Source organism: Poromitra crassiceps, assembly GCF_964638095.1.
Source record: "Poromitra crassiceps genome assembly, contig: HAP1_SCAFFOLD_59, whole genome shotgun sequence".
NCBI lineage: Eukaryota > Metazoa > Chordata > Actinopteri > Beryciformes > Melamphaidae > Poromitra > Poromitra crassiceps.
In genome coordinates, this window is record NW_028152258.1 from 1,039,649 (window position 1) to 1,111,737 (window position 72,089).

The following is a 72,089-nucleotide window of genomic DNA, read 5'->3' on the forward strand; positions in this document are numbered from 1 at the left end:
TACCTCTTCTCTTTCAGAGTACGAGCTGACCAAGGGGTTGAAAATGTAGACATCGCTAGATGCATGTTTACTGTGCGAGGTACAGGTCGTGGCAGCTTCATTGCTGGAAAAAGTGTCCATAACCAGAGGTACAGTATTTGAATACCAGAGCTCAACTGTTTTAACAAAATATTTGAATGTGTCTAAGCATTCCTTGCAGCACACCTCAGAGTATAAATTATGCCTGCAGCCTCTCCACTTTGAGCTGGTGAGTGACAGGGACAAGTCCTACTTCACAGGCCTTCATATAAATGTATAACCACCCCTTTGGGTAAAAAGTATTAATGTTAATATGAAATCCTAACCTGACGTTGCCAGATGGATGGGTTAAATCCCTTCAGTTTCCAAAATCTTCTATGCCATGAAGTCATTTTAGTTATAAATTGCTCCAAAAATAGGGATGGGAAATGCTGAGTTGAGTATCAAAACAGCTTTCAGGTCTTTTGCTGCTATTAAATAGTGGATATTTTCAAGTTCAAAGTTATTGTAGTGAAAGCCTCTTATCTCATATGATGTATGTAATTTGAACAGGGCACTCCTGAAAAAGAGAACATTGTTCTGTAAAGCTCCCTTGTATAAATAAATGTTAAATAATTCATATCTGTCCCCCCCCCCCCCCCCCCCCCCCCTTCTTAGAGCGGAACGCCTGTGGAGAGATGTTTGGAGTGTAACGGCTCAGTACTACAATGTGCTTCACCGTTTGGAGGAAGATGGCTTCATAGACCTGTCCAATGCTGTCCACCTCTTCTGTGTGCAGTATGTGTTCATACCGCGACTACGATCCGATTTGAAGTATTTCACTGAGAGCTGGAATTGTCACCCCTTGAGGACAGAGGGAAATCTGACACCAAATCAGCTATGGATGATTGGCGTGCTGCAAGCGCCTGTGTCGGAGCCAGACCTGACAGAGGTATGTATCAAATCATGAGACTAACCAGCTAAAACGGTCAGATGGGGAAGCAAAACTTAAATGAAAACACAGCATCTTAATATAAACGGGGCATCAAGACTGTTTGTGATCTCTGATCTGATATATGGGCGTGTAGATTATGATCATTCTACTTGCCAGTAATCAATGTCTGGGTGGCTTTTATTTGTCATTCCAGATCGAGCAGGCGATTGAGCAACCCTCTCAGCAACGGCAGAGTGACAACAGTGAGCACGGAGTTATTGTGCCAGACATCCAATGTCCCCTGTCAGCTGAACGACTTGCTGTACTACAGCACCAAGTGAACCCCACCGCTGAGTCCTCATCCTTTGGCCGGGACATCTACTTCCGTGCTCTTGAAATAGCTGTCGGAAATGTAATTTCACTGTAATATTAGGAAAAACCAAACATCTTGAGATGTAGGGATGCAACGGTATGAGTTTTTGACAGTATGATAACGTTGGACAAAAATACCATGGTTTCACGGACAAAAACGTTGGACAAAAATACCATGGTTTCACGGACCTTTGTGTTGTAAAATCTGGCAGAAAATAATAATAAATATATTTGACAGTGAACAAAATGTATGTACCGGTATGCATACAGTTTTTGATCACAGACATGCTATTCCAGGTGGAACACCTGATCAGAACAAAGGAGCTATTTCTTATTTATAGAAAGAGCACTGATTGGCTCCTGCAGCACTTATTAATCATCTACAAATGTATATTAATGTTTTCTAATTAAGTTCATCAACTAATTGCTTATAAATGACTTACTACTCAACGTTATTATAAAGTGTTACTGCTGCACTCTGCAAGGGCACTGGGCACTTTCATCTTGGGGAAACTGCTGATGGCAAATCTTATGGTTTTGATAGTTACTTTTTCAAACCGCGGTATACCTTCGAACCGGAAACCGCTGCATCCCTACTGGAAACACTTCCCAACCAGCAATCATGTTACCAATTGTGGGAAATCTTGGATGCTGCAGTTGGCCCCCTTTCTCTCTCTTTCTCTGTTCCTGGACTGCTGCCTGAAGACTCCTTATCTCAAGAATCTTCAAGATGAACAAATGCCATTAAACTAGAAATGATGATGCTGCAATTTTAAGCTCTATAGTTTTTTGTTTTTGTTTGTGTATGTATGCTGTCTGGTGATCTTGAACACTAAAAACATGAATCCTTGGTTATACCCCCTTTCCAAATAAAATGAAGCATGTAGACGGTGGGGAAATGGCCTTTATTAAAAGTAATGTAAAAAAACTGACACCCCCTTATTTTTTTATTTTCTAATGAGAAAACGGTCACATGGACCGTATGGTTATTTTGGATTTCTCTCTGAGGCGATGTGTGTGTGTCTGCCAAGGTGATGCAGGGGTGGGAAGAAAGCAGTGCACAGAAATGTTTTTACTTTGTCTTGTGAATAGTGTAATAAAAAGATTGGCCTACTTAAAAGAAAGAGTGACAGTGCCTTGGAAAACACCTATGTCGTAACGTTAAACAACTAAACTGTCTTCACACAGCATTACTTACATGTTTTTCTTTAATAAAAATCATTAGGGGGAAGCAGGTATCGAAAACGGCATGTCTATGATTTATTAACGTAATTCTGGCAAACCAAACAAGTATGCAACTGTATAAACTGCAAAACATTTGCTTCAAGACCTTATTCTTAAATAAAATGTAAAATTGAACTACTGTTGCTGGCAAGTAAAAACTGGATTTTTTCAATGGAGGGAAAAGGGAATTAATGTATTATTTACAACCATGGAAAGCAAGCTACTGATTGATGTCTTTTGCTGCTTCAGTACCACGGACAGCGCACTGAGCTCACCGTAGCCTACATAAACATGTATCGGTTGTATGTCCTCAATCCATTACTTCACATATATGAATGGGGTTGAACAAGGCACAGAAATCAGCGAGGAGATGGTGAATGTGAAGAGAATACCTGTTGGCAGTTCAGATTAAATTCATCTGGGAAAACACCCTCTCACACTCTGCACTTGAGATAGGCCTATTGACCACAGTCAAGAGGTCCTTCATCTTTTAAAATGGTTAGCAAAATACTGGAATATGACAGAGGTGTAGCAAACTGGATGGATATTGAACGAAAGTTGTGCTGACCATTTCATTCTATTGACGTATTGGGCTCTATCGTTGCAGCGGCGCAGTTTCTAGGCCGAGCGCCAGCCGCAGCGCAAAGCAGTGGGCGTGGAAAGGCGCACTTGATATCTTGGTATCGGCGCTAAACTCAGCCTCAACCATTATAACCACGCCTTTTAAGCGTAAAATTATGCATTGTCCGCTCATTGGAGAATTGCAGGGAAGAGACACACGCTTGCCTTTTAAGCTCCAATTCCTGGACAAATCCGGTAAAACCAGACAAAGCCAAGGGCTCCGCCGCCCCCCCCTCCCTTCATCCGGTCTGTCTATCTCCATATATAGGCTATTATTCCATATTATTATGCTTCTCAAAGCAATCTAACTGCAGTTAAAATACTGCAAGCATGTAAATACCGTAAAATACCAATTATTAGCCCGGCGTTAATTGACAAAATATGTAGCCAGACCCCGCGTCAATATGGGACCTGCGGCAGTTTGGGACCTGCTTTAATTATTTTTGTACAAAAATATTGCTCAGCAAAGATTGTAAATAGTATGAAATTGTTTATTTAAACCATTTATTTTAATGAGTTGGCTACAGTCAGCACCCCACACGATTGCTTGTCTATGGGGAGAGCCGCGCCTCCCTCTCAGCGCAGCAGAGCACATTGCATGCCAGTTCTGGCCTGTACATGAAATCAAATAAAATTTGAGCTGAACTGTGACCTACCGGTATTTACCACTAAACTTTCTCCGCTGAAGGTGAGAGAACATGATCATCATGTGAGCAGATTATTTGTTGCATGCGCTGCCTCCTCCGCTGTTCATCACTCACGGAGCACCCTCTTCAGTAGCGCACATGTGAAAGAGCGGTGAAATACCAATTAGAAGCGGACTTCTATGCCCGCTGGCAGGGAAATATACCATAGGCACATTTCTCAAAATAATTATTACACCAGAGATGTCGGTTTTAGTGTATAAAAATCTTCAGGAAATGCCTACACAATTTTCAGAATCATCAGATGTTGAGGGAAAACAAATTTTGATCAGCAAGTTTCGTGCATGTGTTTTTTTTCCTCGTTGTTCCCGTTTCCTCGTTGTTCGTATTCTTCATCCGATTTTTCTTCTTCGTTGTGTTTGGGAGATGCATTCAACAGGATGTCGCAAAGGTAAAAAGAAAACATTGAAAAAACTAACCGGGCGTCAAATTGGGACCTGCTTTTATGTACAAAATATGTATCCAGACCCCGCTTATATATGGGACCCGCGGCAATTTGGAAGTCGGCTTCTAATTGGTATTTTACGGTACATGCCTATAATGTCAATTATCTGAATGAAATAATAATACATATTAATTAGGAATATTAGTAATATTAGTAGCCTAGCTAATTTCGGGGGGGGGGGGGGGGGGTAATAAAACGTAGAGCTATATTACACATAAATGGGGATTATTATGATAGCCTAAACTAAATTTATGAAACTGCATTACAGCTTCACCCAAAGCCTGAGAAGGGTTGCAATCTTATATTCTATTGTATTCTAAAGTATTTTTTTCTATAGGCTATATTTTGTATTCTCCATTCACTTTCCTGTCCCCGGTGCACAGAATCCTGCTTTAGGCCTGCTTTTCAAAAGCGCAAAGCGCTAAAAGTAGGCCAGGTCGGAAGATGGCTGGAAGATACGAGTACGCCGGTATTTAGCGCCGACACGCCCACTTTGGCGCATTCAGGGACTCCGCCACGCCCATTCGGCCTAAAGCGCATTTGGCAGCCTAAAGCCTATTGCTATTTTCCCGAAACAGGCGCAAGGCACGTTTTTTTGCGTTTAAGGCCCGTTTTAGCGCCGAAGGCCTGTGGGAGAATAGGGACCATTGTCTCAAACCGCTCACAATACCATTCTAAACATATGCTGTAATTTGAGTGGTAATATATGGTTGTAGCTCTAAAGTCAGGAACATAATTAACGTCTATGCTGTGCTATGCTATGGGGATAACTCACAGTCAGACAGACTGAGGTGTGATTTGGTGGATGCTATAGTACCAGTCAGACAGACTGAGGTGGTGGTGTGTATTGATGGAGACCACACCAGGAACTTAATTGAAGAAAGATCTATTTAATTAAATAATGAACAAATAGAAACTAAGCAAAATGCATATTACATTACATTATGTCATTTAGCAGACGCTTTTATCCAAAGCGACTTACAATATCACAATTTGTCCACAGTAGAGGAGTCTGCAAGCAAAGCAATCTATGACAGCCGACCATTTGAAAGAATAGAGTAGTCCCTGTAGAAAGTAATTTGTGAAGAATAAGTAACAGTTTAGACTTTTTTTTTTTTTTTTTAATACAGAGAGGGAAAGAATTTATAGAATATAGTTGTTAGTGCAACAACTCAACTGGGAAATCACACACCCTCATCCCTATAATGTTACCCTCCTCTTGCCATACTGACATGGGGTAGAGTAGGGTCAACGCCGGCCGACCAGGTGGGTCCGGTCTCAAGGGCAGCCGCCCAAGAGACTAGGACAGGGTCAAAGGGCCTCTTGAAGATGACCAATAAACAGAGCCCTCTGACCAGAACGTTGGCAGATAGGCAACACGTACGTTGACTGAATGCAACAGGAACCTCTCACAGGTCTTGGCACGAGCCAGAGGGAAGGGAAGCGACCGGCACAGCGACCTCCCCAAAAAAGGAGCTCTGTGGCCAGAGCCACAGTTGCCCACACATAGGTGCAGATCTATCTGTTGAAGTGGGAAGGAGTGCTGTTGCCCAAGACTGTGGTGAGCCACAGTATGAGCCTCCACCGACCTGTAGCCAGCCAACGTGACCTCTGGCCTCCCCTGGCCCACCAGGGGAGTATGAAGGCGCGGGGCTAGGTGTGAGCCATCAACCGCTGCCAAAGGCTTAGTGTATCTCAAGCCAGACTATCTCTTCCAGATATGGAGACTTGAGACTTGGTGACTTGGACATAGACATACACATTTGCCATTTAAAATTTGGCCAGAGGTAGGCTACTACTGAGTAGCCTACCATTTTACGATTAAAGCAGTTTTCACAAAATATTGCTATTTATTGTTACAGTGTGCTGTTTGAATGTTGACCTCTTCTGGGCTTGCACCTGCCAAAGGTTTGTGATTGTGCGCGACTAAAAAAAATCTGATCGTAAGTAGGCTACAGTATCCCTGTCTCACTGTCTGTCTGTCTTTCAGACTGACTGCCTGTCTACCTGACTGTCTACCTGACCTACCGTCTGTCTGTCTGTCTGTCTCACTGTCTGCCTGTCTACCTGACTGTCTGTCAGTGTCTGAACTGACTGTGTGTTTCACTGTCTGTCTACCTGACTAACTGATGTCTGTCTGTCACTGACTGACTGACTCTCTGTCAGACTGACTGTCTACCTGACTGACTGACCGACCGTCTGTCTGTCTCACTGTCTGCCTGACTGTCTCACTGTCTGTCTGTCTTTCAGACTGACTGCCTGTCTACCTGACTGTCTACCTGACCTACCGTCTGTGTCTGTCTGTCTCACTGTCTGCCTGTCTACCTGACTGTCTGTCAGTGTGTGAACTGACTGTGTGTTTCACTGTCTGTCTACCTGACTAACTGATGTCTGTCTGTCACTGACTGACTGACTCTCTGTCAGACTGACTGTCTACCTGACTGACTGACCGACCGTCTGTCTGTCTCACTGTCTGCCTGTCTGTCTCACTGTCTGTCTGTCTTTCAGACTGACTGCCTGTCTACCTGACCTACCGTCTGTCTGTCTGTCTGTCTCACTGTCTGCCTGACTCTCACTGTTTACCTGTCTACCTGACTGACTGTCTCACTGTCTGCCTGACTGTCTGTCTGTCCCACTGTCTGTCAGTGTCTGAACTGACTGTGTGTTTCACTGTCTGCCTGTCTACCTGACTGACTGATGTCTGTCTGCCACTGACTGACTGACTGACTGACTGACTGTCACACTGGATGTTATGTAATTTAGTGTATAGCTTTGTTGCTTTGAATTTGACATTAGGCCAGGCATGACAATCAAGGCCTCTTTTAGGGCTGTGACGTCTGACCCCTTTTGTTTTCGCCCTTCCTTAGTTGCCAGCTTTCTGCACCGCCCAGCTGTCATGGTCTTCGTCACCAGTGTCCGAGCCGGCCTCCTGAAAGGTTCCGCCTGTGTCGTTGGTGTCCGGGCCATCGTCCAGGGTTGCTCCACCCTTCGGCCCTGCCTCCTGGACGCCCTCTACACCTGTTGTGCCTGTTCATCCCTGCCCAGGCCACATCACCTGCTCACTTCCTCCATGGGGCGACTACTTAATTTGAACTATACATCAACTGACACTTAACTAGACCAGCTGGTGATTTGTGTATCTGTTTCAAATAAATGTACCATATGATGATATCCCAAACAGCTTTAATGGTCAAAAGTTGACGCTACATGATGTAAAATACTTGAATAAAGATTCTGGAGTCAGAGGTTAGTCTCAGATGAATATAGCTTGCAAGCGGAGGAATACAGAGTATAGCTTAAGGCTGGTACGATATCACTCATTCTCTAGATCAGTGATACTCAACCCGAGGCTCTAGAACCACATGCGGCTACTTAAAATGAATAAATACAAATCTAATAAAATAATGGGAGGAAAGGGACTTGGATTGTGGCTCTTTCAAAGCTTTGTTTTTGTCAGTGTCTCCTGAATAGGGCAAGGGAGTACCACTGCTCTAGATTATACACAGAGGCCCCAACAAATCTGTCATCTCTCTCTCTACAATGCAGACAGTTATGGAGTTCTGGACAAAATCACATAACAATGTTCTCAGATTTGTGTGTGAGCGAGTCCCCCCCAATCACCAATCAGATGGGTCAGTGGCCCTAATTTGGGGACTAAATGATGGTATGGTTTTATTTGGTGATTAAAAAGGGCACATCTTGCCAACACACTAACATAGAAGAGAAATTTAAAATAAAAGAATCACAGAGGATGAAAACACAATAAAGCCCAAAGGCTTATTCCATTGTGGTCCTCGTGGTCCCTTAGGGGTCCTTGAAATGAAAAGGGTCAGAACCACTGGTCTATCACATAGCCACGTTTACTGTAAGAGTGTGAATTAAGCTGCAGTACTCGGCATATGTGCTTGTTGGTTGAGTAGGCTATTTACAGCACAGTACACTATTCACAGTAAGCTTCTTACTACAATACTATACTATACAATACTATACTACAAAACATTTGTAAATGACTGTGTTTATTTGAACACAAAAGCAAAACAACATTTTATTGTTAATGTAGGTGAAAATAAATCAGAATTATGTATGGCAACCTTTCAGTAAGAACATAACACATTATTATTCAATGAATCATCAATTAGTATGGCTAATAATCACCAAAACAAGTAGCCACTTGTCTATGGTCCGTGATCGGCATAGCCCTGCCTGTAGGAGTAGAACGACTTTTTGGTATAAAAAAAAGGCGAAATTACAATTTTATATGTAGACTACCAAGAAGTTGATACGCTGATAGTCCTCTCAGCTTTTATTTTGAGATATTTGCTGGTTGGTACAGTACTAGTCTAAACTTTAGACTAATAATAGATGCAATTGGATGTTAGCTGGTACAAAGATGTATTAAATATATCAGCTTAGACCCTGGTTGCAAGTATAACCATTTATAAAAGGCAGGATGAAGGTGGTAGCCTGGTTAAACCCAGCCTTCAATGTGACGTCACAGGCTATGCCTGTAGCGTCAGTTTCTTCGGTGACTGATAGTACATATAGAGGTCATGTGGAGGCTGGATTTACCCAGGTTATGAAAGTGGGGCATAGATTGAGGTGGGGTAATCAAATCCTGATTGTGGGCACTAATGAGGTGAGTAACTGGCAAAGGTGAGAGGTGATGTTGTGAAAGATTCTGGGAGATTGAGTCCAGGATGTTGATGTACAGTTCAAATTAAGTAGTCCATAGAGGAAGTGAGCAGGTGATGTGGCCTGGGCAGGGATGAACAGGCACAACAGGTGTAGAGGGCGTCCGGGAGGCAGGGCCGAAGGGTGGAGCAACCCTGGACGATGGCCCGGACACCAACGACACAGGCGGAACCTTTCAGGAGGCCGGCTCGGACACTGGTGACGAAGACCATGACGGCTGGGCGGTGCAGAAAGCTGGCAACTAAGGAAGGGCGAAAACAAAAGGGGTCAGACGTCACAGCCCTAAAAGAGGCCTTGATTGTCATGCCTGGCCTAATGTCAAATTCAAAGCAACAAAGCTATACACTAAATTACATAACATCCAGTGTGACAGTCAGTCAGTCAGTCAGTCAGTCAGTGGCAGACAGACATCAGTCAGTCAGGTAGACAGGCAGACAGTGAAACACACAGTCAGTTCAGACACTGACAGACAGTGGGACAGACAGACAGTCAGGCAGACAGTGAGACAGTCAGTCAGGTAGACAGGCAAACAGTGAGAGTCAGGCAGACAGTGAGACAGACAGACAGACAGACGGTAGGTCAGGTAGACAGTCAGGTAGACAGGCAGTCAGTCTGAAAGACAGACAGTGAGACAGTCAGGCAGACAGTGAGACAGACAGACGGTCGGTCGGTCAGTCAGTCAGTCAGGTAGACAGTCAGTCTGACAGAGAGTCAGTCAGTCAGTGACAGACAGACATCAGTCAGTCAGGTAGACAGACAGTGAAACACACAGTCAGTTCAGACACTGACAGTCAGGTAGACAGGCAGACAGTGAGACAGTCAGGCAGACAGACAGGTAGACAGGCAGTCAGTCTGACAACAGTCAGTCAGGTAGACAGGCAGACAGTGAGACAGTCGAGCAGACAGACAGAAAGTCGGAAAGTAGGATATTGACTGTCTGTCTACCTGCTGACTGCAGTCAGGTAGACAGACAGTGAGACAGATTGACAGTCAGACAGACAAGCTAGCTTGTCGCTACATTTTATACTGTAGAACACCACAACATGAGCGGCAGGTTTGCCTCAAATATAAGTTGAAAGCACATTAATGTAACATACACATCTGTTATAGCTGATATAAGTTTGCAAGCATGGCCACATGGAGAGGACAACATAAAAATGACAAACATAAAACATACCGAAATAACGTTACTCACCTTCATTCCAGAACTGATATTTCAGCCAGGTCCACTTGCTCAGCCCTGCTGCTACAGACAGCTTTGTCTGTGATCCCTGTCTGTCTGTCTGTCTGTCTGTCTGTCTGTCTGTCTGCTGCAATATAGGGCTGTTTTTGTGTTGACAATGACAGAATGTTGGCCATGGGTGCCACACACTATCTCCTAATAAAACATCTAATATCAGATGGGGGACCCTGATCAAATATGATCGAATGAGGGTCCATGTGGTCTAATTTGTTTTAGTTTAGGGGACCTTGAAGGTCCCCTAAAGATAAAGGCAGAGACTTTATTGATTTTTTTTTTAGCTATGTATTTTTATTTTTTGTAGCCTATTATTTATTTATTTTTATTTATTCATTTATTTTGTATTTATGTATGTATTTATTTTTTATTTTTATATTATTTATTTATTTATCTATCTATTTATTCATTTAGAGACTTTTAGTTTGAAAAGTACAGGTTAAACTGACAGAGCACACTAGCCAATCAGAAGCAAGGGTCGCTGAAGGCCTACCCACCAATGAAAACCACCCACCCACTATTGAAAACGAAAAAACGAAAAACGCTGTCGCTCAAGATTCAGATTTAGGAGAGCCTGGTTATAAAAGAAAAAAGGAGGCCAATCCCAAACTTCAGTGAAAAATATATTTTGTATACGTCTGCATATTATTACACTAAAAGTTATAGAACAAATTTAGGAGCATCATCAACAGGCATGAGTGAGGGGGTAGGCTACTATTGGCATGGCAAAACAGCTCAAGGGGGTACATAAGACAAAAAAGGTTGGGAACCACTGACCTAGAACACCAGAAAAAATATATTGGGGGGAGGGGGTCTGAAAGGAATGTTTAATTGAAAATGTGTATGAACCCTGTGGAATGCCTGGCCTTGCTCCATGTTGACCCCAGTCCCCTTGTCACAAGGAGTCACACAAATTGAAAAAAAATTGTGTCTAAAGCTGGTCTATCTCCATCCACCTTTTTCACCTACTACCAATTCACCCATTTTGCATCTAAAAGGCAGGAAGTAACACAGGTGCAAGCAACACAAGGGTTTCCAAATTACAATCCATTTAGGTGATCCAGTGCCAGGGGCCCTTGTTAATGTTTTTGGGTACACCCGTTTTACTTCCTGCCTTTTAGACACAAAATGGGTGAATTGGGTAGGTGAAAAAGACGAATTGACAGGCGGGAAGGGAGCCAATGCATCGTTTCAGCAGACTACAATGTAACCAAAGACCAATGTAATATGTTTATTTCAATAACCAAGGGCTGAATGAATGAATATCCATTCCTGAATGACTCACCCAAAACACCTTCTCTTGAACACGTGCTTGCAAGTGTTTGACTTTCTCAATGAAGCCCAATTTGAGCAGATTTGTAGTGTTTGGTCTAAATTTGAATTGGCAGGCAGATATATCGAACATTGTCAAATGGTGGTCTGTGGCCCCAATTGGTAGTAAATCAGGGGTCCGAGATACGAAAAGGATTGAGAATGTTGAGACGTAATTCACAAAGAGGGTGTTTGAACTGTATAAAGCGAAAATAAAAATGACCAAGAGAACTTTTTAAACAGTTTTATAATCAGAACCTGAGTAACTGAGCAATTCCATTGAATTTTCTTGGACATAAAATACATAAAAAAATATAAAAGATCTTTGTTGTACATTACATGTAACATTTTCATTATACACAACAAACTTCAGTATCTTTAGAACTTTAAATGGTTTTACAAATGCCATGGTATCTCCAGGTGTGGAAAACAACATTTTTAAAGTGCACGACTTCTCCATGTTTTACATGACCGTGAGGAACCCTGAGAGTAAGCTTAAAGGAACACTCCGCCCATTTTCAACCAGCTTTGAATCACTACAACATCAGTAGTATATCAGAAAACTGTGAACGGTTTTGAAGTCTGTCATTTAATTTGACAGTTATTGAGTGTTAAAGTGTGGACCAGTGACATCACTGGTCCACACTAACTCAAATGAATAACTCATTAACTCAAATCAACTCTCAATAACTGTCAAACTATTCATCATTCATCTAGTTTGACAGTTATTGAGAGTTGATTTGAGTTAATGAGTTATTAATTTGAGTTAGTGTGGACCAGTGATGTCACTGGTCCACACTTTAACACTCAATAACTGTCAAATTAAATGACAGACTTCAAAACCGTTTACAGTTTTCTGATATACTACTGATGTTCTAATGATACAAAGCTGGTTGAAAATGGGCGGAGTGTTCCTTTAATAGTATTGCTAGTGCTGGTGGAGCCGAACGATCGAGGAACTGTTTTTAACAAGAGCTCAACTAGACAAAGAATGAAAACACAGACACACAGTCACAGTCCTGGACTGCAGTATTTACAACACAATTTCTTTTTGTTATAGCAGCATCATTCATATCCAATACAGGTGAATTCTGACAGTGCTAATCAAGGTGCTTTAGGAATAGGGAGGTAGCTGTATACATTTTCTGTAACAGAACAATGAAGCACGCAGTGTTGTAGTGAGGTCACTACTGTATATCTCGAGTCAGAGGGAGGTAGCTTGATCAATTTTCCACTATGCTTTGGCAAATCTTGAACCATATTTAATGGCAAATAGCAAGTTGGTTCTGAAGGACTGGGAATCCAGCAGATGAGCAGTTGGAAGTGTAACGGTGTTGTCGCAAGCACTAACAACAGGATAACATACAGTGTGTTGTGGCGCATTCTCGAGACAGTCGTGGTTAAACCGTATGTTAATTTTGAATGTCTCTCTCTCTGAAGCAAGCAACTGCTTGTGTGTCTGCCCAGTCAGCCATCGCATCACCTTGGCAACAGTGGTGTCCAGAGAGGGTGTGTCTTTTTCTGGCCCATCTTCTGGTCGTGTCTCATCTTCAACCCCATTCTCTGGTTCGGAGTCTTCATCCTTCTCATCTCCTACTTGTGTTTCTTCTCCAGCCTCATCTACTGGTTGGTTGTCTTTTAAAGAAAAGTGAATGTTAGAATCAATGTCGGTTTCTGAAGACTTTGAAAGTCTTCCTCCGTCTTGACAAAATCAAACGTGTTTAATATTATCAGGAGTCATTAGTCTTTGCTCATGCCAACAGTGTAATTCAATGATGTGAACATTGAACATTTGAAAGAAAAGGGAGTGTTAAAATCAGTGTAGGATATCCTAAGTTTAATCCATTTGTCTTAGGGGATCAGAACTTTTATGGGAGGTTTTACATACCCTCAAGGTCAGTTAGGAAGTCCTGGAAGTGTTCCAAGACTTGGGTCTCCGTCCTGTGTTTATTGGAACCTTCTGGGCTCCATTCTGGGGACAGGTGTTCCAACATATACTGCGCGTCCACCTAAGAACAAAAGAGAATTACAGGCCAAAAGATCAAGATTGATCCGACATCACCTGATCCGACCAGTTTAAAACCCCTAAAATGACCACTGGGTATTGATCATATCGTCGCTGTTGTGCCAGGACCTCGAATGTCCCTTTTTTCACTTTTTTTCATAAATCAGTGCCATTGGTCACCCTTCACGTCTGTGGTGTGGTTTTTAACAAATGCAACCAATGGAAAAGCATTAAAACGAGCTTGTGAGTAAATCTCGTAACGCCATTCGCCCTCAATCTGTCAGTCGAACCTCGAAATTCGTCCCCTACCTCCGTCTGTACCCCCCCACGCAGGACAATAAACCCGGGAAAGTCACACGGCAGACGTGCTGTGTAATTCTGATATCGTTTTGATTAATCCTGGCTTCCTCTGACGTTAATAGATCAATCAAATGTTTTCCAGTTATTCCTAGGCTGCAAACTTGTTTTAACATGCAAATCCGAGTGTTTTCTGACGAGAATAAAGTAACGTTAACGCTACGTTATGTCAGACTGTTCTCATCCAATACAAAAGCCCCCGCCTCGGACATGAGAGGCGAGGAGGGCTGCTGTTGCTCCTGCGCGCGCCCCCCACGGCCCGGAGCTTGGGGCTTGTGCATGAGCATACGACTCTCTCCCGCCTGACTGGCCGGGAGAGAGTGCTTCCAAGTCGGACTGATAATATAAACATCATTTGAGCTTATCCAGGTCCGATATTGGTAACCCTTCCTTTTACAGTCCAGTAATTACCAGGCATTTACCAGGAAACTACCAGGTAATTACCTGGTATTTAGAAGTATTTACCCTGTAATTACCTGGTAACTACCAGGTAGTTACCAGGTAGTCCCCGGGTAATTACCCGGTAATTACTAGATATTTTTCTGAATATTACCAGGTATTTACTTGGTGATTACCTGGTATTTACCTAGTAATTATATATTACAGATTGTAAACCTCCACTATCACCCATCATTTTGTCTAAATGTGACCGTGTTAGGGTGACAATAACTCAGATCTTTACAAGGTAATTACCAGGTATATACTCAACATTGGACAGGTATTTACCCAGTAACTACCAGGAATTTACCTGGTAATTAGAAGTATCTAGTGGGTAATTACCCGGTAATGACTAGATATTTTCTTGACTACTACCAGGTATTTACCTGGTAAGTACCTGGCATTTACCCAGTAATTATCGATTACAGAATATAAACTTTCCCCTATTACCCATCAATTTGTATAAATGTGACTGTGTTAGTGTGACAAGAATTCAGATATGTACAAGGTAAATACCAGGTATATACTCGACAATGGACTGGTATTTACCTGGTAACTACTGGTAATTACACAGCCTTTAATCAATGTTTACCCGGTATTGACCTGCCAATTACCCAGTAATTAGAAACTTGTACCACGTACTAGTTACCTGGTACTAGTTACCTGGATATTTCCCCTGTAATTACCTGGTATTTACCCAGCATTCACTTGATATTTTCCTGGTAACACCCATGTATTTACCTCGTAATTTCCCAGTAATTAGAAACTTACCACATCCATTTCCAAAACGTTATCAAGTAAAACCTCACGAGTTACCCTGTAAGTAAGGTGGAACTGTACTGTAAAAGGAAGCGTGGTTTGTTTCCCTGGTATTACCTTGTACTTTCCTGGTAATTGTAGATTTCAATGCTCTACTATTACTCATCAAGTTGTGTAATTTTGACCGTGTTACCTGGCAATAACTCAGATATTTCCCATGTAATTACCAGGTATTTACCCAGAATTTACTAGGTACTTACCAGATCACTCCCAGGTATTTACCTGGTATTTATCCAGCATTTACTCAATATTTTCCCAGTAACTCCCATGTATTTACCTGGTAATTACCCAGTAATTAGAAACTTGTACCACATACATTTCCAAAACGTTATCAAGTAAAACCTCACAAATTACGCTGTAAGTAAGGTGGAACTGTACTGTAAAAGGAAGCGTGGTTTGTTTCCCTGGTATTACCATGTACTTTCCTGGTAATTGTAGATTACGATCCTCCACTATTACCCATCAGGTTGTGTAGTTTTGACCGTGTTACCTGGCAATAACTCTGATATTTCCCCTTTAATTACCAGGTATTTACCCAGCATTTACTTGATATTTTCCTGGTAACTCCCATGTATTTACCTGGTAATTACCCAGTAATTACAAACTTGTACCACATACATTTCCAAAACATTATCAAGTAAAACCTCACGAGTTACCCTGTAAGTAAGGTGGAACTGTACTGTAAAAGGAAGCGTGGTTTGTTTCCCTGGTATTACCATGTACTTTCCTGGTAATTGTAGATTACAATCCTCCACTATTACCCATCAGGTTGTGTAGTTTTGACCGTGTTACCTGGCAATAACTCTGATATTTCCCCTTTAATTACCAGGTATTTACCCAGCATTTACTCAATATTTTCCCAGTAACTCCCATGTATTTACCTGGTAATTACCCAGTAATTAGAAACTTGTACCACATACATTTCCAAAACGTTATCAAGTAAAACCTCACAAATTACCCTGTAAGTAAGGTGGAACTGTACTGTAAAAGGAAGCGTGGTTTGTTTCCCTGGTATTACCATGTACTTTCCTGGTAATTGTAGATTACAATCCTCCACTATTACCCATCAGGTTGTGTAGTTTTGACCGTGTTACCTGGCAATAACTCTGATATTTCCCCTTTAATTACCAGGTATTTACCCAGCATTTACTTGATATTTTCCTGGTAACTCCCATGTATTTACCTGGTAATTACCCAGTAATTACAAACTTGTACCACATACATTTCCAAAACATTATCAAGTAAAACCTCACGAGTTACCCTGTAAGTAAGGTGGAACTGTACTGTAAAAGGAAGCGTGGTTTGTTTCCCTGGTATTACCATGTACTTTCCTGGTAATTGTAGATTACAATCCTCCACTATTACCCATCAGGTTGTGTAGTTTTGACCGTGTTACCTGGCAATAACTCTGATATTTCCCCTTTAATTACCAGGTATTTACCCAGCATTTACTTGATATTTTCCTGGTAACTCCCATTTATTTACCTGGTAATTACAAACTTGTACCACATACATTTCCAAAACATTATCAAGTAAAACCTCACGAGTTACCCTGTAAGTTAGGTGGAACTGTACTGTAAAAGGAAGCGTGGTTTGTTTCCCTGGTATTACCTTGTACTTTCCCGGTAATTGTAGATCATTAACATCCACTATTACCCATCAGGCTGTCTAGTTTTGACCGTGTTCCCTGACAGTAACTCAGATATTTCCCCTGTAATTACCAGGTATTTACCCAGTATTTAGAAACTTGTACCATACATTTGCAAAAACATTTTCAAGTAAAACAGTCAACAAGCAGTTCCACCAGGATGTCTGTTGCTCTCCCGGCTCTTTCACTGTCTACCGACCAGGCCGGAGGCTGGCGTCCTCCATTTGTGTTCCGTGCATGCCAAAGTCTTGGCTCTCCGCTCCGACACGGTGTCCGTGAGTCGGCTTCTCCACCTACACTGCATCGGTATTTAGCTGTCGGGAGATAGGAGGAAAACACCCACAGTTCCCAGGACCTACCCAAAACAGCACCCCCATACCAGCTATCAAATACATCAAGATAAAACACATTATTATTATTATTACGTGTCCTCACACACACCCCAACCCTGTGACAAATACGCCAAAACAGGTGAGCTGTCAAAGAGAGTAACTTTATAAAACTCTTAAAGTGCATGTCAAATACCCGAACAGCATTTTTGTAAACAAACTCTTAAAGTGCATGTCAAATACCCGAACAGCATTTTGGTAAACAAAAAACGTCACTGGGAGAAAACAAGAAGACGCTATGGACCCAGCCTTGAATGGATCTCTACCTAGGTTTACATTTTTAAAACTACAACAGTTCACACAACTTTAACATGACACGCATACATTCCTTGTATCCAAAAAAAGTGCAAAACTTGTAACTGTAAACTTGTAACTGTAAATTGTTATGGTTACATATAAAAAGTGCAGTGAATTTTCATGTATAATATTTTGAATGTTTGAACAAAAATACAAAAAAGTGCAAATGTTATGTGCACTTGGAATGTTTTAGTAATTGCTAAATAATAGAAAAGAGCAGTGAACTTTCATAAAAAAATACAGATCTTTAGATAAAATAAAACCAGGGTTGAACTCCCCATTGACCACTAAAAAAAGTGTTGTATAAAATAACACTGACAAATCCCTGAAACAAGTGCAGTAAGAAATAAAAATACATAAAAATAAAATAAAATAATTTAAAGCTGCATTCAGCAATGTTGGGTGAGTGTTTGGTCAGTGACTTGAAACCCCAAACCCCTCGCTGTCCTCTATCTCTGTCCTGTAGTCCTGCATGCAGGGCGGACGTATCTCCGCAACCGTAACTCGTAGAGACTCAGGGATGGCGGCGTTGAATTCGGGGTTACTCAGCGAGTTACCGTTGCAGAGAAACATCTGCCCTGCATGCACGACTACAGGAGAGAGATAGAGGACAGCGGGGGTTTGAAGTCACTGACCAAACACTGTATTTCAGTAATTGCTGTCAGAATATAGAGCCATTTCACACTTATTTTAACAAAAAAACATTGCTGAATGTAGCTTTAAATTACTGCACTTTGAATCAAGTGTGGCTTTCAGGTACTTCCATCACTGGTTACACCTTAGATCTTCCACTACTATCTAGATGATTCACCTCAGGCTCCGCCAATTTTAACAAATGGTCGCTACAACTCTCCCAAATGGTCACGTGGTGACCTTGCTCCTGAAGTGTTGTGAGAGGACTGTTGCCTGGTGATGCTGGGTTAGTGTTGACCTAGCAAGCTAACTTGAAATAAAGATTGTGAGTTCCCAAAATCCACACAAAGCAAACATATAAACACAAAGCTGCCCGTGTTCGCTCAATATAGTTTAAACTATAGATCGATTCCATAAAAATAAAGAAAATTCTAGTCACAGATTTAGGTACTGCATCAACGAACTTCAGCTTTAGCTAATCGCTCCCTGCTAACATGAGTTCCTGTTGCCAAATCTTGTGAGAGTGTGTTGCTGACATAGAAACAGGTCTTGAACAACTTTATTTTTCTCCTGATCTGTCTGAAAAATGCCATTTTAGTGTCAGAGTATTCTGAGGATATGTGGCTTCGGAGAATGGCCCAAATATTTTCTTTAATGAATATGGGGGCAAAATAATCTGTCATAATCTGAGATCACATCGACTTTTCCCATTGACTCCAATAGACTCAGACCGGCCGAAAACCTCCAAAGTGGGCGTGTCCGTGGAAAGCCATGGTCAAAACGCGCGTGCAAAAATGACAGGAACTGAGTTGAAGTTGGGTGGTCTTGCTTGAAATCCCATCGTCTTTGGTTACACTTTGTAACATGCTCTTATGTCTTTAAATAAGCGTCCAAGAATGCCCTCCCTATGCTCTTTCCCAAGCCAGTGGTTCCACTCGATGAACCTTAAGCTCATCTTCAAGGCCTTCTCTGTCAAGTTCCCCCTGTACCTGTAGATGTTCTCTTTATAACTCCGCCATGCCCGCTCAATGTGCTGTGTGTGAGCACCAGTCCCAGGGTGGACAAAATATCTCTGGTGATTTACCTGATAGTGAATGTAGCCGTCATGGGACAATCTGTTGTAGGCACGCCAGCAATCACTAATTACTTCACTTCCATGTCTAACATATTTTCTGATGATTGGGAGCAATCTCCTCCTGGATCGAGTTTCAACCAGTTTTAACACAGGGCGTCTACGGGACCGCTTCACCTCCAACATTCCAAAGACCCACGAGCGTCGTCGCCAGGTGTTTCCACGTCGTCCACGTCCATACTGAAAATGTACAAAATGTCATGCTTAAAATGTATAATTTGAGAATGTTCGAGTCACTTTGGTGCTTGTTGATTCACCCCCAGGATCATGGTAATACTGCCTGGCATATGAACAAATCATATGGCTCCCAAATCAACACTTTTATTTGTCAGATCTTTCTATGTAGATGCCATTATGAGGCATTTGGATCAGGGTTCCCACATCCTACCTCAACATTAAATTCAAGGACCTTTCACAGACTTTAGAGGGCCTTTGCCCCAAATTCACTGACCCTGCATGGCATAGTTTGAGACATGGGTCATCAAAGTTATGATGAGAACTTGTACAATCTCACGGATAATTAACAAGGGCAAATTTGGCTGTGGACCGCGTGCGGCAACGGCGGGGGCAGGCATCGCTGGGTTGTGGCTAGATGGGGTACAGCCACGGATGGAGTGACATGGTGAAATGGTGGCAATTGTTATTCCATGTAATTAGTGTTACTTCTTGTATAGTGTCATGACGAAAGCAAAGATACAAGAGGGTGAGATAAAGGATACATTCCGCCAATATTGAAGTAGCCTCTGATACAGTGTGTGTGTGTGTAACTTCCTCTAGACCTAACCGTATTTTCAAAATGTCTGATCACCAATACCATTATTATTATTTTGTACGGCTTCATAGCATGAATGAGAGATGAATAGAGGGGGACCAGCTATTATTGTTTTTGTAAAAACAAAAAACAAAAACATATTTGAGATCCGGGGCTTTTCATAAAAGTTCCGGGGCTGTAGCCCCAAAAGGCCAGGCCTAACGATGACACTGCTTGTTGGAAGATGCTGCTTTATCCTCAAAACGGCATGATGTCAATCTAATAAAAAGAAAGAAATCTCCAATAGGCTATCAAAGAACATGTCGGCGATGTCAGATGACCGAGATTCCAGAGCATTTTTAAGTAAGTGGAGAATCCTTGGTGAAAAGCAGGCCTATAATAGCTGCGTCTGTGCGCATTTGGCACAGGGGCGGCTGTAGCTCAGGAGGTAGAGCCGGTCGTCCACTAATCGCTTTGGATAAAAGAGGTTGGTGGTTCGATTCCCGGCTCCTCCAGTCTGCATGTCAAAGTGTCCTTGGGCAAGACACTGAACCCCAAATTGCTCCCGTTGGTGTGCCAGCACCCTGCGTGGTAGCTGCCGCCATCGGTGTGTGAATGGGTGAATGTAACGTTCCCAATTCTATGTATTAAATTAAAAAAAACGACCCTCAACATTTGGGAAGGCTAAGCCACACAACTAGTTCGTTATAATCTAACGTCATGCTTCGAAGCCGACTTTACGACGATGAGGACGGTAAGGACTCAATCACATCAGGTCTCCGCTGACTACCTCGGAGATCTCTGTTACAGGCCCAAGGCAACAGCCAATCACAACTCTCGTGCAGCTGACGTCACGCACGTATCGTCGCCGCTGAGTTACATTTTGGAGCAGCCCCCGTCAGCCGACGGCGCCCCCTTTACGGTAAGGGGGCTCACGCTGAGCCCTCATTCACTTTGCGATTTCACCATGGGACATCCCTAAGCCCTCACTCCCTTCACGTGAACGCGCCTCTAAGGGGGTGAGTCAGTAAGGGGGCGAATTGGAATTGGGCCAACGTCATCCAGCGTGGAAAGCGTCATTTCCGTTGCATATGACTGACTGACACTGAAATAATAGTCTGTAGGCCTGTGCTTCGCACATGGTAAAAAGACAGAGGCTTGAATGTGTGAACACTTCTCAACTGTGTTAGTGATGGCAGACTATGTGGTCTCTTGCCTTCTCGAACACAACCCAGCAAGAGAAGGGTCCATGTCTATGTTCCCCGGGTTCCATGTTCCCCAGGTTCTATGTTCCCCGCTCCTGCTAAAAAGGGTTCTAGGGAACATAGGACCCTTTTTCGGGAGCGGGGAACATAGAACCTTTTTTAGCAGGAGCGGGGAACATAGAACCCGGGGAACATAGGCATGACCTTCAAGAGAATATACTGTGGACACGTATGGGACCCTAAATTCAAGCACTTTTAAGGACCCATTTCTATTTTCACAAACTTTTAATGGCTTGGGTATCCCTCCCCCCAAATTCACAAACTTTCCAAGACCCGTGGCAGTATTACCATCACCATGGAGATTAACCTCTTATAGATTGTCGATATTTTTGTGTGAAGTATACCTTTCACTTCTTAGAAACCTATTGTCGCCGTTTTAACAGCAACGTAGTAATTCAAATGCACTTTATGACACCAAACAGAAATTTACATTTTATGACCGAAATAAAACCTTACCTTTCTTTTGTGTCTGAACTTGCTCTCGTCTATCGCTACGAAAGCTCTTCTCCCTCCAATTCGCATTTCCCGTCTTCTCTCCAGTCGTCTGACTGCTTCACAGCAAATTTCTCGTAAAAGTGTAGTCACCCTGGTCAGTGATTTGCTGCTCCCACATACTCCATCCTCTAGCATATCCACTTGTCTTTTCCTCAAACCCTGTGACAAACTGAGCCAAAAAAAGAGGACAAATCTACATATTAGCAACTGGGATGGGATAGTTTAGGAGTCGGGGAGGGGTGATTATGAGCAATGTTCTTGGATTATTTTGACAGAGTTAGGTTGGTGCCTAGGATAGCCACTGTGCATGTTGTACATGTTGCGGTGTGTGTGATTACTTGGATTTTTTTTGTGTTGATTATTTGGATTGTCTATCTATGTAATATGTGTTTATGTTTGGCTATATATGTATATATTAAGGGGACACTATCTGCATGTACTGTATCAGATCAAGATGTACCCCAGAACATAATGTGTAAAAAGAGTTGCTGTAAAATCGAAATGATGCAAGAACAAAGTCTGTCCTCCAAAGTGGGGGGCAGTGAAAGGGTTAATTATATTTATATGTATGTATGTATGTATGACATGTATGTGTGTGTATATATTAAGGATGCACGATATATCGGCAATCATATCGGTATCGGCCGATGTTGGTCATTTTTTAACATATCGGTCATATCGGTAACGGTCAGATGTTGCAATGTTAATATCGGTTATCATTATCAGCCAAATTCTTCACATTGATATGAAATAATGCAGTAAATCTATGATTTATGGGCTTTATCAAATGCTTTGCAAATAAAGAAATGCATAACTTTTCCAAATTCAGTGTTAACATGTGTTTTTCAGTATGTACAAAATGTGATGATCATAAAAATGTGGTTTTATACAGATCATATCGACATCGGTTAACTCATTGAGTGCCAATGACATCGATCGGCGTCAAATCAAATAGTAACGTTGAGTGCCAATGACGTCGATCGGCGTCAAATGCGTTTTTTGACGGTGGGACGTGGATCAAAGCCTGATACATCTCCTCTAAAAGTATGGGAGCTATTGAATGTGTATAACCTATTTTACAGACCCATTAGGTGGCGACAGTGCTCTCCAGATTAGAGAAAGTTGAGTAAAAAACAGAGAAGAAGTCGTTGGGGAAACGGCATCGGTATGCATCGATATGCATGAAGCATAACGTTAGCTGTGCCTGTGAACAGCAGTCAATCTGCTGCCACAATTGAGCCCCTCCGTCTCCGCTGCGATAGCCTCTCCACATGATTTAGTTGCCGACACCAGCGTCTTTCTGAAAAGTTACATTATTCTCAGCTGGGAGCCGGCGACACGCTGTGAAAAAGCTGGATGCAGCGCACTTTTCAGTGCAGAGCAAACGTGCAGCAGAGAGCCACCAGAGACACTCCCACGGAGGAGGAGGGGGGTGGGGCACGCATGGCAGCATACAACCATTGACAGTAAACACAGACCCAGACAGCAGGCTCGATGGACAGAGACAGGCAAACAAGCTAGAATATCTGATGCCCACCAGCAGTAAATCAAGACCAGCAAGAAGGTGTAGGGTCTGCGCACGCAGGGGCCAGCGCTGCTGGTTGTAGCTAAAAAATATTATTTTGCCAAACAAAATTCCTTTGTTTTCACTGTTTTATTGAAGGAAATTATTTTTGAGGTGTCATTACATCAGAAAATATTAGCTTCAGAGTCAGTGATGTGCTTGAAATGCTTCATTTCACAAAAGGCTCATTATCTCAGCTTCTAAATAGAAACGTCTGTTTTTGCTGAAATCAACCTATCTTCTCCGGCTGATAACTAAAGAACGGAAAATGATATCAATAAACTTTTTTTTGCTGATGATAGAAGAGAGTCTCATCGTTCTTTGGACGTGTTCGCTGTTTACATAGTAATATCACACAATATTCTGTGGGCCTCGAGAAATCACAGAAAACGCTCTGAAACTCTGGCACTGCAGCGTCCGTTCTCCAAAAGTGGCTGGCACTCAATGAGTTAATATCGGTTATCGGCATCGGCCAAAATTTTCATATCGGTGCATCCCTAGTATATATATATACTGTATGTATACGCTATGAATCCAGCCTTATTGTAATAGTCTTAAAGATCTAATGAAATTAACTAACAAGCTACAAACCAGCAATTGTTGATTTAATCAGCAATCCTATTGGGCATTATTATTGCATAACAAAACACATTTATGCAGCTTGAGAGAGAAATGCTTACTTTGTCGAAATATGTAGTGTTACATCATGTCTATAAAGCCATTTGAATTGAAGTGAGAGGGAGAGAGAGAGCATCCAACCTGTGCATAATTTTCATCCATGATGCTAATGGTGTGTGTGACCTGGAGAATACTGAGCCGTCTCTGATGGACCTTGTGATAGCCCTGCCCCTGTGTGTTGACTTTCTGCAGCTCCTGTAACATATAACATACCACGTCTGTAAAATATCGTTTGAAGTAACATACGTTATGATGATCCATCAGTTTGGCAATACGGCCCTGCCCCCTTTAGGTAGAAAACACAAGCCACTTGCAATTGACTTCAATGTAAAATAGCGGTAGCGAAAAAAAGAAATGAAAAAATACAATACATTTTGTGTATCAATGACCCAAAGACACCATGACCTGACCAGACCATGTGCCGCCTACTAAATTGCGTATTGCCAATCTTATGTATAATGTTACAACAGTATAATATTTGACTGTGGCTACACTGAGTGTAGCCTGTGTGTCGCAATGATGCTCATCCTTACCACCGATAGCCATCCTTGGTCGTGTTGGTTCTTTTGAATTGCATTCTGTTGTGGCAAACAGGGCATCTTTTTTTCCTTGCCAACAGCCTCTCCCCCTGGAGCCATCCTATCAACCGTTTACCTCCTTGCGCTGTCATCTCAAGTAATCTTCTTATCAAAGTCATATTATGCAGAGTAGTGTGTCTGGATGGAATCAGTTAAGTAGTCTCTGTGCAGTCTGCGTGCACAGTCAAACAAGGAAGTTAAGTTTGTGCTCCTTCGCGGACATTTACCAAATGTTACGTTCATGAAAACTAGGAGGGAAGACAGATGTGACTAGATAAACATCAATTGAATGGGTATCATTTCAGAGCTGAGGTTTGACGGGGCATTGCGTTCAATCTAGAAAGTAGGGAATTCGAGTTCAAACTTTGGAGTTCCAAATTGTTTAGAACGCGTGAGTTGATGGCGTGTGATGTATGTGGGGATTTTGGAATGTCGGATTTTCTGCATGGGCTCTTGAATTACTCCTGAACGTAATGACGTATGCTACGTGCGCTGTCAAAATACGCCGCCAAAAAAGTTACTAGTTTCTATCGCGAGATCTGGCTACATCACTGCAAGCTGAGATAGAGCTGAACAGTCACGTGACATTTCTTGACCCGGGAGAGAGTTTACATTTCTCCATAGACCTTTTGAAAAATTCTTAGGCCTGAGCAAAAACAACAATTAAAGACACGTCACTTGACTGTACAGCTTAGATAGTTAAAAGATATTGCCATGGAAACGTTATCTTCTGAACTGACCAAGATTCAAGATTGAAGACATAAAATCTCAAATAAAAATAGACAATAAAAATAAAGACAAGACATAAAATGACACGGACATTAACTCATTGAATGCCATGGACGTCCTTCGACGTCCAATTAAATAGTGACGTAGAGTGCCACGGACGTCCTTCGACGTCCAATGCGTTTTTTGACGGTGGGACGTCGATCAAAGCCTTCCGCAGCTCCTGTACAACTATAGTAGCTATTGGAGGTGTATAACCTATTTTACGGACTCATTAGGTGGCGACAGTGCTTGCTCGGTGCAGTCCAGATTAGAGACAGGTCCGAGAAACAGCCTAAAAGCCGTGGATCAAAGACAAACCGATGCATGCTCCCAGAGCCATTTGCTCTGTCGCGGGAGCTGACATTGGCTCCGAACAGGAGTCAATCCGCGCTCACAACTGAGCCCCTCTGTCCCTGTCTGTCTGTCTGTCTGTCTGTATAGTTTCTCCACCCGATTAGCAGCCAGGAAAGCAGCCCCTGACGCCAAACCATTCAGCAATCCGGGTTGGCTCTTCCCTGCTGTGGCGCTGAGAGCCGACAGCAGCACACAAACGCAGCACTCCGAAAATATAATGGTTGCGTGAGGCTGTGTGCAGTGTGGGGAGGAGTTTACGGGGGGAGGGGGGGAGGGGGGTGGTGCACGCAGGGCATCACACAACAACTACGTCACTACATCAGAAAATATTATCTTCAGACTCAGTGAATGTGCTTGAAATGCTGCATTTCACAAAAGGCGGATTATCTCAGCTAATAATTTGAAAAGCCTGAAAACGCTGAAAACAACCTATCTTCTCCGGCTCATAACTAAAGAACGGAAAATGGTATCAATAAACTTTTTTTTGCTGATGATACAATAGAGCCAGCTCGTTCTTGTGCGTGTTCGGTGTTTACATAGTAATATCACACAATATTCTGTGGGCCTCGAGAAATCACTGAAAACGCTCTGAAAACTCTGGCACTGGGAGCATCCGTTCTCCAAAAGTGGCTGGCACTCAATGAGTTAATAAAAATAATCTAGCCTACATCGTAGGGGGTTGGTTTCATCTAATTCAGTGGGAAAATATTTTGAAATGTCAATAGGCCTATAGCTTCTGTAGAAAAAGAGTAGTCCGCACACTGCTGAACAAGATGTTTCCCAGATGGATATACAGCTTCTGTAGCCTATATTTTTATTGCTATTATTAGGCTCTCTGGATTTTAAGTAGCTTACAATTAAAATTCATTCGGGAAAACAAACAAATTGGGGATGATTTCAGGATTCTGTTCTCATGGATAAAGAATTTACCTAGGCTATAGAAGTAGCATTACAACAGAGTTCATATTTGTTTAACAGGATGGAAGATGTCCAAATGTTAGGCTATATCGTCTCTCCAGAGATAGAGTCTGGAAACGATTAGATTTTTGGTTCTATCCATGGTGAGCCAGAATAGCCTATATGTGCACCAGATTAGGCTGCATGAGAAAAATATAGGCTATGGTCCATATAGTCTCAATATCTTTCTCACAGAGTGAACATATATTGTCATCAATATTGAGACATACCCTGAGTAATTCTTTAGAGGGTTAGATGTTATTTTGAAGTGTGTTTCTTTTATTTTAGCTGAGTCGTATGTTCCATCTCCCGGGGATGAATTCTTCTGCGGGACAGCCTTCTTCTAAAGTAGGCTAGGCTAATTGTTGGAGTAGGCCTATTTGTCCAGGAATAAAATCCCTTGAGTGGATAATGAAGCTAGTTGTGGCTTTATCGGTTGGTGTCTATTTTTTTCTTATTTTGGAGAAACACAATTTATTGGAGAAATACTTTACGTAATTTAACAGTTTGATTTAGAAGCGTTTACATATGTTTAGTAGGCTACTAAATTTATCATAATCCTGAAGATTACCATTAGCATCCATTAAATCATTTATACATAGGCTAGACCATATAGCCTATTTTTCAAAAACCTATCTTCATAAAACAGGGACTTATTCCGGTGCAATAGGCCTACATGTTTGTTGTTCCATAGTAGGGTTGTATGTGGTGAAAAGTGATGCACATATAGCCTAACGATTTCCACAATCACAGTATTTGCTTGTGGAACTCCATAATGATACATTATTGAAGTCTGCTGTAATAAGAAATGTCAGTCATCCTAGTTTATTGAACAGGTAGTTAGAAATAGAGTACCAGAAGGATTTGGAATCTTTAATCAAGATTTCAGCAAATGTATTTACAAACTTCCATTAAGGCAATCAAAATCTATAGGCTAACTTTTAGGCCTCCATCCTTTAACCATATTGCTTTTCTTCATAGAATGTTTGTTTCTAAAAAAAAAAATACATTTGGTTCGATATAGATAGGCTATTATCAATTTTGTTTGTGACAGCATTAGAGTAGGCTATGAGGGATGGATAGCCTAAATCTTGACAAACATTCCATCTTTGTTAGATAGGCTACATTTGACCGAATATCGAGAGGTCTCTTTGGAGCCAAGAGTTTAACCTTGCTTTGCATTCTTTGATTTTATTTTCCACATTCAAAGTTTGACTTAGTTTTTGGTCCTAAGGTAAACTCCCAGGTAGGCTATTTGATTTCCGACTTGACAGGAATATTATAGGCTAAATCTCTTTTAGTGTTGTGTCATGGATAGCAAATAGTTACATTTTTGTGTTTAATGTTAATCCTGATTCCTGATGCTTTTGAGATTATTTTTTTTCCTATAGTTGGAGGGATTTGATGTTTAGCTATTAATAGCTAAATGGGGTAAGGACAGTAGCCTGGGTAAACCAACGCAGCCTTCAACGTGACGCCACACAGGCTGTGCCTGTAACGTGTTTCATCGTGTCGTGGTCCTGACTGATAGCTGATAACAGTCCCGGGGAAGCTGGGTTTCCACACTCCATACCAGTTGGTGGCGGTAATGCACCAATTCGTTCTTTGCGAACCACCAATACATGTAAAAAAAGAAGAAGAAGAAGTTTGGAGCTGGATAGTGGACACATCTGCCAAAAAACGCAAAGAAGAAGAAGACCGACAGACACACACCACACACGTTTCTTCTGAACAAAATAAAACCTCCACTTTGGTAAGAAAGACATGCAACCCGTGCCTCAACTGTAAAATTAACATGGCGTCACTAGGATTAATAGTCACTAGCGTTACACTAGGGCCTGTGTCCTTAATCGCGTATGACATGAAACAAGTTACCAGCTACTAGCTAGTGTTAGCTAAACGTAGCTAGGTAATGTTAGCTAACGTTGGTTAGCATGGCATGGTTGCCAACGTGAAAACACGGCAAAAGCTAACCACGCTATCCCTTGGCTAACGTTCTTAGGCTAGCAGCTAGCTAACTAAGGCAAGCTTCTGGAACCCCCTAGAACAGCGTTTCTCAACTGGTGGGTCGCGACCCGTTTTGATCAGCATATTTAATTTTAGTTAAATTCAGACTATTGAAACTGGATTAGCATGACCAGGTTAACTTGTTTTATTATTATTATTATTATTATTATTATTATTATTATTATTATTATTATTAACTTGTTCAAAAACATATAGGCATGTAATTCAAGATAAGTCTGCCTTTTATTTCATATTTCATACAGTTCAAATAAGACTTTCTGAGCATGACCAGTTTGACTTGTTTAAATTTAAAAACATATAGGCCTGTAATTCAAGTCTGCCTTATTTCAATTGGTTTTTAGCCCTAGTTGCACTTCTGTTGCACTTTTTTGTTCATTTGAGGTTTATAACAGTGCATGAAGGCATTGTGTATTAAATTAATGCGCTATTTTTTCTGCAATAAATTTGAGTGGTTTAAATAAAAATCTGAAATTTGGGTCGCGACTTCATGACAAGGAAAATAGTGGGTCCTGAGGCTACACCAGTTGAGAACCACTGCCCTAGAAGTACAGAGTAAAAAGAGCCAACAGCTCAAATAAATAAACAACTAGAATGTATAGTCCATTCTCTCCCTTGGAATAATAGTGGGACACACAAATCACTGTCCATATTGGATTATACGGTGACTTGACTGACATAAATGTTGAATTTTATCTGAATTAATTTATTTTCCCCCATAGAGTCATGCCGATGACACGCACAACCAAACGAAAGAACGCACCAGAGCAGAACTCTGCACCAGAGAACCCTGCACCAGAGAACCAGTCTGACAATGAAGGTAACATACAGGGATGCAAACTAGTCACTTTTAGGTGACAGTCACCTTTTTTATCCCAAATTAGGGCACTTAAGTTAATGAATTCTGAGTGGGTTTGTGTATCTGTCACCTTGTTCACTCTGCATGAGTTTGCATCCCTGAACATAAACCCATTTTAAATTGTCCCCAAAAGCCACTAATAACCATAAATTACCATCTTTTTCTTCAGTCTTTGTTGTACATACAGTGGGCCCTATGGTTGCAATCGGCGCAGAAACTGCGTTTAAGGCCTGGCCTAGCCCAGTTAGTGGGTGTGGACCAGCGCACTCGCTATTTTGGTATCGGTGCTACACGCAGCCTCAACCATTATAACCACGCCTTTTAAGCGTAAAATTATGCATAGTCCGCTCATTGGAGAATTGCAGTAAAGAGTCACACGCTTGCCTTTTAAGCTCCAATTCCAGGACAAATCAGGTTAAACCAGACAAAGCCAAGCGCTCTGCCCCCCCCCCCTCCCTTCATCCCGTCTGTCTGTCTCCATATATAGGCTATAATTCCATATTATTATGCTTCTCAAACCAATCTAACTGCAGTTTAAATACTGCAAGCATGTAAATACCCTATAGCAAGATCAGCTAGAAAAATATAGCCTATCCCTATATGATGAGATTACCGTAATTAGATTGGTGAAAGTTTGTCCAGAAAGATATCATTTTCTCTCGCCTGCTGCAGGTAGGATGATGCACATAAATATACCCTACATTATGTAAAGTCATTGCATAAATGTGTTTTTATTGTAAAACTAAATGTGAAGTAGGGCCAAGTTATTGGAGCGGACATCACAGTATAGCACATGACATTAGAAGCGCTTCCCCTGTCACTTATCTAAATCATGTTAACTCGACAAGGAATATATATAGGCCCAGGAGGACATATATTATGTTTCACATAGGGTGGTGTTTTCATTTCGATGTTTTCTTTGGTCCAATATTGAAATGTTCTACAATTGCAGGTTGTGTTACCATTACACATTATTTAGATCTACCTTTTATATCTATTTCGGCTCATTTGGTTGCTATTTAGTAGCGAAATGGAGCTGCACAATGCATGCTGGGGCGGCTTTAGCTCAGGAGGTAGAGCGGGTCGGCCAATGACGCAAGGGTTGGCGGTTCGATCCCCGCTCCCTCCCAGCTGCTGTCGTTGTGTCCTTGGGCAAGACACTTAACCCTCCTTGCTCCCTATGGTGTGTAGGCACCCTGCGTGGCAGCCTGCCGCCATCGGTGTATGAATGGGTGAATGTAGACTACCTACTGATTGTAAAGCGCTTTGGATAAAAGCGCTATATAAATGCAGGCCATTTATGCTGGGACATGCCAGGCAGATCGTTACTGTAACTCATAAACTCATTTCCCCTTCTTCTCAAGGGGGCGGCTGTAGCGGCTGTAGCTCAGGAGGTAGAGCAGGTGGTCCACCAATCGCTTTGGGTAAAAGAGGTCAGTGGTTGGATTCCCGCCTCCTCCAGTCTGCATGTCGAAGTGTCCTTGGGCAAGATACTGAACCCCAAATTGCTCCTGATGGTGTGCCAGCACCCTGTGTGGTAGCCTGCCGCCATCGGTGTATGAATGGGTGAATGTACCTACTGATTGTAAAGCGATTTGGATAAAAGCGCTATATAAATGCAGGCCATTTACCATTTACTCAAGAGGACTTGTCTGGAGCTAGGCTATAAACTCCTTGTCCATGGATCACATTTAGGTGTTCTGTTGCACCTGTTTTATTTTGGAAAAGTAAATGCATGATAGCTGTGGGATATAGGCTATTGGATTTTATGTAATTTTTTTGTTCATTGTATTTGCACAAAAAAGCTCTGTCCAGTAACCTGGAACACTTTTATTTTGAGATTTGTTTGAGTGAGATGGTCCTACTTCATGCAAATGATAAGAATTGTTATATGAATCTTAATTTTCAAACAAAGTTACATTACAAAAACGTTTGTGTAAGCTGTCAATTGTTGTTCTTAGAAAGAAAATCCGAATCGGCAAAAATCGGTATCGGCAAGTCAGACTATTCAAAAATCGGAAATTGTAACGGGCCAACAAAATTGTAATCGGTGCACCCCTAGTAAGATCGTCCAATTGCCACCCTTTGACATTGCCAATGCACGATGTCATTGCCCAAACCCCCGTTGCGTGAATTCATTAAGAATAGAGAGCCGCAGGGATGACGTATTTTTGTAGTCAGAACGCGGAAGTCCCGGACTTCCTGGTTCTTCACTGTTTCTGTCTATGGGATTTTTGAATGGGTTTTTGCCGCGATGCTTCTAATAATCTCTCTGGGCAACGCTGGCTTAATCAAACGTGAACCAGAGTTCAGCCGGATAATCTTCACACATGAGGACCACTTTCATGAGTTTTGTAGCCTAAATGCGAACCCTAGAAGTAAAAAGCTCGAGCTAAACTAATCCAGAACTACACACTGTCGCATAGGCTTCCACGTCACGTCAGCGCTCAACCTGGACTGTTGTTGGATGTGTGCACTGATTACCCCGGGCTGAACGGGATGAACCAGGTGAGGGAAAGATAATTTCCGTGTTCGTCCTTTGAAGTGGTGACGTTATTGACGTATATATATATATATATATATATATATTAGGGGTGTCACGATACGATACGTATCACGATACTGGGTTCACGATAACGATACGATACGATACGATTTTAACAATATTTTTTTAAACTTGAATAATGACAATATATGACTGGAAAAGTAGTATTTGATTTGAAATGCACAAATCCAAAACATGCTGTTGTGGGAAATTGTTATTACAATAACAACTAGAAAAAACATGAGATTGGAGATAAGGCTTATCTTGAAATAGAATGAGTTACACCGTCACTTAGATTTACTTTGAACTAAAAGGTTTCTCAGCAGTATAAATTCTCATTATGCATCTTCAGTTTTTCTTCAAACTCAAACAACAAGACTTTTCTTAGTCTATTTTTTATGCATCTTCAGTTTTTCCTGTCAAGTAAACAGTTTTGCCAGAAACTCAATTGAATGGTTTCTCTCCTGTATAACTTCTCATGTGTCTCTTCAGAGACTTGTTCAACTGAACTACTTTCCACACATTGAACTTCAACAAACAAAGACGTTTCTTAGTCTATTTAAAAAAAAAAAAAAAAAAATCGCGATATGAGATTTCATCTCAACGATACAGATCGTGACGTTTTACTATCGCGAAATTTCGTGGGACGATATATTGTGACACCATGCAGGGTTGTGTTGCTACAAAGCTTAGACGTGTAACTGAAATGGAACGGCTTATGACTGACCACGAATTTGGGAGTAAACACGGCAAAATAATAAAAATGATCTTAACATATTCAAGTATTGAATACATCTGTCTGCATCTTTTTTTGTTGAAGAGATTCAACCACACTCATCAACCATGGCCAAGTTCAAGGCTGACCTGATGAAACTAAAAGGGGAGAATCGGCTACTGAAGGAAGAAATCCGTCTTCTGAAAGAGGAGAACCGGCTCCTCAAGGAGCAGCGGGACTTCAGCAGGGAGAAGGCTCTCTACACTGGGGCCGGCCCCTCAACTTCAAAAGGTAACTAGACTGTTCCTCCCAAATCTTCCTCCCAAAACCAACATGGAAGGCTGTATCTACAGTCTAAAGGAGTCTCGATTATTTAATGGTTGCAGTCTAGGAATGCAGCCAGGGGCAAGGGTGAATCTGCCCAGCCCCCCAAAAATATCCAGGGTTAGTATAAAGCCTAGAAATTTTGTTTTCCAGGTGAGGAATATGCTTGAATTTGAATATCCTCATTGAAAAGTGCCTGCTTTTCAACTTAATCAGGTGTTTCATTTAAACAATCACTCAGGTAAAACAAAAACTGTTTAATACCCCTGAAATTAGATGATCCCGTCATCATATTTATTGTCTCCTGGCGTCTCACAAAATACACAAAGTGTACCGTGGAGTGGACCTGAGCTGGCGTCTGACACAAGACAAAGAATATCACAAGATATCGCACTGTCTGTCTTAGTTTGGATTAGCTGTTTATTTAGTCTTCTACTCTTTTACTTGTAAAGATTTTTTGAATTTTAATCATTGTGTGTCATGCATTGTATATTTGGTCTTGGACCCCGGAAGACTAGCTGTCTAGGCAGCAGCTAATGGGGATCCTTTTAGTAAACAATAAACAAGATGTGGAGCACAGCAGAGTGAGCCGGACTCGGAGCTAGATTGACTGACATTAGCCGTTTTCACTGCCCAGCCCACCCAATTCACCCATTTTGTGTCTAAAATGCAGGAAGCAACAGAGGTACTAGTAGAACAGTAACCAGGGCCCCAGCACTGGAACACCAAATAGATTGGAAGTTGGAAACCCTCATTCATATTCTGGGGTGGGAAGTGAAAAGGGCAAATGGGCTCTGAAATGAAAAGGAGTCACACCACCCCCCACCCCCCCCCCCCCCCCCATTATGATGGCGACCATCTGCTCTCATCTTGCTAAACATACAAGCTAGCTACTGTACCTGCTCATCAGCTGACTGGATTTTGTCATATCATCTCACTTTCGTCATGCCTGGCTGGCATAATGACAACTGGCTGGTTAAATAAAGAGGTTAAATATAAAGAACATTAAATGAGCAAACATTAAATAATCATGATCAAAACATACAATGGAAGTTAATAAGGAACAGCTGTAAAATAAACTGACAATATACACATTGATTGCAGGGATATTGTAAACCTTCACAGTTTCATCTACATTAACAAATTAAGTAAGATGTGATGATAAAGGCTTCGAGAATCTGGGAATTTTTGGTTTAGGTACCTTTACACTGCTTGAAAAGTGTGATCCCTCAATATCTGAATGGCCGTAAAAACCGCGGTCGACGGGTGAAAACATGCCCCCCAAATTCTTTTATTTTATCATTCAGTTCATTTGATTTTCATTTCCATCTCTAACACACCGGAGAAAGACGACGAAGAACACACTCACAAAAACAAGTGCTGTTGTGCACCCTATGATTTAGCAACTTCATGCATTAAAGGAACACTCCGCCCATTTTCAACCAGCTTTGTATAATTAGAACATCTGTAGTATATCAGAAAACTGTAAACTGTTTTGAAGTCTGTCATTTAATTTGAGAGTTATTGAGTGTTAAAGTGTGGACCAGTGACATCACTGGTCCATACTAACTCAAATTAATAACTCATTAACTCAACATTAACTGTCAAACTAGATGACGGTTTTGAAGTCATTCATCTAGTTTGACAGTTATTGAGAGTTGATTTGAGTTAATGAGTTATTAACTCATTAACACTCAAATAAAAATGAAAAAGGACAATCAAAATAAACAAATCTAATATATTTACCGTACTAACTTTTATATATGGCTTTATATATGGCTTCTATAAGCCAACGCCTGACCCGCTCCTCAAACAAACTGGACCTGGTCCACTGCAGAACTGAGCGCTGTAGGAAGAGCGCTGTCCCCCATATGATCAGACTTTTAAATACCTAATGTATTGAAATTGTACGCATGTTGTCCTTGTCCTTTTATCTCCTTAGCGCCCCATGTAATGATGTACTCACAATTCAACAATTCGTTGCCACATGTACATCTTTGAGTTTAGTTTTAAATAAATAAAAACCGTTTACTACTCTGTTTAAGGGTCCCACAAAAGGAGACGGGGGGATTCTTCAGTCTCTTCTGAGTTCTCAGACGACTCTTGTGAAGGGAGGAAGAGGAAGAGTAAGAAAAAGCACAAAAGACCCGAGTATTCAGACTCCTCTGATGATGACAGAAAGAAGAAAAAGACTAGAAAACCCACATCATTTGGAAAGAGAGGTAACCCATCATCTGGAAAAAGATGGCTCACATTTCGATTGCTTCTGGAACAATGCACATACAAACACTTATGACAACACATTACACTTAACAAACATGCACTGATTTATTTTATTCTCTTAAGTGCCCCCAAAATTTGGTAAATTGCCCCCGTTTTTAGAAATTGGGGCAAAAGTTTACCTTTTTTTATTTTATTTTTAATTCCACAATTGAAGATAGATGGCCTGGTGGCTAATGGCTTTTTGCAGACTCCTGTCACATGGACCTAGCTAGCAAGGTCTATGGAACATTTTCATCTTAGTGGAAGCATTTTTATTGAGACACTGCAGTCACATGTCAATCGTAATTTCAGTGTAGCATGCTCATGTCGATTTATTTCTCAGGCATAAGGCAAAGGTAACTCACCCACACACACAATTTGATATAGACGACATTTACCATATTCAAGGTTGGCCCTATTACGAAACAGTTATGTATTTTTGAGTATCCAGGACTGTATCAATGTAACACTGGAGTGAGGAAGAGTAGTGCACTGCAGACACAAGATGACCAGTTTAACTCCTGAATGTCATGTCATGTATACTCAGGATTATCAATCTATTTGTGTAATTATGACACTGTGTTAACCTATATTTTCTTTTGATGTGTCTTGTAGTTCTGACCCCAGAGGACGTTGTCCACAGGTACCGGGCTGTCCTGAAGGTGTTCCGGCAAAACCGGAGCATCGCCAACACCTGTGAGGAACTCTGTGTTGACCGCAACACCATCGCACTGACTGCGGTCATCGCAGATGTTCTGATCGCCGCAGAGGGCGCCGACTTTGGGGAGCTGCCTGTCTTCAAAGAAAAGGATACTCTGGGGAACTACTCAAAAACATGCAAGGCATTTTTAGATGCGAACCAACCCCTGCAGGACAAGATAGCTGCAATGAAAAAGTCCACAGAGCTGCTCCCGATAAAATATAAACTGCCTAAGTGAGGGGTAAAGGCCTAAAGTGCAGTAATTTAAAGCTGCATTCAGCAATGTTTTTTTGTTAAAATAAGTGTGAAATGGCTCTATATTCTGACAGCAATTACTGAAATAGAGTGTTTGGTCAGTGACTTGAAACCCCCAACCCCCCGCTGTCCTCTATCTCTCTCCTGTAGTCGTGCATGCAGGGCAGATGTTTCTCTGCAACGGTAACTCGCTGAGTAACCCCGAATTCAACGCCGCCATCCCTGAGTCTCTACGACTTACGGTTGCGGAGATACGTCCGCCCTGCATGCAGGACTACAGGACAGAGATAGAGGACAGCGAGGGGTTTGGGGTTTCAAGTCACTGACCAAACACTCACCCAACATTGCTGAATGCAGCTTTAAATTATTTTATTTTATTTTTATGTATTTTTATTTCTTACTGCACTTGTTTCAGGGATTTGTCAGTGTTATTTTATACAACACTTTTTTTAGTGGTCAATGGGGAGTTCAACCCTGGTTTTATTTGATCTAAAGATCTGTATTTTTTTATGAAAGTTCACTGCTCTTTTCTATTATTTATCAATTACTAAAACATTCCAAGTGCACATAACATTTGCACTTTTTTTGTATTTTTGTTAAAACATTCAAAATATACACGAAAATTTGCTGCACTTTTTATATGTAACCATAACAATTTACAGTTACAAGTTTACAGTTACAAGTTTTGCACTTTTTTTGGATACAAGGAATGTATGCGTGTCATGTTAAAGTTGTGTGAACTGTTGTAGTTTTAAAAATGTAAACCTAGGTAGAGATCCATTCAAGGCTGGGTCCATAGCGTCTTCTTGTTTTCTCCCAGTGACGCGGTTTGTTTACAAAAATGCTGTTCGGGTATTTGACATGCACTTTAAGAGTTTGTTTACAAAAATGCTGTTCGGGTATTTGACATGCACTTTAAGAGTTTTATAAAGTTACTCTCTTTGACAGCTCACCTGTTTTGGCGTATTTGTCACAGGGTTGGGGTGTGTGTGAGGGCATGTAATAATAATAATAATGTGTTTTATCTTGATGTATTTGATAGCTGGTATGGGGGTGCTGTTTTGGGTAGGTCTGGTTTTATCCTGGTGGAACTGCTTGTTGACTGTTTTACTTGAAAACGTTTTTGCAAATGTATGGTCCAAGTTTCTAAATACTGGGTAAATACCTGGTAATTACAGGGGAAATATCTGAGTTGCTGTCAGAGAACACGGTCAAAACTAGACAGCCTGATGGGTAATAGTGGATGTTAATGATCTACAATTACCGGGAAAGTACAAGGTAATACCAGGGTAACAAACCACGCTTCCTTTTACAGTACAGTTCCACCTAACTTAAAGGGTAACTCGTGAGGTTTTCCTTGATAACGTTTTGGAAATGTATGTGGTACAAGTTTGTAATTACGGGGTAATTACCAGGTAAATACATAGGAGTTACCGGGAAAATATCAAGTAAATGCTATGTAAATATGCAAGTAAATATCAGATAATTACCGGGTAAATACCTGGGAATTATCTGGTAAGTACCTAGTAAATACTGGGTAATTAAATAGGAAATATCTGAGTTATTGCCAGGTAACACTGTCAAAACTACACAACCTGATGGGTAATAGTGGAGGATTGTAATCTACAATTACCAGGAAAGTACAAGGTAATACCAGGGAAAGAAACCACGCTTCCTTTTACAGTACAGTTCCACCTTACTTACCGGGTAACTTGTGATGTTTTACTTGATAACTTTTTGGAAATGTATGTGGTACAAGTTTCTAATTACTGGGTAATTACATGGGCGTTACCAGGAAAATATCAAGTAAATGCTGGGTACATCCCAGGTAATTAAAGGGGAAATATCTGAGTTATTGCCAGGTAACACAGTCAAAACTACACAACCTTATGGGTAATAGTGGAGGATTGTAATCTACAATTACCGGGAAAGTACAAGGTAATACCAGGGAAACAAACCATGCTTCCTTTTACAGTACAGTTCCACCTTACTTACCGGGTAACTTGTGAGGTTTTACTTGATAGCGTTTTGGAAATGTATGTGGTACAAGTTTCTAATTACTGGGTAATTAACAGGTAAATACATGGGAGTTACCGGGTAAATATCGAGTAAATGCTGGGTAAATACCAGGTAAGTACCTAGTAAATACTGGGGAAATATCTGAGTTATTGCCAGGTAACACAGTCAAAACTACACAACACGATGGGTAATAGTGAAGGATTGTACAGTAATCTACAATTACCAGGAAAGTACATGGTAATACCAGGGAAACAAACCACGCTTCCTTTTACAGTACAGTTCCGACTTACTTACAGGGTAACTTGCAAGGTTTTACTTGATAATGTTTTGGAGTGTACGTGGTACAAGTTTCTAATTACTGGGTAATTACCAGCTCAATACCGAGTTACCGGTAAACATCGATTAAAGGCTGTGTAAATACCAGGTAACTACCAGGTAAATATCCAGTAAATACTTCTAATTACCAGGTAAATACCAGTCCATACCTGGTAATACCTTGTACATATCAGAGTTATTGTCACACTAACATGCTCACATTTAGACGAATTGATAGGTAACAGTGGAAGGTTTATATTCTGTAATCTATAATTACTGGTTAAATGCCAGATAATTCCCAGGTAAATACCTGGTAGTTGTCAAGAAAATATCTAGTCATTATCGAGTATTTACCTGGTAATTACCAGATTATTACCCAGGAGATACTACTAATTACCAGGTAAATTCCTGGTAGTTACTGGGTAAATACCTGTCCAATGTTGAGTATATACCTGGTAATTACCTTATAAAGATCTGAGTTATTGTCACACTAACACGGTCACATTTAGACTAATTGATGGGTGATAGTGGAGGTTTACAATCTGTAATATATAATTACTGGGTAAATACCAGGTAATCACCAAGTAAATAACAGGTAATATTCAGAAAAATATATAGTAATTACCGGGTAATTACCCGGGAACTACCCAGTATAACTACCTGGTACTACCTGGTAGTTACTGGGTAATAACCCAGTAAATACTTCTAATTACCAGGTTATTACCTGGTACAGTGGTAGACGGATCAATAAGCGTGCCTTACCGCAAGCTGTGTAATGACGCGCCGCGGCATTAAAACTAATTAAAACTAATCGAGGTGTAGTTGCACCGTTGACCACCAGGTGTCATCTGTGAGCATCCTTGAGAGCATCGCGACTGAGAGAAATACTACAGGCGATTAGGCCTGACTGAAGTTTGATAGGTTGTTTGTTTTATTCCTATGTTTATTATAGTAACATTTTTATTTGTCTTATATGGCTATTATTAGGAGGAGGGGGTTGATTAAATTTTATGAAGTCGTTGCGGTGCTGTTTGGCTTTCCGGCCCGGCACCGCTGCGAATGCATTCACAAACATACCAGCAATATTGAAAGGCACAAAGCAACGTTAACGTTTCATACAGAATAGATCCTGACCAACAACGTATGTTTTGAATTTAATATCTGGCATAAAACGGGGAGAATTGATCATTTAACTGTGTGTTACTACTACTACTACTGTGTGTGTGTGTGTGTGTGCGCAGCGTGGCAGTTCTCGTCGGGGAGCAGCAGCACGTCCGCCCGCCTGACTGAGAGAAATACTACAGGCGATTAGGCCTGACTGAAGTTCGATACATGCTTAATTCGTTTATTTAAGATAATTGCATAATTCGTTTTGTAGTCTATTTATTACTGGTTAATGTAGAACGGAATAGAAAGAAACACACGCGGGCAGCCAGCAATGGATGGACTTCATGGAAACAGGTGGGTTGAATGAATTCACTTTGCAACTTTGTCCAAGCTTGTACAGTGTATTCCTGAAGGTGAACGCAAAACTAGGCGTAGCAGTCTGTAAAGAAAGACTGTTATTTATTTTTATTTATTTTATCGTGGATCATATAATCCACACAGCACAAATCACCTCCCTCCCGACAGCAGACACACACACACACAGGCCTTTTCTCATCGTCAAATATTTTTGTTTTCCGACCAGGCCTATTTTAACAATTTCGTTGCCTATTTGAAGACATTCGTTGCAAATATATAGTAGTTGTCCTGGCATTTAATTTGTTAAGTTATTTTAAACTTAATTTAGCGTGTTTATGAGTTCGATATAGGCTAATATTTTTATTTTTTTACCAACCCGACACTGCCGACAGCCGACGACACACATGCACAACTTCTGTAGCCATTAAAATAAAGTGTTTAATTAAGCTTTGTATGTTAGCTAGGTATTATATTTTGAAATCCAAATTAAGTTTAATATGCATTTGTTTAGACTTGGTGAGGCATGAGTGAGGCTGCGCTAGTGTTTTTCCTCAGCTGAAGTCATAGGCTAGTTTTCCGACCAGGCCTATAGACATTTTCGTTGGCTATTAAGATTTTAATTGCAATATTGTATAGTTGTCATTCCGTTTAATTTATTAAGTTACTTTACACTTAATTTGGCATATTTATTTTTGTTTTACAGGCTATTGTTTTAAATGTTTAAGTGATGACGATAAATATATTTTTACCAACCAACAGCCATCCTTCCTTTAAATGGTCTCATGCAATATACAGTATTATTGTGTTACTGTATATTTATCCCATTATTAATACCTTTATTGACTTTATTGAATAGCTACTAAAATACTTTATTCTGTATAGTGTTTGGCTATTTTTATATTGACATTTTCTCCGTTTCTGTGTGAGTGAGAAATGGAGCTGAGAGGCCCTGAGCGGCCGGCGACAGACTCTTTGTTCCTTGATACTGTATGTGTGGCGGGAGAATGACACAATACGGCAAGATATTATATATATACTACAAGATGCACACACACACACACACAGTCACAATGCAAACACGTTTATTGTCAGAAAGTGTTGAAATTTCCATTTTCAAATTGCAATGTGAATAAATTGGAATAACACGTCAAAAAAACAATATGGCCTAAAAAAAGTAGGCTAAAAGTGGAAAAAAATATGGCCTATATTAACAAAAAAAATCAGTTCTCAGTGACTGGCAGTCGCTTGAGCCATCTGTGCTGCGATACTGCTGTCTAGAGGGGGAACAAATAAAAGGAGCTGAATTGCCGTGGAGTGCGAAGCAGTTCATTAATGCGGTTGATCACACATTTCTCGTCGGCAAGGGTCATGGTGGGATACTGCTCAGCCGTGGTGTCTATAATGAAGCGTCGCAGGTTCTCCGGCAGCGCCCATTTTCCTCTGCAGCCGTCCCAATTGGTCGTCAAACCCCAGGCCCGATATTGTTCCTCTGTGATTACCAAACGGAACAGCAAAGCGTCCTTCCGTGGACATATCTGTCCACGCGTCCTTGGCTTTTCGTGCGGAGAAATTCCTTGTGCCGTGGCGTCAACACAGGGACGGCTCGCAGCTCTGCATGTTGTTTGTGAAGGCCCAACAGCGACTGGCTTACTGATGCTGCCCTGGCGGCCGTGGCGGGGGCTGGAGCTGGTGTAGATGCTGCCGTGGCGGGGGTTGGAGCTGGTGGAGATGCTGCCCTGGCGGGGGGTTGAGCAGGTGTGTCTGGGCTCTGTCGGTCCCCCGACCGAAGTGACGCGTTCTCCTCGCGCAGAAGTCGGACCTGTCCTTCGAAGCTTCTCCTCATCTCATCGAGCTGATTTCGCGTGTCTTGTCGCATGTCCTCTCTCAAGCTTGTCAGTTCTGAAGCGTGCCTGGACATCCGCGCACTGGTCTCCCCTTCCGCCTTCAGCTGGTCTTGCCTTCTCTGCTCTATCAGATCATTGACCTGCTTCCGCATGGCTTCGCGCATGGTCGCCATCTCTGCATCATGACTGGCAGTCGCTTGAGCCATCTGTGCTGTGGCCTTAACTCTAGCGGCCCTGAGCTCCTCTGTTCTCCGACTCAGTGTCGACGCGTCACCGTCACATCCTGCTGCCGGTGCTGCTGCTGCTGCTGCTGCTGCTGCCGGTGGCGGCATGAGATGGCTTGAGACCACCATGAGAGAGGCACCCTATGGAATGGAAACAGAAAAGCCACGAAATTAATTTTAAGATTTAAGATAAGAAACAAAAACATTCAAGTGCAGGACTGACCATTCCGTGAAAAACATCTATATAGGTTATATAACATACCGCTTTTTTCGGCACCATGCGCTTTTTCGAAGGTGGCGCTCGCTTGGCTGGAGGAGCGGGCGGTGGTCGCTTGGCTGAAGGAGCGGGCGGTGGTCGCTTGGCTGAAGGAGCGGCTGGCGGTCTGTTTTCCAAGCCTCGAGCTGCACGCTTCTTCTTCATTTTCTGAGGGGGGGTAGGATTGTGCGATGGGCGAAGCACGGCTCGGCGTTGTCTGTAGAAATCTGTCGTCTCCATCATCAATGGCATTGGCCCGGCTTTGTGACCCGGCATTGGCTCGGCTATTTATGCCCCTACAAGGAGGCGTGGTTAACCGGGGGCGTGGTTAACCGGGTGCCTCTCACCTCAATTAGGTCCGCAAAGAATGTTTATCATTTATTATACATGTAGGATAGTGTTCTGACTCTCACAACATGGGGAAACTGAAGCAACACACCAGTGAATCGATCGGAGAGATGTGGCGTAAGGGCTGTAGCACACGAGAAATACAGAGCTATCTGCAATATGCTGGTGTCCGTGCCACACTCGACACCATCAGACGTCACTGCAGGAAACCGCCAGCTTTTAAACAGAGCCGCACACCCTACAAACTGAAAAGGTTTGCTTTTGATTGTAGCCCACTGAAATTGCAAATATCCTAAAGACAGAAAATGACCACACGTTTCATTGATGTATTGTAAACCGTTAAATGACTTTTCTTTCATTTCAGCTCAGTTCATGATGCCATCGACAAAATCCTGGTCGACCACAAAGGAGAGCGTAATCCGACGGAGATCCGAAGTGAACTTGAGAATACTCACAATGTGCGTATTGGTACCACATCGATAAAGAAGGCTATGAAGACATTGAAATGGAAACATGGCGATGTTCGGTAAGCATATTAGCATAGGCTATTAAGAAATTATTATTATTAAGGTACTATTATTATCAAAATAATATTATTATTAATGTCTTCCTGTTTCAGGATTGTCCCAATGATACGAGATGCGAACAAAATTCTGCGCGTGCAACAAGCCCAAGCCTGGATCGACTCTGGGGAAAAGTTTGATGACGTCATCTTTACAGATGAAAGCACGGTGGCTATGGAATCATACGCCAAGAGATGCTACAATAAGCCAGGTCTTTTGATCCCCAAGCCTGCCCCGAAACATCCGTTGAAACTGCATGTTTGGGGTTGCATCAGTCGTCAAGGACCTGGGCCACTGCTGATTTTTGAAGGTAGGTGCCTGCAAATAATGTCATGACAATGTCATGCATGTCACATGTTGCATGATCACATCTAATGTTGTAAATTAACTGTGTAGGGATTATGGATCGGATCTACTATGAAGAAGAGATTGTTCGAAAAGTGGCTGGACCCTATGTCAAAAGTTATTTTCCTTTGGGACATCGCTTCTTTCAAGGTAAAAACACTACATGTACATGTATACCTGTAGATATATCAATAAATTAGTTATTTAATCTATAGTAGCCTATACTAAAGTATTTTGGTGACTTCCCAACAGATAATGACCCTAAGCACACCGCGGCTCGCCTGTGTATTGCTGAGCAGGGTCTGAACTGGGTGAAGACACCAGCAGAGTGAGTATTTCTTAATGTTATTATTATTGTTATTGTTATTATAGTTATTGTTGTTATTATTGTTATTATTGTTATTAATTTGTTGACTGTCATTGATATCATAGGTCGCCCGATTTAAACCCCATTGAATTGGTGTGGCATGAAATGAAAGTCTACATTCGGCGAAAGTCTAAGCCTAAGACCAAAGACGCCCTCATGCAGGCTATCACCGAGTTTTGGGCCACAAAACTCACCAGAGAAAACTGCAACCGTTACATCGACCACCTCGACACAGTTCTGCCCTTGGTGGTTGAACTCGGCGGGGAAGCAACAGGAAGATAAACGGACAAGATAAACGGATTGAGAACGGACAGATGGAGAATTAACATTTTCTTGTTAATAGGCCTTTTTTTGACTTTTATATTTTGCCATATTTTGACTGTATTTTACGTGCATTTTCTTATAATAAACGTGTTTGCATTGAGACTGCTGTGTGTCAAGCCAATATTTGTACAACCGCTACAAGGCCTCTTGCACTGTTGAAAAACCAACCCGCACTTCCCCCCCAGGTTTACAGTATCACAGGCTTTGTCTGTGAAACAGGTTTATCTCCATGAAACATTCCACCCCCATCCCAACAATTAGTACAGTGATTACAGTAGGTAGCAGTCCACACACAAATGTGAGACAATGGACTTTGATTCACACAGGTTTTCACACAGCTAAACACAACAGTTAAAAACAAGAACACATAAATAGACAAATAAATAGATAAATAAATAAATAAATAAATAACCTTAAATTTGAGCTGGTTCGTTGTCTGTGTGTTTCAAATGAAACTATACGCTATTATAGGCTATTGCTTTAATGGGATGCGGGAGTGCAGTGTGTTAGCTACTAAAATACTTTATTCTGTTCTAGCTTTTTTTTTTTGGGGGGGGGGGGGGTGCTGCTGCTGTGTGTTTAGAAGACAATTTTTATGTTGACATTTTCTCAGTTTCTGTCTGAGTGAGAAACGGAGAGGCCCTGAGAGGCCCTGTGTGCACCGCGCGCTCCGCTCTCTTCAATGAAGAAATGGACATGATACATACAATATATATAAAATAGTGAAGGCATGGTGAAAGGTAGCCTACTATTATTATAAAAATGTACATTCTCTAGTCTGTGTCCTTTGTGTGTGTGTGTGCGTGCGCGCCGTGCCCATTGTCTGAAAACATATTTTTATCAAACAATATAGGCCTACTCTGGTTAATCTAAGGCTCTTTCACACCGGCCATTTTTCGTAAAGTAGCACTTATTGAAACCTACTACCCTGCTTGTAGGCATCAAAAGTCATCAGAAATTAATTTAGTGATGAAATAAAACTTCACAGTTCACAGACACAGTTCTGCCCTTGGTGGTTGAACTCGGCGGGGAAGCAACAGGAAGATAAACGGACAAGATAAACGGATTGAGAACGGACAGATGGAGAATTAACATTTTCTTGTTAATAGGCCTTTTTTTGACTTTTATATTTTGCCATATTTTGACTGTATTTTACGTGCATTTTCTTATAATAAACGTGTTTGCATTGAGACTGCTGTGTGTCAAGCCAATATTTGTACAACCGCTACAAGGCCTCTTGCACTGTTGAAAAACCAACCCGCACTTCCCCCCCAGGTTTACAGTATCACAGGCTTTGTCTGTGAAACAGGTTTATCTCCATGAAACATTCCACCCCCATCCCAACAATTAGTACAGTGATTACAGTAGGTAGCAGTCCACACACAAATGTGAGACAATGGACTTTGATTCACACAGGTTTTCACACAGCTAAACACAACAGTTAAAAACAAGAACACATAAATAGACAAATAAATAGATAAATAAATAAATAAATAAATAACCTTAAATTTGAGCTGGTTCGTTGTCTGTGTGTTTCAAATGAAACTATACGCTATTATAGGCTATTGCTTTAATGGGATGCGGGAGTGCAGTGTGTTAGCTACTAAAATACTTTATTCTGTTCTAGCTTTTTTTTTTTTGGGGGGGGGGGGGGGGGTGCTGCTGCTGTGTGTTTAGAAGACAATTTTTATGTTGACATTTTCTCAGTTTCTGTTTTCTAATTTTACCAGGCTAATTTATTTTAATTTTTGTGTGTGAAATGATGAAGGTTTTCCCAATGTCCCACTGGGTTGTGTTTTTGCAAATAAAGTGTTGTACGGAAACAAGCTTGTTTCTTTTATTTCTGTTTATTATAGTAACATTTTTATTTGTCTTATATGGCTATTATTAGGAGGGGGGGGTTGATTAAATTTTATGAAGTCGTTGCGGTGCTGTTTGGCTGCCCGGCCTGGCACTGCTGCGAATGCGCATTCACAAACATGTCATGTCGGAGTCAGGCGCGACATAAACTGCAGGCTAGTAGGCTGCTCAGTTAAAAACAACAATAAATATGCTGGTCGGTTACTTATTTTATTTAGCCTTCTATATTTTAGAAGCATATTTTTATGTTTACATTTTCTCAGTTTCTGGGATAGTCGGACAAGTGAACATGAAGGAAGAGTAGAGACTTATGGAACCCTGACTGAAGACGTTTGTTTATTCATGTAGCCTAATTAAAAACATTTTCAATGATAGCCTGAGGTGTCTGACTGCTGAATGTAGCCTATTAAAGGCCTTTGGCCTAACTGCAAAGTGCAAACTCAGCAAGCAACAATAAATTAAACAAATAGCCTATAGCAGCATTATTGGGCACCTAAGTAAATACATGCACTGTCTGGCATGCCTAGAATGTCTCTAGAACGTGAAATTAAATAACTTGAAAACTAATAAATGAAGAATCACTTGTAAAAAATTTTTTTAATAAAGTGGCTGGCTGCTTGGTTCTGCCCGTTTTCGTTTAGCATTTATTTGCGTCGGGACTTCACTGCATTGAACTGCTCCGCTGCATGTGCAAAGTTGAAGGCCTCCAAACCCTTTCCACAACTTGCGATCTGCATCAGCCTTGTGACTTCTGCAGGGACACTGGAGACTGGAATTGGGGGAGGGGGATGGAGGGTGGAATGTTTCACCCCTATTAGACCCTACCTGTCTATTGTCTCATGTGGCCAACCTATTGAAATGTAAATAAAGGAACGGGGGCAGTCCCGATGAGAATAGGCCTACAGTAGCCTATATTACAATAGGCTATATATAAAATCTGTGGCTTTCAAGGCTGGTGTGAAAGAGCCTACATAACCAGAGTAGGCCTATATTGTTTGATAAAAATATGTTTTCAGACAATGGGCACGGCGCGCGCGCGCGCACACATACACACACACACACACACACACACACACACACACACACACACACACACTGCTCCCCTACGAGAACCGCAGGCTCTGCGCACGCTGTGCCTGCTGAGCGACATGACGGGCGGCCAGCGTGGCCGAGAACCAGATGACAAATAAATAAAGTAGCTACTCTCACCTCTTGATTAAGGTGTAGGCTATGGGAGTTATTTATTTTATTTATAATAATACAGATATTTATAATAAAACATATATTATAGTTTTTATGGTAGCCTATATTATTATTATTATTATTATGGATGGCCCTCTGCAGCTGTACTAAATACGAATAAAGCAAGGCCATAAAAATTAGTTCGTATAGTCTAGAGGGAACAAATAAAAGGAGCTGAATTGCCGTGGAGTGCGCAGTAGTTTTAATGCGGCGCCGGTCAAGCCACTGCTGTTATTTCCAAATACACACACAAAGGATACTGTTGGCAGAGTACATGAAACATTCCACCCCCCATCGCAAGTGATTTTATTCTGCATGTAGAATATTCAGCAGGAATGCACAAATGTCACACAAAGGAATAATAATAATAATTATGACGTGATAAGATCATTCATTTTAGCACCGCGCGCTCCGCTCTCTTCAATGAGGAAATGGAAATCCAGACCTTGTAGAAAAGTGTCGATTTTCGGGGTTAGGGTTGAAAGTAATTCTCTCTCTTTTCAGAGGCACACAATTACTCACATAAGACCCTACATTTAATAGTTAATTTAATAGTTAGTTTGTGGATTTGGTTTCCAGGGACTTTAATCATCAAGGGGAGACAAAACACGATTGATTTCGTAGGCTGAGAGCGAGAGCCTCCCTGCTTGCTGCATATACTGTACTGTAGGTAGTTGTGCACTGCCGCCCCCTAGTGTCCCACTTTGATACCACATACTAACGGCAAACAGAATTAACGCCGCGTTGCGGTAAAAGACGCTTATTGATCCGTCTACCACTGTAGTTACCGGGTAAATGCCTGGTAATTACCGGACTGTAAAAGGAAGGGTTACCAAGATATTAATAAAGTAATGACACATTCAGCGGGAAACTAACTATAATTAAGACGTGCCAACTTTGACAACGTTTGGTTCAGTATTTTAAGAGCAAACAGGTTTTTTTAACTTCCTGAAAAGCTGCTGTTTTGGAGATTCGAGGTCAACATTCAAGAAAATAAGATGAATTACAACATACCTTGTCAGAAGAATCCCCTTTGACAAAGAGATTGCGACACTCATTCGGCTTTGCCTGCATCACCTTTATCAGGTTGTACACCTCAAGGCCTTCACGCATCTGTCGCAGCATAGCTGTGCGTTTGTCGGCCGCACACAGTACAACAGCCCTTAGAAAAGAAAAAGTGTAGAAGACATTTCATTTTCTGACAGCCATTTCATAGTATTATGAAAACTGATACATTTGCATTTGCCCTAACATTGAGTTGGTTTGAATTAACTCATTGAGTGCCAGCCACTTTTGGAGAACGGACGCTCCCAGTGCCAGAGTTTCAGAGCGTTTTCAGTGATTTCTCGAGGCCCACAGAATATTGTGTGATATTACTATGTAAACACTGAACACGCACAAAGAATGATGAGACTCTATTCTATCATCTGCAAAAAAAAGTTTATTGATCCCATTTTCCGTTCTTTAGTTATGAGCCGGAGAAGATAGCTTGATTCATCCAAAAATAGCAATTTTTTTCTAGAAGCTGAGATAATTGGCCTTTTGTGAAATTAATCATTTCAAGCACATCACTGACTCTGAAGCTAATCTTTTCTAATGTAGTCACACCTCAAAAATAATTTCCTTCAATAAAACAGTTTAGGCCAGGGAATTTTGTTTGGCAGAATAATATTTTTAGCTACAACCAGCAGCGCTGGCCCCTGCGTGCGCTGCTGGTTGCAGCTTCTTGCTGGTTTTGATTTGCTGCTGGTGGGCATCGGATATTCTGGCTTGCGTTTGTCAATCCTGTCCTGCTGCCTGGGTCTGTCTGGGTGTTGCGCGCTGCTCTGCGTGCCCCCCCCCCCCCCCCGCCCCGCCCCGCCCCGCCTCGCCTCAACTGCACACTCCTCCTCCTGTCTGTGGTGGCTCTCTGCTGAGTTTGCTGTGCGCACAGTGAAGGGTGCGGACAGCCAGGCTTTTTTACAGCGTTCCGCGTGTGTTTGTCACCGGCAACGATGCTTCCAGTTGAGCATAATAACAACTCCACGGTGTGGATGTGCGGATTTGCTGTCGCAACCGACACGGAGCGGCTCAATTGTGGGAGCAGATTGGCTGCTGCAGGCACAGCTGCAGTAACGTGCTTCAGCATATCGATGCATACGGATGCGATGCGATTTCCGTTTCCATAACGACTTCTTCTTTGTTTTTTCCTTGCCTTTCTGTTATGTGGAGAGCACTGTCGCCACCTAAGGGTTCTGTAAAATAGGTTAGACACATCCAATAGCTATAATATTTGTACATCAGAGGCAGAAGGCTTTGATCGACGCCCCACCGTCAAAAAACGCAATTGACGAACATGTCCGTCCTTGGCACTCTACGTTACTATTTGAAATGACGAACATGTCCGTCCTTGGCACTCAATGAGTTAAAGAGCGTGGTGCAATTTGGAGAGTTGTGGGGGGGGGGGGGATTACCCCCCCAATGCGAGTACCACATTACTCGTCCATAGTAGAACAAGAGTGGGTATTTTCATAGGAATCTTGATCACAAAATGTAAATTCGTAATATTTTTTAACCTGCTCCACACTCTTCCTAAGTTGTGGATCAGTGATTTCTATCTGCATGAATGACATCACTGGTATCAACTTTTTTTTTTTTTACCTTTATTTATACAGGGGGAGTCTCACTGAGAGCAATGCTCTCTTTTTCAGGAGTGCCCTGTTCACATTCACACACACACATTCATACCTGGAAGCTGCCCAGTACAACCACAGTCTCATCTGCCACTGAGCAGCTCCACTGGAGCGGTTGGGGGTTAAGGGCCTTGCTCAAGGGCACCTCAGTGGTGGTAATGAGGGAGGGGCAAGCGCTGCCTTTTCACTTTCCCCACCCAGATTTATCCTGCCGGTCCCGGGGATTGAACAGACGACCTTGCGGTCACAAGCTCGCTTCTCTAACCATTGGGCCACCACTGCCCAACTTCAAATCAACTCTCAATAACTGTCAAACTAAATGAATGACTGCAAATTTGTCAACAGTTTTCGGATGTGTGACATCATGTTCAAAATAAATCAGCATTGCTTTTCGGTGAAGTTCTCCTTTAATTAATGAGCATTATTGTATGGCTTAAGTAAAAATACTATTGACCTCTATATAATTCATCGATAATGTGATATTACTCCTTACTTAGGACATCAAAAAGCAAAACAAACCTCAATATCCTTTCCTTGTTGCGAAGGTTGATTTGACCGGTGTAGCCATATTCCACAATAGCCGCAATGTGGGGGGACAGGTCAGATTCAGAAGATGCAGATTCAATCTAAAACAAGCAACAACAATTCCTTCCATTGGTTATGTATTCACAACTGTTATTTTATACCTACAAAGTCATACATATTCACACATCTCTCATCCATTTACCATTATTGGTTTCCAGCTACATTTGTGGGCAAGGAAATCTGTCAGTCGCATGAAGGGAATAACTGGTGGATTCCAACGTACACGATGAGGACACGGTTCAGATCCGTTTTTTTACAACCCCATCCGGGAGCATCAAAGATTTGTGTGGGTGTGTTTTAATGGTTAAATAAAAACACATTCATCCTCAATTATTTCTGCCAGTGGCAGAACAATTCATTTGATCTCCTACTTAGGGCTGGGCAATATAACCGATACGGCAATATATCGCGATATTTTATTTCCCGATACTGTATCGATACTTGGACGCCAAGTATCGCAATATTTAAAAAATAAATAAAAAAAATTTTTTTTTGCAGGCCATGCCATGCATCTGGTGATTCCCACCCCTAATCGATACTGTATCGATATTTCCCATATCGATGCGTTCAGTAACTCAACACTCGATAGTTTTGACTAAATTTGTCCACTAACTTCTCAGTAAAAAGTGATGTACATATTATTACACTACCTGGGTGGTACACAGTGTGTTGTATCTTTAGCTCTATTATTTAATTTTGAGTAAATTCTGTAGAATATCGCAATATATCGTGATACAATCGTATCGTGACCCAGGTATCGTGATACGTATCGTATCGTTAGATCCTTGCCAATACCCAGCCCTACTCTTACTTGTGATATACAATCGCGAGTCTACTTTTGAAAATAGACAGGATCATTTATTTTGTTCCTCGGTCCTGAATTCCTGCCCAACTCAATCGGATCTGTGCTGCTTGACGCAACTCAAAGGGTCTAAAACTTGACTGGGAGTGTATTTTTTTTAGCTGAGCAGAGTTGCTTCTGGGACACTTCAGGGCCGCGGCGCATCTGGTTGACACAGGCTTTCACTAGACAGGCTGTGACCTGGTCTCGTCACAGCCATAACACAACCCTGATATTCCCAGTGGAACTTGGATCAGTTTACTTTGCACTTGTTCGACGCACCATACACATCAAAAGAGTGCAAACATTGTGGACAAATATTGGTGTAATTAAGTGATTAACCCAACCTACCATTCTGATTAGTGTTGAGACTTCTTCTAGATCATGCACATCATCAATTTTAAGCTTCCCAGTGACGAGGTAGTGGTAACACCACTCCTGCAGAAACCGTGGTGCTGGTCCTCCCTGGGCAATGCTCACAGCAAATATTTATCCCGCAACTCTGGATGAAAGACAACAAAGACATTGGCAATTGTAAGTACTGATCTGGTAAGGGAACCTGGTCGCCTCCCTAGGGAGGTGTTCCAGGCACGTCCAGCTGGGAGGAGAGCAGGGGGCAGACCGAGGCCTAGGTGGAGATTATATCTGCACGCTGGCCTGGGAACGCCTCGGGATCCCCCAGTCAGAGCTGTCTAATAATGTTGCCAGGGAATTTTGCAGTCCCCTGATGGAACGGCTACCTAATAGGAAACACCTTCTTAGCTTAGGGTCATTGCATCCCATTACACGGAAGCTTCTGTAATAATTATAATAATAAGTAATTCCAAGTGCAAGTAATAAGAAAAACTTACTTGAAGAGTTGACGGTCATAATCGCTGAACGAAGACTTGGGCACCTTGCCCTTCTTACTTTCACCTTCGAATAGTCGCTTCTCGATGCCAGCAACCATTACTACAGCCAAAAATAAAACAGGTTAAAACAAGCAGCATAAAACTAGCTAGATGGGGGCAAACATATACAAATCAATCATTTACCCCAATCTTCTCTGGCTAGACTCAGTTCAGTCTCTATCTGCGTCCTTCAACTAGAGACTGAGAATTTTCTACCAGCTTTCGTTGTTAAAACTGAGTGGCAACAATTTAAGTTGAAAAAATAAAATAAAAAAATAACTAAAAACAACCTGCATCGCAGAACCAATCCAGAGTCTTTAGGGTGGCCCTTCATGCAGAAGGGGTGGTGACATGCAGAACTTGTGTGCTTGTAAACAGATACATCCACAACCAGGGATAAGCATTTGAAGATGGATGGATGGATCCGTTTACGAGAACACAACTTCTGCATGTCACCACCACCCCTACTGCATGAAGGGCTGCAATAAATACTGTTTTTTTGGTTTGTTTTTGGCAGATACAATGGAATCCAATAATCAAAGGTTTCTACTGACATCCATTTTCAATGTTTTAAAAAGCTGCGTGGTCCAAAGTGATTCTCTGTATGTCCAGTTTGTTTCACTACAGACAGAGGATAAGGGGAGGAGAGCGCCATTTCCAGTAACTTGACAAAGGGGCGTAGGTTTGTTCTGTCGTTTGTTCAAGAAATTGTTTTTGACAATAAATTCCCAGACGATATAGGCAGAGATCTCAACTTATCTGGGAGTGAGTGAGACTATGCACACAGGCAGTTATATTTTTGGGGAAACTAGGAATCAAGCGCTCATAGGGTGGAGACTCTGGAGATGATGCGTCATGGCTGCAGTTGTGGAAATCACCCACTCCATGGGCTCACAAAATCGTGAGTGACTGACAGACACTCCACACCCACCTAGGCATCGCTGATGAAATCAGAGTTTCTCAAGTGACATCACTGATGACATCACTTCCGTCACAAATCGTGACTGAGCAACAGACACAGAGCCCACTTGGCTAGTTTTAACTAAGAAGAAAGAGATGGATGGATGTAGCAGAAATACACCTAACATTTCAAAAAGTATTTTCATAATTTATGAAAGCATAATACTCACTGGAGAGGAACTCTTTTTTCGGTGCTCCGGTGTCAATTCCTACTTCTCCCAGGTAGGAGACTTTCAAAGGGTTCACTGGGCTTCCACGCTTTTGATAACTCCAGAGTTTAAGACCTCTTTCAACAATATTGACTCTGGACACACAGATTTTGAAGAAGTTGCTATGGTCTATCTGTGCCGTTAGCCATTGTAGAACGTCATCCTCACTGTTGAAAGGTTCAAATTATTCAAATAAACTACACAAAGCACTGCATTTTAACAAACGAATGAAATGGTATACAGCCAGATTGGTTACCAGGATATGTGATCCAGGTCGGAGCATGTCTGGTCTTTGTCAAGCTGGCAAAGATTGTTTCCCATACTAATGTAAAAACAAAGGGAATACATTTGTACTTTGCCTTTACATACAGTTCTAGATTACTCTTACTTCACATCAGACCTGTGAGATAAATATGATTTTATGTTTATGTAAAAAAAAAAAAAATAACCAGAACAAACAAAGAGCAAACTTGTAAGTTGGAACTGTCTAAGAATTCAAGCAACTCTATAAACAAAGATACATAAGGTAAGTTGACACACAATCACCTTTCACCGCAGAGGCTTGCATGTAGTTCTATGTCTGACCTAGGAAATGTTCTTTGACATAATGGACATTGGACCTCAGGTTCCTATATGCAGGCACATGGAAAATAACAGAATTGTTAAACCTGCAGTGTGGAAGATTATCAGAGTCGCTATGAGAAGCAAATCATCAAAAGGAAGTTCAAAACAAAACTGTCCCGACCCACTCTCTTTTGCAACAAAGACTGACAACTTATGTTTATGACAGTTTTTTGGGCTGCTGCCCCCATTACACCCTCATTGTTTTTTTTTTACTCACGTGCTGTACCTGCTGAGAGCATTGTTGCTCTATTGACCATCGTGTGTCTGTACAAGGTCTTGCGGCTGGGTTAGGAGAGGTTCTTCCCTCTTCATTGGACCGTCGCGTGCATGTACGTGGAAAGGGGTTAGATGGTCCCTCTTCATTGGACCGTCGCGTGTATGTACGTGGTAATGGGTTAGATGGTCCCTCTTCGTTGGAACGTCGCATGTATGTATGGGGTTGTGGGACTGAGTCAGGAGATCTCGCCTCTGCCAGGAAATCCATATCTGCAGATTGTGCCTCTTCCACAAACACCACATCTCCCTCCTGAGCGCAGAAGTAACAAGTTATGCCATTGTACTGATATGATGAGGTTACCCCGCTAGCCGGGCGCTTCTCGCTCATACTGAGCACATTAGCGCCCGGCGAACGTCACGCATTTCCCATCAAACACTGTGCCATTTTCACGTCTAGGTCTAAAAGCCGGCTCCTACCTGAGTCTTCACGTGAAGTGAAGACGCTGTCCGATGCAAAACATCCTCTTATTTTAATGACATATAGTTGTTGCATCCAAATTGTTGCATAAAATCCACTTTTCTGTCTTTCAAAAACTGAAAAGCATTTATCTGGAGCGCCGCTTCTTCTTCTCTGATCTGAAGCAACCCGGACCAACGACTCACTGTTTACTCACTAATGCCCCCCACACTTCCGCAATGGTATTGCACCTTTTTCGTTATTACTGCTTGGCACAAATGCAGAAATGGAGGTGCAATACCATTTCGGAAGTGTGGGGGGCATTGGTGAGTAAACAGTGAGTCGTTGTTCCGGGTTGCTCGAGGTGCTCCAGATAAACGCTTTTCGGTTTTTGAAAGAGAGAAAAGTGGATTTTATGCAACAATTTGGATGCAACAAATATGTCATTAAAAGAAGAGGATGTTTTGCATCGGATAGCGTCTTCACTTCACGTGAAGACTCAGGTAGGAGCCGGCTTTTAGACCTAGATGTGAAAATGGCAGTGTTTGATGGGAAATGCGTGACGTTCGCCGGGCGCTAATGTGCTCAGTATGAGCGAGAAGCGCCCGGCTAGCGGGGTAAGGGTGGAGTTAATCTCAACAGATAATGCTAAGGGATAGTTCCCATTTTTTGACAAGGGGTTGAATGAGGTACTTCCCAACAGCGTACTTTGTACATGCAGTTGAATGCAGCTGGCGTGGGCCCCGTTTGGAGAAATGGAAGACTGACCACGTCAGGTAAGTATATGAGCGCGAACAGGGTCAAGAACAAAAACAAACATATTGTTAAAAAAAAAAAAAAAAAAAAACAGCCCCCAGAGGTTTGACTTTTTTTTTTACCAATGGGTTCCCAGATTGCCGTATATTTCTCCAAACTGCGACCGCACCAGCTACATTCCACTGCATATATAGGACACTGATTGTCGGCAAATACCTCATACAACCCAACATAAAATAATCTGAACCATCCCTTCAAGTTAGAACTGGAAGCTGGATGTGTACAGCTTTGATCTCACATGCACAAGTGACATGGGAAATAGTTGTACCTCAGTTTCGGAGTGTGATGTGTTGTCGGCGTCGCAGTTGTCAATGTGCAGAGCCAGCATCTGCAATGGCATCATTCTCTTGCATTGTTTGCACGTTGCTTTTGGCATGGAAGCAAATTCCTGTGCATCTGCTGGTAGTGGGGTAAGATCTAGCTCATCTTGGAGGGGCACTATATATAGCATGTGTTTTCCTCCACACGAGGCTCGTTTGATGACAGAACCAGTGTATCCCTCTGCCTCCAATGAGATTGCAGACAGTTTCCTCCTTCCATTTCCGCCTTTAAAAGCAATTTACAAATACAATGCATAAGCCTAAAGCATAGTGCATTGACATTTTTCTAAATTTGTATGAATAATTTAATGTTGGGAAATGAATAGTGATAATTTGAAGTGTACCTGCTGCTTTGTAAAGAAGCCATCTGTCTTCAAGATCATTCATCTTCGAGTATGTTGTCCTTAGTAAATTTGATAACTAATCATTAAAAGAAAAAAGAAAGTCAATAGCTTGCATTAGCTTGGTAGCTCTATTGCTAAATATAGTATGTGTGCATAAGTTCATGTTCATCAGACATCCCACCTCTGTATGCGTCAAGTCTGATGTGATAGACACTGTCCTCTTTCCCAGCCCTGCTTGCACAAGCTCCAGCTCAGTACATATGGATGGGGTTGTGTCAGTTTTTGCATCAAGTAAAAAAAAAGTTACATCAAGTGGCTTCCACGCCACCTTGACAACTTTAGCTGGTCTGTGGCTTCTGATGGGGTGACTCTGGCTTCTTCCACGTTTGAAAAATCCAGGGAAGGATCTATATGATTTTAGAACAATGTTAATGTTAGAAGTAGATCGTATTGATTTTCCTTGGCATGTTTTTAGCGAGGGTTCCTATCTTGACAAAACCTCAGGGGAGCACGAGAACATGCAAACTCCACACAGAAAGGCCCTTTTTGATGAGCCCACCTGGGCCATAGGCACTGAGGACATGGGGATGGGGACACACCCTCAGCGCCCACAGCATCCCAGGCAGGAAACGAACCCAGGACCTACTTGCTGTGTTGGTATTTATTTCAATCATATCGCCCAGCCCTACATGGAAATGTTTAGCAACAATTTACCTACAATGTGGAGTATGTGAACTGGATTTTCTACCTGGTCATCTCTGAATCAATAGTAGGTCTCTCCATACTGGTACTCTGACCATGTCTAGGACCTTCAGGAATTGCTTGGCTGAACAAAGCCAAGAAATTCTGAGCAGCTTCGGTTGCTGCACGCTGGTCAGGCTGCAATGAGAGTGAAGGTGCATAACATTGAAATGTGATCATACAGAGCAAAGCATAGAATGTTATTATTAACAATTGATTCCAGTCAGGCACAAGCTGTACAATACTGGAAAACAAGTAATCTTCTATTTCCCACACAACACCCTGGCCAAATGTATGTATGAATTTGAAGAAATGCACAAACAGCCTACCTGGAATGGTGCTCTGCCAGGTTGAGGTAATTGGTTTTCCATTCTGCCATGAAGACATGAAGGGAAAGTATTATCCTTGAGCGGAAAATGCCACAATACTTCACATTAGCTAGGTATCAGAGCCATTTTCACCAACAGTTAAATCAATAATCCCATGTCACTACACTTTCCCCTATACATGTAACCATTAAGCCATATATCTAAACATCCTGGCAGTACTGCCCTGCAAAGCTAAAAGGGGGTAACTCAATTTTTGTCAAAAATGAGTTTTTGTCATTTTTGGAACATTGAAGATCTGCTTTATCATGTGGAAAAATATTTTGAGTCAATTGTGTTGTTTTTTGGAGAAAATAGGCGGTCATATTTACAGTAACTTCCAAAAGCCCTAGAAAAGCCAAGCAAGACTAAGGTAACATCAGTTACGGTTGTTTGGTTTGGTTTGACTGCACTCTGAATCCTTTGCCCTGCAACGCAAAAAGGGGGTAACTCACCAGAATGCACAGGTTGAGTTGAGGTATGAGTTACATTACTGGGCAGGCCTAATGTCATGATTGTGACATTGGACCAATACCACCCCCACCCACACAGACACCCACATTAACTCCCAAGGTTGCCAGCTCATACGGCATTAACCCCCTAACCCTTATAGACGGTTTTCACGGAATTGGGTTGCTATGGGAACAGTTTGAACCCTATCTTATTTCCAGTCACCTATTGCATTAGCAAACATTGCAACAGGAAGTAAGCTAGGGGCAATTTTGAATGTTTATGTTGTAAAATTAAAAGCGTCTATACATTAACCCGTGAGGCACCTCATATGACATTAACCCCCGAGGCACCAGCTCATACCACATTTACCCCCGAGGCTCCAGCTCGTACAACATTAACCCCCGACGCGCCAGCTCATACCACATTTCTGAGGCACCGCGCATATAAAATTAACCCCGGAGGTGCCAGCTTATACGACATTAACCCCCGAGGCGCCAGCTCATACCACATTAACCTCAGAGGCACCGCTCATATGAAATTAACCCCGGAGGTGCCAGCTCATACAACATTAACCACCGAGGCGCCAGCTCATATGACATTAACCCCTGAGGTACCAATTCATACAACATTAACCCCCGAGGTGCCGCTCATATAAAATTAACCCCAGAGGTGCCAGCTCATACGGCATTATCCCCAGAGGTGCCAGCTCATACAACATTAACCCTCCAGGTACCAGCTCATACAACATTAACCCCAGAGGCGCCGCACATATGAAATTAACCCCAGAGGTGCCAGCTCATACAACATTAACCCCAGAGGCGCCGCACATATGAAATTAACCCATAAGGTGCCAGCTCATATGACATTAAACCCTGAGGTACCAGTTCATACAACATTAACCCCCGAGGTGCCGCTCATATAAAATTAACCCCAGAGGTGCCAGCTCACACAACATTAACCCTCCAGGTACCAGCTCATACAACATTAACCCCAGAGGCGCCGCACATATGAAATTAACCCCAGAGGTGCCAGCTCATATGACATTAACCCCCGAGGCACCAGCTCATATGACATTAACCACTGAGCTACCAGGTCATACAACATTAACCCCCGAGGCGCCAGGCGCCAGCTCATATGACATTAACCCCTGAGGTACCAGCTCATACAACATTAACCCCCGAGGTGCCGCTCATATAAAATTAACCCCAGATGTGCCAGCTCATACGACATCAACCCCCGAGGAGCCAGCTCATATGACATTAACCCCCGAGGCGCCAACACACAGACACACAACGGGCCAACAAGAGTCCCACCAAACTAGGCTTGAAGGATGTGTAGCGGCCTGATAATCTAGTTACATTATATTTATACGTATATTATATAAAGCGTAATTGTGCCATGAAAATGAGACTTCATGTCTATGTTATCATTATTATCATATATAGTGGTTTTATATAGTGATAAGCAACCAAGTGAAGGATAAAATTGAAGTTACTGTCTTTTTGCTTGGTATCACCCCTTATTATTTTGCAGACAATGCAAAGCCAGAGTAAGGTAACTTCCAAATAAGGGTCAAAGGTCAAGTTTGAGTTAAAAAAAGTATGTAGATAAATAACTACATTAAATAAACAAATAATTAACACATTTCCAGTTTTCTTCCTACAATACATTTGGCTGGACAACAACAAAACTTTAAAGTCATTTTTCTCAGTTCTACACTCTGGCGCAGGCACGTGCACACATAGACATCAAAGGGGGCTTGAGCCCCTGCCTTTTTTTCAGTCTGTAAAAAGTGCCCTTTTCTGACCATGAATGCATTTCTAATGGTGCTTTGTATGGAGATGCCCTTTCCATGCCGTCACTGAAGGCAGCATTCAAAGATTAATGCCTTTTCCGAACTCTCTTGGCCTTGAATGCACCATTTATAATAGGCTTCTGCATGGAGCAGTGTTTTTTTAAACCGCCCCTGAAGGCAGCAGGCAGCAGCCCAAAAACACATGTGGCCCGTCCCCGCCCACTCCAGCAGCAGTGCGCACTGAACTCCGCGAGACGCACTGAACTCAGCCAGACAGAGCAGCAACCACGACATGCAGCAGCACTGGCGCACACAGTCTGACACAGATATATAATATCAGTCAGTCAGTCAACGTGAATCAGGTATGTATGTTTGTCAAAACAAAGAATTACACAGAGAGCCACCCATTTGTTTCATGTTGAAATTTCGGCGGTACAGACAGGCATGCAGCAGCGAGGCGAGCAGCCTGTACTGCCGTTTTACACCCCGCCAGAGAGCACCAAACACAGCCTTCATGTGCTAGGAATGAGCCCCCAAAACATGGAAGTCACCTCGATGCTTTTTTATGCTTTTAAAGTGTGTGTCTAGGTGCCAGGGCACTGTGAGGGCAGGCCTCTGGTCTGGAGGGGATGCAAATCACATCTTATGGTGGTCTATGTAGCAAAAACGGAGTTAAATGACTGAAACTGTAATTCGGCTTTGTCTGATATCGATATGTATTCCGTAGCCACTAGCCAGTGACGACTGAGTGAGCCTCATTTATGGCTACTGGCCTGGGTAGTTGTGGCTCTTGTTCGACTTGAATGAATGAATGAATGAATTAATTAATAAATAAATAAACCACCCAATAAATAAATAACCAAAATATAGGGAACAAATGCAGAATTGTTGCTCTTGAAAATATTTGTTTGTCAATGTGTCTCCTGATAAGGGCAAGGCTGTGTAGAGTAACAATAATGCTGAATTGCTTCTAGAGCTTCATCAGTGACAGAATACTGCAGACCCCTTCCACACAAAGTAACCAGCTTTTCTTTTATTTATTTTAATATTATTTTTAATTCAAGCACCTTATTCCAGACGGGTTTTCTGATCTCCTCCTTCACTATTGGAAAGGGATGTTGTGTTGTTGAATCAGCAAAAAATAAACAATTTTCTAATACACCTTATCTAAATCTTCTGTCTTGCTTTTTAGAATTATGGTTAAAATGCATGGTATATTACAAGCCTCACTCAGTATCGTTCAATGTTTCTGCCTGTGTTGCTATCTCCTAAAGGGAGAAAAGGAGCAAATAAATATTGATGCTTAAATGATTTCACAACAGTATTGCAACAGCATGCAACTTTTATATACTAATATTATTCAGTTTGTGAGTTATTTTTCCGTGACAAGTCTCATCCTAAAATTAGATATTCCTCTAAATCTGGTTAAAATTGGAATATTTAAAATGAGTTATACCCCTAAATTGGCATTCAAATTGCCTCAAATTTTCGCCGCCGCCCTCCGGACGGCGGCTGTAGTGCCCTTTTATGAATTTGAGCCCCTGCCCCTCTAATGTTCTGTGCACGTCCCTGCTCTGGCGAGTTACCCCCTTTTAGCTTTGCAGGGCAGAGTAGAGGTCTTTCATTAAAATCAGATTGGTCCAGCTTAGTTTTTCTTTCAGAAATGTCTTTTTAAATAGTAATCCAACATTATTCATTATCCAACAACATGAATTATTATTTCAATAGAAGAGCACTCGTGCACATCCAAGGCGGGAGGTGCTGGTCACAGCAAGAACAATCTAAACACTGGATCCAATGAATTATTATTTCTTATTCTCTGAGACAAGGACATTGTGCCTCACAGCTCTCATCTTACGTTGGCACTGTGACTGCGACAGTTTGACCAAGCAGCCATGTACATATGAGCAAATTTGTTTTTATGGGCTATGGCTGTAATTTATTTGATGTCCTTATTGCACATTTTTTTATTAATTTTCATTTCAATAAAAAGGAAAATCCTTTCAGTCAGATTTTTCTCCTTGCCTCTCATTAATATGTGACCCACACCCCCATTGAAGCTTCAAATCTATTCGAATACTTGTCACTGATGCTTCGAAGCCCAAAAATGGTATTCGGGGACAGCCCTATTAAAATTTATAATGCTCATAAAACAGGTGGATGGAAACCCAGACAGCCCAGCCAACATTAGCCTGACACGTTGTGTCAAAATCATCGTATGGAATCTACTGTAGCAATAAAAGTGATTGCGATTCGGAGACAAGAACGCGACTCCTTTCTTTTTAAGTATTTTTTTTTTTTAACTTAAAAATCAACATCCGTTATATTCAAGCCTTTGCCAAATGCGTTCCCCTTACCTCCCCTCTTTAATGGTCAGCGCTGCGCTGCTCTCCTCTCATCTGCTCTGGCCGGGCATCTGGTGTCTGGTCTGCTGCACTCCCAGAATGAGATTCGAAAAACAACATTAAGACTGGACTACTGTACTACTTAAAAAAATTAAATAAAAATATGTGGCATCCATTCACCTTGTTGTTGCAGGGGATAGACGTACCAGGGGCGAAGGGCCCCGTGGAAGGTGGTGGCACCGCTGGGGGAGGATCTCTATAATGACAGGAGAGGGGAGAAATACACACTTGAGGACTCAATTGTGTTCTGTCAAAAATTCAGTAACACACGAGACAATGTGGCTCAGGTCACTATCAAACCCCAGTCATGGGACAGCAGTTTTTTAAGTGCATAATTCTTTTACAATTCAAGCTACATTCAGCGATGTTTTTGTGTTAAAATAGGTCTAAAACAGCTCTATATTCCCTTAGGAAAATACATTCCCAAATGAGTTCATTACCTTGTGTCCTAAACTCTGCTGTGCACGCCCAGGCTGAGATTCGAAAAACAAACAGAAAATACCATTAAGACAGGACTACTGTACAGTACTACTTGAAAAAAAATAAAAATAAAAATATAATAATAATATATATATAGATATATATATCTATATATATATATATATATATATGGCATCCATTACCTTGTGTCCTAAGCGGTCTGCGCTCTTCTCCTCTCCACGCCCAGGCTGAGATTGGAAAAACAAACAGAAAATACCATTAATCAGAGATGCAAACTCATGTATGGTGAAAAAACAGATACCGGTTCGCACATTTAATTATTTCCAGACCTAATGTCAATGATCTGCATTGTAAACATTAGCCTACACAAGGTGACACCATATTATCTGCTTATTTAGTCAGTGAATTTACTGACTTTGAGCTGAAAGTTGGCTGTCCTTGAATGCAATTCATGAAACACTTCGCTACCCAGAACGTCTAAGGAGGTCTAACCTGTGTGTGTGCTGGTGAGCGGCAGGCAGTGAAATTTGGGTACAAAATTAAAACGAACGGCTCTCAAGTAGGACTCGGTTCCCTTCGTTCATAGCGAGCCGTTAAATAGATTCGGATCGTTCGCGAACGTCACATCACTTCAGTAGCGAGCATCACAGCATACTTAATCTAACGTAGCACACAGCCAGCGTTAACTATTACATGCTAATAAAAACTACTAACCCCCTGTATATATAACCATAATCAGTAACGATAATCGTCACGCTCTGCCTGATAGCTAGGCTAATCAGATTAGCTTAACTCAGGCCAACCAACCAGAAGGCCAAACGTGTTGGCACTCTGCTAATATGACGGGCCAACTTGAATGTGAATAACGTTAAGCTGGGTACAGGCTGTTAAATAACACAGCATAACAGAAAACAAGCTCTTAGTTAACTAACGCTAGTTTAATAACGTTAGTCGCTAGTGTCCTAGTGTAGGCTAGTGTCCCAGTAGCCAATTCATTGGTAGCCCTACTGACGAGCTAACGCACGCTGACAAAATACTGTGCTTTTTAACCCATTAACGTACACCATCACAGATCGCTCAACAAAAGCAGGTTACATGCATCGGTCCAAACATAAAAACATTGGTGTGAACATACTTAGTATCACGTCTTCTCTCTTCTGTGGTATTTCTGGCGCTGCATCATGGTGAAGAATGTCTGAAAGAAAGAACTTCCGTATTGGTGCCCGCGTTCCGCCTTGTCTCGTACTGGATTGGATGTTGCCAAGCTATCGCTCCGATCGACACTGGCCAATAGGGACGTGCCTTACTTCTTTCTGCTGTAGGTCCCGCCCTTAGTGTCACAGAAAAAGTTTTGCAAAACTCAGGTTTTGCAAACAAAACTTTTCGTTTCGCAAAATAAAAGTTGTGCTTTGTAAGCAAAGGTAATGGTTTCGCAAACAAATGTTTTGGAGTTGAGAACAAAATGTTTGTGTTTGCATGCAACTTTTTTAAATTCACATTAATGAAAAATTTAAAAACATTTTTTTATTTTATTTTTAAATTTTTCTTTGATTGGATTGTTGATAGTTTTGTTTTCAAATCTATGTTTTTGCTTACGGATCTATTTTTTGATTACAAAGTGGATTTATTTTCTCACAGATACAGTCTTTGGTTACAGGATGTAAAGTTTCAGTCACAAAATAAAGACTTTCAGTCACAGCATAAAGACACATATATCTCTCCATACCAAACTACCCAAGAGGTTTATAATTCACGAGTGGAATTGCTTGCAGTGTCATCCGGTGTTTCGGGACTGTTGGACCAATCACTGACTTTTTATTAGGGAGCCTGGGCCTGTTGATCTGTCGAGTGACTGTCCCCCTTGCTCACCCTTTCAGTCTATCCTGGAGCTGGACGGAGGAGGATTGATCGAGTGGAGGACCTTGGAGGGACACCTATCTCTGGACTGGGGCGGGCCTAGAGTCGCACCACATGATTTTTTACTCAGATTATTATAAATAAAGATCATTGTTGTATCCTATCTCCTGTCTGTGCCTGGTGGTTTTGGGTGGCTCCCCATATATATATTTGTGGTGTTTCCAACACTGTTGGCCACCGGTTACATTTGGCGATTGTCGGCAGGATTTTTATATACTTGGGTTGAGCCCCCTAACCATCTGACATGCCAGGAGAGGGATCACAGGGTCCAGGCCAGGCAGAAATGATTTTATCATGGACTTTATTGTTTGTCATATTTGTTCCCTGCATAACAAGGTACAGGGATGTGAACCTTTGTTATGTTTGTGGCCCTGCATAACAAGGCACAGGGATGTGGACTTTGTCATGTTTTAACCCTGCATAACAAGGTACAGGGATGTGAATTTTTGTTTGTTATGTTTGTGGCCCTGCATAACAAGGCACAGGGATGTGGACTTTGTTTGTCATGTTTTAACCCTGCATAACAAGGTACAGGGATGTGAATTTTTGTTTGTCACGTTTGTGGCCCTGCATAACAAGGTACAGGGATGTGGATTTTGTTTGTCATGTTTGTGGCCCTGCATAACAAGGTACAGGGATGTGGACAGGGTTCTAAGGGACTAGAACCATTAAGTGTGGGGGGATGTCACAGGCCAGTTTCTTTAAACATTTTGTACCTTTATTTTAACTCTGAATCACCTGAATGAATGTGGGGAGGAGTGACCCTGATTGAAGACAGGTGTAGGTAATTAGTGGAGGGAGCTTTGTGCAGTGGGCTGGCGTCCTTCTCTTCTCTTAAAAGGCAGCCATAGAGGCAAGAGAGAGAGGAAGCAGAGGGAGACAATCCGACGAGTCCCGGGCAAGCCAGACACCCAGACATGGCATCCAGACCTACGGCTGTTGGAGTAACGCCGGAGGAGCGACCTGACAGAACAGACTGCGTGGCTGCAGAGGGGGAAGCGTCGCTTGAAGGCAGAGGGGGTTTATCACGATAACCCCCTCTTCAAGATAAGTAACCCCTCTAACAACGATTCCCCTTTTTACTGTTTCCACCATTGCTGATTTTTCCACTGACGTTTTATTATTGATTCGGATTGGCCAAACCGGATTGTATTACATATGACACTGTACTTTTAGCCATAGCTCTAGTGGTAATGGCCTCTGCCTAACCCAGCCACACCGGTGTCTCCAGAACCTGACTCAGTGTAATTTTCCTGCACTTTAAGCAACGGCCCAGCCAAACTCCCTTCGTTTTTTGTGCTTTTTATGAGCTGTGTTGGCCACGAACTGCCCTGGAAGTTTGTCATTTTTTCACGTGTGCAACTAATTGGAGTGTGGAGCTTTGTCCGCTCCCCTCCTCCAAACTACCCAAGAGGTTTATAATTCACGAGTGGAATTGCTTGCAGTGTCATCCGGTGTTTCGGGACTGTTGGACCAATCACTGACTTTTTATTAGGGAGCCTGGGCCTGTTGATCTGTCGAGTGACTGTCCCCCTTGCTCACCCTTTCAGTCTATCCTGGAGCTGGACGGAGGAGGATTGATCGAGTGGAGGACCTTGGAGGGACACCTATCTCTGGACTGGGGCGGGCCTAGAGTCGCACCACATGATTTTTTACTCAGATTATTATAAATAAAGATCATTGTTGTATCCTATCTCCTGTCTGTGCCTGGTGGTTTTGGGTGGCTCCCCATATATATATTTGTGGTGTTTCCAACACGGTTGGCCACCCGTTACATAAACAAGAGGGAGAGAAATGTGTCAGTCATTTTGAACTGAAAAGTTACATGAATCAAGACAACCAACACAATTGAAAATGGCAGAGCCAGGCAGGGTCTTTGTAGATAAATAAGCTGCCACACACTTCTAGTGGCTATGTGATTATTGAGAATTATCGTTTTTATGAGCAACATAGCCTACTTTGTTATTGTGTTTTTAAGACTATGCTGCATATTCTGCCTTCAACGTTATGACAATGCATGTATTATTAGTTTTAATAAACCTTATTTAACCAGTCTTGTTGAGATGAATCGGCTATGTCTTTTTCAAGGGAGCCATGGAGGGAAATGTGTGCAACAGGGGCTTACAATAAAGTTTTTGTCAAGATACCGTGTTAGGTTTTGGTAGACTATGTTACAGAACAGTTGGTATTGATAATAATAATAATCATAATAATAATTATAATAATAGGCTAATAATAGTAATAACATAAAAATAATAACAATGATAATGATAATAATAACAATGATAATAATAATACTAATAATAGTAACAACAATAACATAACAATAACACTACCAATAATATAATAATAATAAACAATAATCATAGTAATGTTAGGAATGATAGGGAGGGTTATTGTCCCTCTTCTCCTTTCTTCCTTGTTTCCTTTCCTAAACACTTGTGACTGGTTTTCATTGAGAAATGAGGTGTGGTTAAGCTGTGTGTCCATGTGATGTCATTGAGGTGCGCACGCAGCCACTGAAGCAGATTTATGAATGAACACTGCCCAGGTGTGCGCGCGGCAGATTTGAATGAATGCTCGAGACGCGACACCACGCCAGAGGACCGACACACTCACACACTTCTTTTTGGACCGATACACTTATTTATTGAGAACCAGTTTTTTGCTTTACATTGAGGATCCTTCCTAAAACAACTTAAACTGAACTGAAACGACAAAGACGGAGCTCGCCGCTCTGGAGAGCCAAGACGGTGCTGGCGAGGCCTTGTCAGAGATCAGCTAACGTAGTCAGCTACTACATGACATCAATCTACTACTACGGTAAGCTGACCCACCTCTACTAGTGACTTTCTCGTTTGGAAACCAGTCCTTTGTTTTGTCCATTTCTATCCCTTCTTTTCTGCTCTTTCACATACTCCAGGTTAGGACTAGCTTCGATAGCTAAAGGCTACAAACAACTCTAGTCCCCTAGACTGCTAGTCCGTAACAGTAATAATAATAATAATAACAACTTACAATAACAACTATAATAATAGCCTAATAATAGCCTAATAATAATAACAGCTTTCTTTTATTTATTTTTTATTTTTAGGGACAGAGTTCACTCAAAAGGTACATGTCAGCTGGGCTGAGTTGGGCTGGGCTGTGTGTGTGTGTGTGTGTGTGTGCATGTTCGTGCGTGCGTGCGTATGTGCGTGCGTACCTGCGTGTGTGTGTGTGTACAGGTACGTGTGTGTGCATGCGTGTGTGTGTTGTGCGAAACAGCGCCTAAACAGAATTGTCTGCGGCTGTTTCTGTGCGCTTCATGGCATTCATTTACATGTGATTAAAGCTTGGTTGACACAGCCGAATTTATGGCAGTGTAGGTCGGACTAGTGGGAGGTCGGACTAGCGGGAGGTCATGGCAGGGTCTGACTAGCGGGAGGTCGGACTAGCGGGAAGTCGGACTAGCGCCCGGACCCCTCAATATGCTGCGCGATCGGAGTGAGAACGGGTTGAGTATTTATACTCAGTGACCTGGTCTAGAACAGCCCCCTCAAGGGTTAAGTTAAGTTATGGTGATGGGTGGTGATGTCAAAGCCAGTGGGGGGTGCAGCAGAGCCCCTCCGCCCAAACCACATGACCTCGTTCTTGCTGGTGTTTAGCAGGAGGTTGAGGGAGGAAAAGGCCTCCTGCTAAACAACATAGAGGCTATTTACACCTGGCGTTAACATGCGGTAAACATACTGGGTTGGGCGGGTACGGTCCTCCAGTGGTTCAGGTCCTATCTTCAAAACAGGAAGTACTTCGTTTCCATTGGCAATTACACATCTGACCTAACTAGTATGACTTGTGGGGTGCCTCAAGGATCCATTATGGGGCCTGTTCTTTTCAACCTTTATATGCTCCCTCTAGGCCTAATTATGCAAAAAAACAAAATAGCTTATCATAACTACGCAGACGTCACTCAGCTGTCTATAACTCTTTCCTCAGCTGACTATGCTCCCAGAGAATCATTGTGCCAGTGCATTGACCAAATAAATAACTGGATGCGCCAGAATTTCCTACAGCTAAACAAAGACAAAACAGAGGTGATCGTCTTTGGTCCCAAAGAACAAAGGCTTAAAATCACTGCACGCCTTGAGTCTCGATCTCTGAAGCCTAAGGATCAAGTCAAAAATCTTGGTGTTTATTGATTCCGATCTCAACTTTAACTCCCACATTAAGACAATCAGAAAATTAGCTTTTTATCATCTTAAAAATATAGCTTCTTAAAAATAAGAATTAGGGGCTACGGCCCCTATCGTTGCATCGGCGCAGTTTCTAGGCCGAGCGGCAGGCGCAGATCAAAGCAGTGGGCGTGGAAAGGCGCACTTGATATCGTCGTGCTGGCGCTAGATGCAGCCCAAAGCATTACAACCACGCCTTTTAGGCGTAAAATTATGCACCGTCATGCTCATTGGATAAGTGCAATAAACGAATCGCACGCTTGCCTTTTTAGCTCCAATTCCAGTGATCCCGCAAAACCAGACGAAAGCCAAACGCTCTGCCCCCCCCCCCCCCCCCCTCCCTTCATCCAGCCTGTCTGTCTGCATTATAGGCTATTATTCCATATTATTATGCTTCTCAAACCAATCTAACTGCAGTTTCAATACTGCAAGCATGTAAATACGCTACACTATAGCAAGATCAAAGTGAAAATAATGTTCTATGCATCAGCTAGAAAAATATAGCCTATTAGATTGGTGAAAGTTTGTCCAGAAAGATATCATTTTCTCTCGCCTGCTGCAGGAAGGATGATGCACATAAATATACCCTACATTATGTCAAGTCATTGCATAAATGTGTTTTTATTGTAAAACTAAATGTGAAATAGGGCCAAGTTATTGGACGGACATCACAGTATAGCAGATGCCATTAGAAGCGCGTTCCGAAGCGCGTTCCGCTGTTACTTCTCTAAATCACGTTAACTCGACAAGGGGTATATATATGCCCAGGAGGACATATATGTTTCACATAGGGTGGTGTTTTCATTTCGAGGTTTTATTTGGTCCAATATTGAAATGTTGACAATGGCAGGCTGTGTTACCATTACACATTAATTTAGAACTACCTTTTATATCTATTTTGGCTCATTTGGTGGCTATTTAGTAGCGAAATGAAGAAACACAATGCATGCTGGGAACTCAGAGAGAGAGAGAGAGAAGGGTGACAGAGAAGAAGCAGTGAAGGCAAAGAATAGGCCTGCTTTTGAAAAGCGCAAAGCGCTAAATGTAGGCCAGCTCCCAAGATATGACTAGGCTGGTATTTAGCGCCGACACGCCCACTTTGGGACTGCGCCACGCCCATTCGGCCTAAAGCGCATTTGGCAGCCTAAAGCCTATTGCTATCTTGCCGAAACAGGCGCAAGGCACGTTTTTTTGCGGTTAAGGCCCGTAATAGCGCCGATGGCCTGTGGGAGAATAGAGCCCTACATGTCCAGACAGGATCTAGAAAAACTAATTCACGCCTTTATCTATAGTAGGTTAGACTACTGCAATAGCCTTTTCTCTGGTCTCTCCAAAAAATAACTTAGGCAACTTCAGCTCATTCAGAATGCTGCTGCTAGAGTTCTAACGAAGACTAAGAAAGCTGATCACATCACTCCAGTTCTTAAGTCTTTACACTGTTTGCCAGTGTGTCATAGCATAGATTTTAAAATACTGTTACCTACAAATCACTTAATGGCCTAGGCCCAAAATACATCGCTGAATTGCTCCCATGCTACGAACCATCTAGACCTCTCAGGTCAGCAGGGTCCGGCTTACTAACTGTCCCTAGGATAAAATCAAATCATGGGAAGGCCGCATTTACCCACTATGCTTCCGCTAGCTGGAACAAAACTGCCTGAAGACCTCAGATCTGCCTCAACTTTACTTACTTTTAAAAATAGACTAAAGATGTTTATGTTTACGGTCGCTTTTAACTGCTGACAGCTGTTTTTTAGGAGATATGTGTGGCCTGTAAAGGTTCGAGTCCAACTGTTATAAAGGTATGGACATTTTTCCAATCATGCTTGTGTAGTCATGTTTCTTATATAGTCATGATGTCGGGGGATTCAATATAGAAAAAAATATTTATTTTATTCTATTATGCAAACCCAATGAGTCCTCTATTAGTTTTTGGCTCTTTTTGTAACTGCTGCGCCTGTTGCTTAATGCACTTTTTATGCTCTTTCTTAAAGTTTTGTTGTCATGCTTTTAAATGTCAATTTCATTCTCTTCTTTTATTCTTTTGTTTTCTTGTCAACCATTTTATGTGAAGCACTTTGAATTGCCTCTGTGTATGAAATGTGCTATACAAATAAACTTGACTTGACTTGACTTGACTGATTCGCTCTGCAGTTATAGTGCAAAACGAACACTTCCGAGGACAGCTTCAGGGGAGATGGACTGCCGTGAAGCTAGCTGCTGCTATGATCGGCCAGAGAGAGAGAGGTGACATAGAACCCTTGCTATATATACTAGAATGAACTGATGTCATTGCGGACGTCATACTTGGACTTGACTGACCACAACATAGCTGACGTCATACTAGAACTTGACTGATCAGGTTATGCATGTGTGGCCTTCTGCTTGAAATTTGGTCTGGAAACCTCACATGTATTGGGGAATTAAAAAAAACAGTGGGCTACTTGCAACTAGTTGTCTGCTGGACATTAATACCTTTCTATAAATGGCTACAGTTAGTTGTTGCTGAGGCTATAAAGTTACTGTGGATCATCTAAGAATTTGTTCATAACCATGATGTCAGCAAATGGCAGCATAATCAGAGGTTATGAGATCATATTCATATAGCCTAGTTGAACTTGCAATTGCAGGAAAGCAAAGCGTTTTCCACACATGTATTTTAATTCCCAATTTGCATTTACAAGTAAATCAAAGTAAATTGGATAATGGATAACGGATAATGGATCACGAGTCGTTTCCCGTTTTTTATTATCAAAGAAAAAATGGGAAACGACTTGTTTTTCGTTTCCTCTTTTCCAAACGAAAAAATGGATGGCCGCCAAATACACGGACTGACAACACCTCCGGTCGGGATTTTCAAAATAAAAACCCACCATTGCTAAGCGCTGTTGGTAATGGGAGACATTCAACATTGAGTAGGTATTGTATAGCAGGCTAAAAAGGCTTTGAAAGTTATTTATCAAACAAGAATCTTTGTCACGTGGAACAATTTTATATTAAAGGTTGTTTGTTTCATAATTAAATTTGTATGATGGCATTTATGTTTGTCCAAAGATAGTGTGAAGGGTTGAAATATTTTAAGATAGTTCAGTTATTTGTTTATGATGAAGATTTTTTTGTTTCCCTGTCACAAAAAGAGGAATAGCCTAAGGGAACAACAACAACAAATTGGTATCGACCCAAAATTGTGCAATCAGTGCATCCCTAATTTAAATTTAGTCATATTTGTCTACTAACTAGACCAGTAGTTCTCAACCTTTTGGCTCGTGAGCCCTTACAAACTCTTGATGCCTACTGTGGTGACCC

At 41.9% G+C, this 72,089-nt stretch overlaps 1 protein-coding gene across 1 annotated transcript; it reads left to right on the forward strand.

The window, feature by feature from the left end:
• The first annotated feature begins 28,349 nt into the window (after positions 1-28,349).
• On the forward strand, positions 28,350-36,793 carry LOC310800759 (uncharacterized protein). The gene is made up of 5 exons (XM_083664690.1): positions 28,350-28,418; positions 29,413-29,510; positions 32,915-33,100; positions 35,179-35,355; positions 36,011-36,793. Exons 2-5 carry the CDS (start codon positions 29,417-29,419, stop codon positions 36,331-36,333), a joined length of 780 nt encoding a protein of 259 aa, XP_083520816.1. The 5' UTR covers positions 28,350-28,418; positions 29,413-29,416; the 3' UTR covers positions 36,334-36,793.
• Positions 36,794-72,089: the final 35,296 nt, after the last annotated feature.

Bases quoted from the DNA above. Each gene is read 5' to 3' on its own strand.
- LOC310800759 (XM_083664690.1), top strand. From the start codon at position 29,417: ATGCCGATGACACGCACAACCAAACGAAAGAACGCACCAGAGCAGAAC. The intron at 29,511-32,914 runs GTAACATACAGG...TTTTTGTTGAAG, and splicing joins GAACCAGTCTGACAATGAAG to AGATTCAACCACACTCATCA. The intron at 33,101-35,178 runs GTAACTAGACTG...ACTCTGTTTAAG, and splicing joins CGGCCCCTCAACTTCAAAAG to GGTCCCACAAAAGGAGACGG.